A 53,024-nucleotide genomic window follows, 5' to 3' on the forward strand; every position below is an offset into this window, starting at 1 on the left:
TTTTTTCATAAACCGTCGCCATTAGCGACCGTTTTAATTTAAACCGTCGCTCATTGCGACGAGTTTTGATACACCGTCGCCGATCTAGATCGGCGACGGTTTATGCAAGCCATCGCTAATAGCGACGGGTTTTTATACCCGTCGCTACTAGCGACGGTAAACAAGACCCGTCGCCGTATATTGCGACGGGTAAAAAAACCGTCGCCTAATATGGCGACGGGCTTAAATATAAACGTCGCCAAAGGCGACGGTCATAAAACCCGTCGCCTAATATGGCGACGGGTTGGTTCAAGCTGTCGCAATAATAGCAACGGTTTGACATAACCCGTCGCTGAAATAGCGACGGGAATGATAAACAGTCGCTACAATAGCGACGGGTTCTGATAAACCGTCGCTTATTTTTGTAAGCGACGGTTTTATTAAAAACTGTCGCTACTGTAGCGACGGTATTTCTAAAACCGTCGCTATAATTGCGACGGTTTTTCCTACAACCGTCGTAATCTCACCGTTTTTTTGTAGTGATTGTTACTTGAGAGCTCATACAGTTTTTGAATCTGTCCCTAATTATGTGACAAATACAAACAATCAAGGTTACTTGTTTTAGGGAAAAAATGAAAAAACAAGAAGAAGAAGAAGAAGAAGAAGAAGAAGAAGATTCTCTCATGGATTTCATGTCCAAAACAATGAAATGCCTGCATTAATAAGTGCAAACACATTTAAATACTGAAAATAGATTATTCTACGTCCATATATACCGAATGAATGAACATGATGAGGGACATTTGTAGCTAGTAAGCTAGTCAATCAACAGAAATAAAATAAAAAAAATTCTTCAGATCAATTTAATATTTGATTTATGTAAAAGTTGCAATTGTTTTGCTGCTATAGAGAAATAAAACCACTACCCTTATCGAAATTCATCTCACAAACAAGCATAGACATTTAATTGATTGTGATCCAAGGCAGAATAATAAATTATGTGAATCAGGTCTAGACCATATCATGTACACATAGCATTCAAGTTTTGATGTCATGCTAGTCGGTTTTTGACTGCATGAGTCTCCCATATTCTTTTGAAACTACTTAAATCTAAGTATTGGTAGTTTCCAAACCAATCAAACCACTATGAATTAACAACTTTATACCCATTTCGTTTCTGTAAAACCATCTATATATCATGATGCTTATCATTTTATGTTGTCCCATCACGTGACAAGTATATCTAAAAGTTGATGTCACATGTGGTCTTAAACTACGTACCCTCATTTTATTAGCCCGATTAACCTTTTTATTTACTGAAAATAAGATAGCAAAACAAAGAAATGCATACAAATAAATCCCAGAGTAAATGCAAATATGCTGAATGAATACCTCCCCGGCCCCTTCCTACACGTTTTATTTAACTGACATATATATATGTACGTGTTATATATGACACTATGAAATCTATAGTTAATACACTTTAATGCGCATTAGGCACACTTTCAGGTTAACGCAATAATCAACAAACCATATCAGTGAGGTAAATCGCGCGAAGCAAATTTTGTGCATGAGATTTATCCGAAATATTGTTGATAAACTTATGATCATTTATGAGCTGTGGTTAATAAACCTTCCAACATTGCCATAACGAGCTGCGCCAATCGTGAACCGAGCTTCCTAATAATCAACTATTGTAGCTAGCTTGTTTGACAAATGGGGACTGTCTTGGAATCAGCAGTCTTCACCTTCCATCCACGAACAACGCGAACCGGATCGAGTATTTGCTGATATGCTATTTTTCAACGCCAAATTTCCCTTTTCAAGCTTCTGATCTTCGGGTTCCTTGTCTTTCTCAACTACATTTCCCCCTTGCCCGGAATATATCAAGTCGTCACCACTCTCTATGTCATCAGCATAAGCCCCAGAAGCAACAATATTAGTGACAGCAACTGACATCTTCCCATTAAGTTTGATCGAATCTATGTCATTTTGGTATAGACGATGAATACCAACAGATCCAGCAAGCTCCAGTCTGTACCGCAACTCATTGCCCACCTCCAGGTGCTTCTCCCAAAATCTTGCCCGTGTAAACTCTTTTCCTTCTGTCTTTGATTTGATTTGCGGACGAAGGTCAATCCTTTTAGAGCCTTCCTTGGGCTGCCTCGACTTTTCCCGCTGCTTGTGCATGGACTTCACTTCTTCTTCATGCAAGAGCTTTCTACAAATAGCATGAAAAAACCAAAGAGTTTCTCCCTCTCTTGTGCGAGCATCACCATGACTGGAACTTTTAGGTCCAAAAGGAGGCAGAATGGCCTTAAAACCTTTATGTTTAAGAATGTCAGGTGAGTATGCTTCTGTCCGTAACCTCTCTTATCAGCGAGTACTGATGCACCTGGACTCCAGTATGCAACACTGGGGTGAACAACATTGGGCTGAACAACATTGGGAATTTATGGTTTGCAGAAACGGTATCAGAACGTGGTGGAATTACCGTTTCGGAACGAGAACAAAGCCCAACTCGAAAGAATAATATATTTTTTCAATATGATTCCTTTTTTTAAAAAAGATTTTACTGTTTCAGCAGTCTGACAAAATGCAAAGTGCGATCAATACTCCGCAGACTCCATGCGTTGTACATGTGTAAAAAATGGGAAAACAACAAAGCTGAGGGTACAATTGGCATTTCACTAATTGACGATCTGCCAATATGGAAATTGATCTGGCATTATCATCAACATTTAACACAGAGCACGAATGAATGGCAATTGGGCACAATTTTTCTGGGTCAATTAAAAAAATAGGAGTGAGAGAGAAAGTATTTAAAAAACAAAGATTCTGACTTTTTTTTTTAAGAAACAAGGAGTTGACTCTTACTTATTACATTAACTGCAATTAAACTCTTTAACTTAATTAATTCTCCTCTTTTTTTCTTCTTGGTCGACACACATCTTTCCCCAATTAAAATTTACGAGTCACCTACCCTTTTTTCCCCAAATTGGGATCTGTCGACCAAAAATCAATTTAATCGACCAAAAATCTACTTTGAGAAAAAATAAGAGTCCACCCAGAAGAATTGGTCGACCAAAATTAAGTTGGTCGACCAAGATTAATTTTCTTGGTCCAATTAATCTTGGTCGACCAACTTAATTTTGTTGGTCGACCAAGATGAATTCTTGGTCGACCAAACCAAGAAGAAATTCTTCTTGGTCAACTAATTNTTTAAGCTGACAGAAATCAAGCAAGTGTAATATCGTCGAGGTTTTAAAACTCAGTCAAGCTGAATATAAATATACTCGCCTATGCACACTTCTATACGAGCTATCGGTCTCTATCCTGTTTTTCATATTATGCTTGAAAATCCTGTATTTCTACTTTGTGATATTGCTTTATATTTATTGATTGGTGTGATCAAATTGATGATTTCATCCTTTTTACCGTAGTGGCGAAGAGGACTTCAGTTTTTGACGATCCCACCTTGGAAATCCAGGAGATAACATCTGTTATTAAGCAAGATATAACTGCACTTAACTCTGCTGTAGTAGAACTCCAGCTTCTCAGCAATTCACATAATGAAACGGGGAATACATCCAGTGATACCACCAGTCATTCTACCACAGTCGTAGATGATTTGAAAAATCGATTAATGAGCACCACAAAGGAGTTCAAGGAAGTTTTGACCATGCGAACAGAGGTGAGCTGAGAAATTGTAGCCAACATTTGTATCCATGAATGTGTTTCTCTATTCCTTTTTTAGTTGGTGAACATTTACTCAAATATTGTTTGTCCCGCTCTTTGAATCAAATTACATTTTGTGGGGTATTTTTGCAGAACTTGAAGGTTCATGAAAACAGAAGGCAGTTATTTTCTTCTTCTACTGCCAAGAACCCTGCAAATCCTTTTGTTCGCCAGCGTCCGTTGGCTGCAAAGTCTGCTGCCAGTACCTCTGCTCCCCCTCTTCCTTGGGCTAGTGAGACGCAATCTACATCTCAACTGTTCACAAAGTAAGTCCACAATGTGTATTTCAAGTCAGTTGGTCGCAAGGATTCTTGGCTTGCTTTTTCCTTTCTTTGCACCTTTAATTGAAAAAAATGTGAGATTGACGATTATTTTATTAATAGTTTAAGTTGAAGGACTTGAATGTAGGTCAGGGTCAAATGTTTTATGATTCCAACTAAAAAGCGTCATAACATGCCCAGATATGAACAGATTTATTTGCAGGGCTGAATTTTTTTTATTGTGATTCCTGACATTCCTGTAACAGGAATCAAGTAGATGGGGAGGCTCAGCCATTGTTGCAGCAGCAGCAGAACCAACAACAGCAGCAGATGGTTCCATTACAAGACATCTACATGCAGAGTAGAGCAGAGGCTCTTCAAAATGTAGAATCCACAATTCACGAGCTGGGCAATATCTTCAATCAGCTGGCTACTTTAGTTTCCCAGCAAGGAGAGATTGCTATCAGGTTGACATAAGGGTCATTTTCTTATCATACACTCGCAACATTCTAGCATAAATGATCATGACTTTTATGTCTAAACAGCGTTATTTTGCTGTTTTCAGCTTTCATAATAACTGTTTTGATTAGATATCATTGGCATTGTAGTCTTGTTAATGAACGTTAATCATTGAATTTTATTCAGAGTAGGCAAAACGCAACCACATCATATTTTGGGTTTTGGTGAGCTTAAATTCACTTTCAAACACTGTGTGATCATATGCGTGAAATGCATTTCGAATATGAATGTAGGATAAATGATAAGAAAAGATGATGAAATGGTTTGTTAATTTGTAGATGATTAGCACTGTTCCATCACTTTCTCTCATTTGTGAACTAGCACATTTCTTTCCCCATTGGATTGGGATTACTTCCATATATTTTAAGAATTATCTATATTTGAATTGTTCAGTTGTTTCCTCTGATTGCGTATTTAAATCTTGGGGTGGAAATGTTTGTAGGATTGATGAAAACATGGATGACACAGTGGCAAACGTGGAGGGCGCTCAAGGAGCTCTGCTCAAGTATCTCAATAGCATCTCATCAAATAGATGGCTGATGATCAAAATATTCTTTGTATTGATTTTCTTTCTGATGATTTTCCTTTTCTTCGTGGCATGATGAATAATGTCAAGACGGCTGCGCCACAAAATATAGTGAGACGACTTGGTGTACTCATAATTTCATTTGTTTATATCGGAAAATGCTGTTTATATTTTGGAGATGGTCTTGAGATTTTACAAAACTTTTTCATACTCTTTCTCGTGTGTGTGACAACTGTAATTGCTCGGGGGATTCATGTGTATTGTCATGTAAAATGTTGGATGCTGAGAAGAAAGTGTTGTAATGGTTACTTCAAAGTACTGGTATTCAAAATTTGTTCCTTGGTTCTTATTTTCTCTATGGAATGCACTTTAAACTCTTACACTTGGATCTATTGATGTTTGTATCTAGTTTACAAGTGAAATATTTCTCCTACAAAATGAGCTACGCACATTTAATTTAGTACGTAAATATCTTAAATTAATTAACATTTAAATTAATTACCAATGATTATTGCACTACTTTTCTTTACTCTAGTAAAAAAATATTTATTCAAAAATTGTTGTTTTAAATTTTATTTTAATATAAAAAATATAAGATTACAAGTCTACAATAAAGATTTTTTTTTTAAATTTGATACTTGGTACCAAAATTTGTATTGAACAGGTATAAAAACAATTGTAGTATAATAAAATATTCCAAGTAAAATTTGACTGTAATGGATACCAAGCAAAATAGGACACACGTGAAATACAAATATTCTATACAAAATATCTAAATTAATATGTACTCTGCTCGCTTTTGGCTTATATATATTTGCATTAGGGATAATCGATAGAAGCACGTTAAAGAAAAATACTTTCTTTATTTTTTTCCTAAAAAGTAGAAGTGATTTAATATAATTTTTTTTAATACTTTCACAAGAAATTGAAATTTAACGTATGTGAGATTTATTTATATTTCTAATTAAAAAATTTAATAAGAAATATCAGTATCCATTATAATCAATACTATTTATTTTTTTTATAAAATTATAATTGTTTTTATACATGTTCAATACAAATATAGATTTTAGTTATAAAATTAAAACTATATTTATTATTGTAGTTGTTAAACTTTTTGGACTAATGCGTTTTTTCTATTTTTAATGAAAATTGGATAAGTACATTATGAGCATGCTAAGTGGATGGTTAAGTATGAAATGAAGAGTGTCTCACATAAGAAAATAATCTTAGCATGAGTGAACATATATTGAGTTACACTTCGTAAAAATGTAAGAATGATTGGTCAAAAGACCCTCTATCGCGCGCGCATACGCAATGGAGAGTGCAAATCAAATGCCCAATTTGCGACAGAAAATGCTTGATTTGTGTGCAAGCACGATATGAGTGCGCCGAATGTCGGATCGATCGAGACAAAATTGCCTACTTGACTTTTGCTATTTTCATGAATTTTTATTTTTAAATTCAATCCCACCTACCTGACTATTGGTGTGCCTTCTTCAGTTTGCCAATGTGGTACCTTCGTGCTAGGTCGCCCAACTTGGTTCTCGAAGCATATGCTGGAGGAGACAAATCTCTTTTGAGGTCAGTGTACTTCATATAGTTCTCGATTTGCTTTACTGTTTTTGTTCATGTTCGATCTTCTGTATTTGTTAAAACTTTACACTACTTTGTTTATCTTTCGAGAACTACGATGTTGGCTTACAATCTTAAAACAGTTTATGTATACTCATTTCATGAATTTGTTTTTAGATATGGCTTCTGAAACGTACGTGCAAATGAAAACTGATCATGTTTTCCCTCATGTCACCGTTCCTGTTACGCCTCGAGTCATTTTTCCCATAGCCCCATATGCTGCTACAATTGTTGTGCCAGCCAATCACGGAGAAAAACCAGAGAAATTCACTGGTATGAAATCTGTCAGTGCTCTGAGGGCGTGGAATAATTCTGATTTCCTACACCAAAATTATGTACTGAATCGATTGGTCGATTCGCTTTACAATGTATTTTGCGAAAAGAGAATGACTAAAGAGCTATGAGAATTCCTTGACAGAAAGTAAAAATCAAGGATGCTGGGGTCAATAAGTTTATTGTAGGCCGCTTTCTGGTTTTTAAAATAGTGGATTTTAAGCCGGTTATCAGTCAATTTCAAGAAATCCAAATGATTATTCATGAGATTCACGCCTAGGGGATAATTTGGAGCGAATCTTTTCAAGTGGGTACTATTGTTGAGAAGCTACCACCTGCTTGGAAGGATTTCAAAAACTATTTGAAACACAAGCACAAGGAGATGAATGTTTAAGATCTCATTGTTCGACTTTGCATCGAGGAAGACAACAAGACAACAAAAGTTCTGAAAGACGATTGTTTTCTCCAATTACTATCAAGGCAAATATTTTCTAGCATGACCAAAACTCGAAAATGAGAAACTTTTCTCTTTCCAACAAAATGATGAACCGGGGACACAAATGAGGCATTTCGAAAAAAAAGTTCTTTGGAAAGTGCCAAAACTATGATGGTATTGGTCACAAGGCATCTGACTGTAAGAAGCCGAAGAAAAACCAAGATGTTAATGTGGTAGAGAACACATCTCAAGAAGTTTCGAACATGAGTCTCTGTGCTGTAATCTTTTGAGTTAATATCGTGGGTTCAAACCCAAGGGAGTGGTGGATAGACACTGGTGTCACTCGACATGTTTGCTCTGTCAAGGAGAAGTTTGTCAATCTTGAGGAATCTGGGAATGGAGAAAAGATATTCATGAGAAATTCAGCTACTTCTGAAATCAAAGATCAAAGAAAAGTTGTTCTAAAAATGACATATGGAAAATAGATGACTCTGAACAATGTGTTGTGTGTGTGTTAGACATCCATAAGAACTTTGCAATTTTCCTGAATTTTTATTTTCGAAAATTCACTTCAGATCTCTCTGGATGTGACCTTCAACTTGCCTAACTGTTGGTGCTCCAATTGAGCAACATTTGGCCTTTCAAATGGCCAGTCTGCGACTGTCCATATGGAACCCGAGTGTCTATAAATAAAGACGAGACAGTCTCGAGTCTTTCAAATAACTCTCACACTCGCATATTACATTCATTTCTTTTCTTGTTGTCTCTGTGACTGTCCATATTGCAATACAAAGTGAACGAATACAAGAGTATTTGGACTACTACCTCAAACGAAGCGAACCGAGTCAGATATCGAGAAAACTTTAAGCTCTGAATGCAAGCTCGAACAATAAAATATATTTGATTTGAATTTTGTTTCAACTACAACTTAAGTATGAATTTGAATCGGAAATTTTAACATATTTGCATATTACTAGAACTATTGCTAATAAATAAAGGTTTGAAGTATGTTTATTTAATATAATTATATTATATTAATAATATTTTAAAATTTGAGAGTAATTAGTGAACTATCGAGTAAAATAATTTGTACATAAATCAACTCAAAAAAAATTGAATATGTTTGAGCTCAATTCAAATTCATTAACTTTTATATCAATTAGAATGTTTTTGAGTCGACTCGAAAAATACATAATTTAATTAGTTTAGACAAGGGGTATTTTCTGTGGGGCAAAGTGATTTAAGGGTTCCAAAATAAAATTCTCCAAACATTAGAGGTCTAATGTAATTTATGAATCTTGCATTGTGCGATCTGCGAAACAGCAAAAACGAAGAAGTGGGTTGGGAAAGAAAAGCCAGAGAAATACTTGTTTTCATAAACCCTAGACTAGAAATTGATCTATACTTGAATCTTACTCTCCTTCGCGCAGAAATTCGCATCCGACAATGGCAGCCATGATGGTAAGCTCGATCTTTCGTACTCTCACTAAAGAGCATACATTATCTGCGTGTATCGAGTGAAATGTTCTCTCTTGATGGATGTTACTTTGCATTGTGTCCAGCTGCATATTCTTCTGTTGATACTTTGGAAGGGTTATCTGTTTTCCCAGTTTGTCGATTTTGAATCCTGATGTTAAGCTTCTTTTTTCCGCTGAGAATGTTTGCTATTATGTTCACTTCTTCTGTTCTTCTAGCTTATTTAGAGTATTATTGGATACTGTAACGATTTTGTAGTCTTTCATTTGCAATTCTGAACACGGATCGGAAGTCGCGAAACAAAATGAAATTCGTGAATTGCTGAAGTTCAGTCTTAATATTTAAGATGGGTGTTTTGCATTTTGGTAAAGACCTCGTGCTGCTTGTCACTCGGGTTTCAAATTTGTTTTTCTGGGATGGTTTTTTATTTTCTGCAAGGGATTGAACTTGATTCATTTTCGGTGCTTGGACGAAGATAAATTTTTCGGCTTCATAATGTTCTCAGAAGCTGGCTTCACATTATAAGTAGGTGGAGTGATTCATACACGATGATCAATCTGCTTTTCTACTGGCTAAAGAAGTTGCAAAATTTGATAGAGTTGCATTGTAAAATGATATTGCTTTTGTTCATCTTTAAACAAACATAGAACAAAATTAAATGATGGAAAATTATTTTTAAGGTTTTTAGTAAATAATTCATTTTTTGGTACTCAAGTTTGTAACATTTTCACTTTATGTTTAAGGTCCATATTATTTTGGATTTGTGTAAACAGGAGATAAATTTCCAAATTCCAGCTTGTTTCTCTGATTATCTAAGAGATGTCATTTTGTTTTCTATATTCATCATTTTCATTGCACTAAAGCTTATTTTATTTGGTGATGATGGTGATCAATAACAGCAACCCCAAATCATACTGCTTAAGGAAGGGACTGATACATCTCAGGGGAAGCCACAATTAATAAGCAACATAAATGCCTGTATGGCTGTTGCAGATGTTGTCAGGACTACTCTTGGTCCAAGAGGCATGGACAAGTTGATCCATGATGAGAAAGGGAACACCACCATCTCAAATGATGGAGCCACCATAATGAAGCTTCTTGATATTGTACATCCAGCTGCAAAGATCCTTGTAGATATTGCTAAGTCTCAAGATTCTGAGGTATTAGTTTATTGTTGGTTGGCCGTTGGAGTCTGTTTCCCTTTATTTATACCCTTGCTAATATTGTTTCAAGGAACAAGCACAACCCATTCTTTAGTACAAATGAGTCGTATGATTTAAAGTAAAAAATTTATTTTGACTTAGAGTGTTGTGTTTTGTCTCAACAACTATTCATAAAAAATATTTGAAAGTGAAAGACAATTGAAAAACTAGAGGTATGTTGTTTGATTTAGTTTTTGTTTTCCATAATTGCTCACCTCTGTAGTTGGCTTCCTTATGACATTGTTGCACATGTGATTCCTGTTTTGCAGGTTGGTGATGGGACCACCACAGTAGTTTTACTTGCAGGAGAATTTTTGAAGGAAGCCAAGCCTTTTATTGAAGATGGAGTTCATTCTCAAAACCTTATCCGGAGTTACCGCACAGCTGCTCACTTGGTGAGCATTAGAAATCTGTTTTCCCTCTTATTGATTTGGACATAAACCTAGGCTTACTGGTGTTTTGTGGACTCGACAGGCAATTGAGAAGATAAAAGAATTAGCTGTTAGCATAGAGGGAAAAAGTTTAGAAGAAAAGAAGAGTTTACTGGCCAAATGTGCTGCCACAACACTATCCTCTAAGCTCATTGGCGGTGAAAAGGAATTTTTCGCATCCATGGTGGTAGATGCCGTCCTTGCCATAGGGAATGAAGACAGGCTAAATATGATAGGAATCAAAAAGGTATTTTTTATATTACTCTAAATTTGTCAGTCTTGCTTGTTAGTTGTTAAGGATTGTACTGTTTTTATTAAATATTTTCCCTTAGTTTATTTGCTAGATTGAATAATTGTTAACTATGTTGTGTGAGAGAGTATGATGATCATCTTTTCTTAAATATTGATTTTTCCACATGATTTCCTTCTGCAGGTCCCTGGAGGTACAATGAGAGATTCTTTTCTTGTGAATGGTGTTGCCTTCAAAAAGACATTTTCATATGCTGGATTTGAGCAGCAACCAAAAAAATTTGTAAATCCCAAGATACTTTTGCTAAACATAGAATTGGAGCTAAAATCAGAAAAAGAAAATGCAGAGATAAGGTTAGGAAATTTGCATCTTTTGAATTTATTCCATCTCCCGCCCAAGTCTTGAGAATGCTCACTTTTCCTGGACAATCTTCCATAGGTTGTTAGATCCATTACAGTATCAATCAATTGTAGATGCAGAATGGAATATCATCTATGACAAGTTGGACAAGTGTGTGAAGAGTGGAGCTAAAATTGTGCTGTCACGGCTCGCTATTGGGGATCTTGGGACACAGGTATTGGTTTATGTTTACTTTTTAGTATTCTATGTTTTTAAGGATAATGGAAGATGAGTGATATTGCCATCTGCTAGATCTCTTAATAATGGAGTGAGTTTTTTTTAACGATACAAATATGTCGTTCGAGCATAATGAGTTTGTACGATCTGCGTAGAAGTATATTAAATTTGTTTCCATGTGATTTTTTTTTGAGTCGGTGAATTTTTATTCTAGTGTCATGATGAGTTTTTTTCCATTCCGTTATTTGCTTTGATTTGATATCTATTGGCAACTTCGTGAAAGGAACTATATAATCAAGTACCCACACAAAAGTTTTTGTTCGGAATGTAGTATTTTGCAGATCGTGATATATTTTGTGCGGGTCGTGTTGCTGAAGAAGATTTGCAGCGGGTTGCAGCAGCAACTGGTGGAACCGTGCAGACTACTGTGAACAACGTCATTGATGAGGTTGTTTTTCCTTGCATTTGGTCACACTAATTCTAACCTACCAGTGGTTATGCCTACTCTAGATTGATCTACTTTGATAACATTTGCATGTATATAGCACCTTTCAACCTTACATTTTTATGATATTTATAATTCAGCTGACCACTGTTTTTTTTCCTGTTCAAAAGGTTCTGGGATCTTGTGACCTATTTGAGGAGAGGCAAGTTGGAAATGAGCGGTTTAACATATTTAGTGGATGTCCATCTGGTCAGACTGCTACAATTGTTCTTCGTGGTGGAGCAGACCAGGTTTTGTGATTATTCTGATCCTTGCTAACTCTACATGATTCAACCACCGGTCACTAATTGTTAGTCTCAATAATTTTAGTTTATCGAGGAGGCTGAGCGAAGTTTGCATGATGCAATTATGATTGTTAGAAGGGCCTTGAGAAACTCAACTGTAGTTGCTGGTGGGGGTGCTATTGATGTATGAATTCTCTATCATCTACGAGAGCATCCTTACTTTTTCTGTTTTAGGAAAAACATTCGCCTCTGAAGACGATTGTGGTTTGAATTTCTTAAGTTTTATGGCATCTGCAGATGGAAATAAGCCGATGTTTGAGACAACATGCTCGCACAATTGCTGGGAAGTCTCAGCTATTTATAAATTCATATGCAAAAGCCCTTGAGGTAGAAATTTTTGAAGATTTATGCATTTTATGCAAATGACAACTAAGATGCATCTGTTTAGTTCTTATTAGGAGGATAATAAGATAAAGCAGTATGAACAGCTGAGCTGATCAGACAAAGCACCATGAATAGGACAATAATACTCGCATGTCAAATTTCACTGCGGTGCTCGGCACTGCACTGCAATAATCTCTATCTTTGTTCTTATCACATGGTTGTTGCAGGTTATACCCCGCCAACTCTGTGATAATGCTGGTTTTGATGCAACTGATGTTCTGAACAAGCTGAGACAGAAACATGCTTTACCATCTGGTTAGCTTCTTATCTGTTTTTAATACTGGATGGCACACTTTAATTGTCGTATTGACGTGTTAGGTGAATGAGATACGGATTATGCGGTGCATATAACTGTTCATCCCCAAACACAAAAAAAATGCTTTTTATGTAAGATGGCATTACGTCTTTTTTTTTAAACTCTTGAGCTTGTAAACAGGTGAGGGTGGAGCTTATGGCGTAGACATCAATACTGGTGGAATAGCTGATTCGTTTGCCAACTTTGTATGGGAACCAGCAGTTGTGAAGGTGTGTTCAGCTTCCTTTAATATGTGAAATGGTATGGTTCCCTCTGTTTAATATGTGCATCATATTTCGAGGTCCTTGATTTTTTCTTAACCTTGCCATTCCATAGATTAATGCTATAAATGCTGCGACTGAAGCAGCTTGCTTGATCTTAAGTGTCGATGAAACGGTGAAAAACCCCAAGGTAATTTATATGTTGAGCCCATCTCTTGATCATGTCCCTTGTATGATATGATCTTTTGTTAAACTTTTACTCCTTCAACGCAGTCCGAGAGTGCTCAAGGAGATGCTGCTGCTAGTGCCATGGGTGGCAGAGGCAGAGGTGGAGCTGCTTTCCGTGGTCGTGGACGGGGAATGAGGAGACGATAGGGTTTTTTACATCTTGGGCTCTGAAAGCAAGATTGCCGAATTTTGATTGGTCCTTCGTTTTCTAGATTATCGGGATATGCTTTTTCGGGTTCAGAATCGGGATTTTCACATGCATCTTATTTAAGGCGCAGTTTGATTAAATTTCAGTTCGAGTTTATTTGTGTTTGCCCATTGAATCTAGTCAACTGAACAACGAGAGGTTATACATGGCCTCAATCTCCAAATCCAGGTCGGTGCCCCGTGTTTAATTGTTAAGAGTTCATTCTCAAAAATGTATCTTTGAAAAAATACCACCTCAACCCGCTTTGAGTTGAAACTGTACAACGTTCTTCTGGTTCTCGACCAAAGAATGTATTTTTTGTAGAATGGGGATTTCGAGATTATGCGTCAAATTGCCTCTTATATTATTTCGATAATCGTTTATTTTTTCATTGAAAAGTAACAGCTACAATCCATATGGTATCAAGTTCAATGTGTTTGCTGGTATGCCATAGTATATTATATCATTTAGAACAATCAGTCAGAAGTAAACCCAAAATCCATTCAATTGGTTGCAGATTGGTTGTACCAACAACTGACACCAGAAACTTTAAAAATAACAAATAACAGTACAAAGTTCCTAATTCTGAGTTTTCATGAAACTACATGAAGTTACGATGATCCAATTAGAACGCCGGCGAGAAACTAAGATACAATCTATGCCGGGAACACAACAATCTAGACTCTACTTCCATAACTTTACGATTTTGTCGTGACTAGCAGATGCAACCAAACCTGCAACTGTTGATACGGCCAACGACGCGATCAATCCTTCATGCACGGCGAGAGTCATGGTCTTGTTTTCAGACATGTTCCAAAGCTCCAATGACTGGACATAAACATACCCTTCTTCAAAACGTTAATCCTGAGGGCATTTGTCCATGATATATATGCTTCATGGCAAATTTATATCATTTACGAAAAAAAAATATTCGACTTGCCTGGTAACAGCCGATAACCAGCAAAGATGAATACGTAGGATGGAAAACACAGGAATGGAATTTGTTGCCGTTACAGCTGAGGTCGTGTAAACAATCGCCTTCACTTCCAGACCTTAAAGTCCATACTCTCACTGAATCCTCGCTGACTGAGGCCAAGAGCTCTCGAGACGGGTCCCAACTAACGGAATGTATGGGTTTCGTGTGACCCTAAAATAAAATCAATGGATGCAAATTCATTTTTGAATGATCAAGGCCAAATAGTTTATAGAATCACCAAATTTCATGGTGGGAAAAAACGGGCTTTTAACGAATGCCGGCAAGCTTGAGTCTCTGCATCCAGTATAGATACAACATTTTCTGCTGCAGCAGCAAGATATCTTCCAAGACGGGGCTGAAATCTGACTTGGGCCGTGCCACCCTATCGAGCCAGAGAATCGAAATTTCAGCTAAACAATTTTCCTCTAATACGTTTGACTCTACGAGTTCAATTTAATTAATTTATTTTTACCTTGAAAACTCTTGTACAGCTACCATTAGTAATACTCCAGTATCTTATCTCACCATCACCATCACAAGAGCATATAAGATCTTCTTTGTTGGGATGAAAGTCCAGTGACATTACACCCGCAGAATGACCGGTGAAGGTACGAAGTGAATAGCTAGGCTGCAACACAACTCAACACTAAGAAATGGGAAAAAAATGAACGGAATGAAAAGAACCATCTCATAAATGATATAACATTATCTAATCATTGGATTTCTAGTAATGACAGGATGATAATGTACAGATAAGAAGTTTCAGACACGATAACTAGTCAAGGTATAGTAACAGTAATCATCAACTAACATTGTCCGCATCCCAGACTCTGACAGTTTTGTCAAAAGAAGATGTGGCGAGGCGTGCCCTGCTTGGACTGAAACGAACATCGGTAATAAGTGACGAGTGTTCTTCAAGAGTAGATTTTGGCTTCAAAGTGTCCGTGTACCACAAAACGGCCTGCAACAATTTGGTTCATTTTGGATTACTTTCATGAGCAAGAAAATTTGCGCCAGCGAAATGCTCCTTGAGCTTCCCTAGTTAAAAGACCACAAAAATTTTGTTACTTGAATCCCCAAACTTCATGAACTCTTGACACTCACCTTCTTATCATGCCCGCCACTAGCAAGCAGCTTCCCATCTGATGAGAAGTGGCAACAGATAACTTTACTAAGACTGGCGCGAACAGAACTCGCTTCCGTAAATGTGAAACCTAAATCTCATAAAGTCCGTATCAGACCATACGAAAATCCAAGCAAGCACTAGAACTCAAATTTCTCTCCAAGATTCAAACTTTGTTATTTCCTTTAAGAGCTATAGACTCCTATAGCTTCTAACTATAATCCGGCCACCCCAGCAACCTTAAGAAGGGGCCAAAATCAATCGCAAACAATAATTCTTTGGGAAATAATTTAGAAATCTACATGAAATTATTTGTCTCAAAAAGGAGCATCAGCAGGCAAGGGCACACATATCAACAGACTTACGAAATAGAAAACTGCAAATTGATGTGGCAAAAATCAACTCCGAAATGCTTACTAATCACAAAATTCCAATAAATCAGAATGAAGGCTCGAAAATTTGAATGCAAAGCCTTTCACTTACCTTTGCTAACATCCATACAGCGGCCAACAGCATCTCGGGCATCGGCATCATCATGGGACAAAAAAGACTCCACGTTGTCTTCAACATCATCCACAAAGCGATCCATATCAGCTTGCACAATGTCTTTATCATCCCACTGCAAAAATTGGATGTCAATGAAAAATTCGGTGGTTTTTATCAAATAATATCATGACCAAATATGCCAACATGATGACTATTCTCACCAATTGATTTGATGGAGATGTAAGAGTACCGGTGTTATCAGCTCCAAACATCATCAGAGGTTTTGAAGAACTGCTGCTGTGTGGCAAAGCAGTCATCGACATTACATCACCTGGTGTGTGGGTGGAGGGCGTTGAGGGAGCTGAACTTGGAGATGGACCAGCTGTATTTGCAGTTCCCGAGCTATTAGCAGGGCCTGAAGATGACCCAGANTCTTTATCATCCCACTGCAAAAATTGGATGTCAATGAAAAATTCGGTGGTTTTTATCAAATAATATCATGACCAAATATGCCAACATGATGACTATTCTCACCAATTGATTTGATGGAGATGTAAGAGTACCGGTGTTATCAGCTCCAAACATCATCAGAGGTTTTGAAGAACTGCTGCTGTGTGGCAAAGCAGTCATCGACATTACATCACCTGGTGTGTGGGTGGAGGGCGTTGAGGGAGCTGAACTTGGAGATGGACCAGCTGTATTTGCAGTTCCCGAGCTATTAGCAGGGCCTGAAGATGACCCAGACTGCTTTCTCTTTCTCCCAGTCTGGTTTTTTGAAGCCTTGAAATTCATAAAAGACAACATTACGAATCTTCACATACTCTAAACTTTATATTTCATAAAATTCAGTAACGGCTAATTAAGAACCACATCTATGAATTGTATTTTCTGCTGGCGCAAGAACTTTATGGTATAAGTACTGTAGTATGGCTTTTGATGTCCAATGGCAAAAAGAAGGCCTTTCTATTTTTGGGTTAGCCATATATTTCACGTGTCTAGTTCCGATATCATCCGTACCAACATACATGATCACCGAGCAGAATCGATTCACCAGCCCCTTATACATGATAGCATAACTTTGCAGATAATTGTATTGTTAGTATCACTGTTTGTTTCTTTTTTTATGCAACTCGAAGTATTCTCAGTCCAACTTTAGCAGAATAGGAGAAAGCCCAACATCCCAATCACAATGCTCCACCATTGAGTTCACTGTCTAACGTGCACGATGACACTTTGGAACCTCAGGTTCAGTTTTACCATCCTTCCTAATTTTTGTTTTTCCAAAAAAATTCTGTAGTCTAAGTAGATAATATATATCGTTATGCTCCATGCTTAATCTGAATAACATTTCTGAAAGTAAAATTTTCAATCCAATAGTTAATCAGAAAATATTTCATAGCCACCAAACATAAATCATTATTGATAATAGTTCAATAAAGTGCTAATTAACTCCAACAGATAAGTAATCCAAGAAAAGAATATAAAAATGCAAGGGCTTAAAAAATACAGAAAACATTTAAAAAGGATACAGAAAAGGAAGACATGATCATTTCCATGTAAAGAATCTAATGCAATATAAAATATGACAGGATATGAAATAATTATTGCCAAGAATGTAGACAAGAATAGACCTGATCATTTCCACGAAAAGAATTCGAGATGCTGCCATCACCAGCAACAATTCCAGCTTGCTGGAGATTGTGATTCGAACTCTGAGGTTGCTGACCCGAGAGAGCAAGTTGTTGAAGTCGCTGCTGTGTTTGATTATTGTTCTGTTGCTGCTGCTGTAGTTGGGCCAATTTCAACTGCACAACAAATTAAAGACTTCATTCACTATACAATTCATGAGATCAGTCACAAGGCTTGATTTTTCGAGAAGATTCTGTGAGAGGAGTAAGTCAACCAAAAAGAAAACATGGCAGCAAACTTAGAGCACAACTAAGATATCAACTGAGGAAAAGTCACCCTCATTAGCATATCTGGATCTGTACGAGGTAAAATGCCAGCTTGCAGAGGAGACCCAATATTAGGAACTACATCACCGACAGAATTAGGAAGGCCGTCTTTCCCCATAGACATACTTCGATTGTTTAAAAGCATTCTCAGTCTTCTGCTCTCTGCATCATTGGTAGAAGGCGAAGTTAAATTCTGCTGTGCAAGCAGAAGCTGTTGTTGATGCTGAGGTGTTAGAATCTGTAACTGATGAAACGGTTGAGGCCCCTGCACAAATGACTTTGACTGCTGGAGAAGTCCAGAGCGAAGCTGATCAAGACCCTGCCAAATGGAAGAAAACTAAGAGATATGCAGGCAAAAAACTTGGGACAAAAGGCAATTGACGAATGTTTGAATCTGCAAAGGGATTTTTAATGCATATTCCTACCTTCAAAAAATAAAGATTTAAAAGAGTTTATTGATTCTCATTGAACAAAACCTAATGGAAATGTAATTAGACCAATTAAGAGCCTCGAAGCAGAACGGTGAATTGACCAAGTCATACAACCTTAGACCTCTCCACAAAGAAATGGTAAATAATATGATAGACACATCATTCAGGCAAGGGGTCAATATTGATTGAGATGAAAAAATTTGTTCTTAAAGTCATCGCAAACCATGCATTTTTGTAATAACTATGTATGGTCAAAAGTAATTATAGAGAAGATTGAAAGGAACAAGAAGTAAAAGAGGCTTGATAACCCTACCCCTCCAACCATCATAACCAATGATGGATTGCGTTCCATAGTAAAAACCAGCTTAAGAGCACTTTGAAAACTGCATTATAATCATGCGGTATTTCACCAAATAATAAGAGGCTACAAATGGTAAATCAATAATATACTTACAGTTAGCGGCCATCCTTTCAGTGTCAGATTGTTACCACTTTGATTGGACCCTAGAACAAGAGAAATGGAATTAACTACAGAATGTCATAGGCATTGCAATCAGTTACTGCTCCGTGGCACAACTTTGTTTCAATTATATGTTTATGTAGGCAGAGTTCGCCCTTATATCATGTGTTAGATATGTTACTCGCAAGTTACAACAACATATTATTCTTCACTATATTGAATAAGCAAGGTTCTAACATTCGCTAGACGCTAGTTGGACGCCAGAACCTAGCGCCTGGGCGGATTCCACGATGTCAAGTATCCACAAATCACAGACTCTCCCCCTTGGCTCAAATGATTAAGATTGAACAATATTCGACAGAAGAGAAACGATCTACAGACTGCATGGCGCATATTAGGTTTTCTTGTTGCCTCTTGGGCGTTAGTTTAGGCCTTAGGGTCTATAAAACTGGGTTTTTAATTGTTGGGGCAAGCCAACAAATGAGACACCGGCTTCTTTTCCTTATTGGGCTTTTAAATCTAAAAGCCCAAAAAAAAAAATCTTGACTGCGGCACCTAGACGATTGATTGGTGCCTAGGGCCGCGTACGCTGGCCGACTAGCACTTTTTCGGTGCGGTCGACTAGCACCTGACGTAGCCCGAAATTTAGAACACTGTGAGTAAGAACAACAAAAACTATATCCACCTATCCACAGTGTTACACAAATAAATATACAACACTGATGGTAACTCAAAACCAAGAAGTGGATAAGAGTACCAGGAATTCCAATCAGAGACCCTTCTGGACCAGCAGCTCTGGGATTCAGTATTGGATTCATTTCAGTCTTGATTTCCTGTTCAATCAGCTGTATGAACAAATGTATCCCAGACTAAACCCAAGGAAAACTTCCCAAAGAATCAAAGGATAAAATACTGACTGGTGTAGACCCTGGACACTGCTGGTTTCGAGCTTGCACTTGGGGGCACATTCCACCAGCTGTACCATGTAGCACTTGCCTGAAAACGGATTTTTTTCAGATAAGAATGTAGAAATAAAAATCAATACTAGATATTCCAGAAATAATTACTCAGTGTCCATCTTTTGGTATAAATAGACGAGGTACAACCAGGAGGTTGGCAACATTCACTCCTTCAAATATAAAGCAAACGCATACAACCTCCTTGTTTGAATGCACATACACCCACACCCACACATAAGATAGACACAGATAGAGAGGGAGGACTTGGTGAACCTACCCAGAAGGCTGGCCAGCTGCAGCAGCTGGTTTCAAGATTGAGGCATGATTCGAATCCAAAAGCCCACCCACATTATCAGCAAATCTTTGCTGAAAATAAATACCATAATGTTAGCAATTGAAAGTAAACCCTGAATGTATGCATACCTCTAAGGGTAACTTGTACCTTTAATGCAGCATCATCCAAAGAATCCCTCTGAGCAGGGAGCTTTAATTTTTCCTCATACATCTTAGTTGCCAGTGCATTGGCAGTGCCAGGGTTTTGTCTCATCAAAGAATCATTTCCAACGATTCCATTAGCTGTGCCATTCAGGAGGTGGCCACCCTCCCGACGCTGCTGCGCCTGTTGCTGTTGTTGCTGATGCTGCGCCTGTTGCTGTTGCTGTTGCTGTTGCTGTTGCTGTTGCTGATGCTGATGCTGATGCTGATGCTGATGCTGCGCCTGTTGCTGTTGTTGCTGATGCTGCGCCTGTTGCTGTTGCTGTTGCTGTTGCTGATGCTGATGCTGAGCCTGTTTCTGCAATAAAAGCTGCTGCATATGCATTTGCTGCTGTGGATGCTGTGGCTGTTGAGATTGTTGTTGTTGTTGTTGTTGTTGTTGTTGTTGCTGCTGCTGTTGCTGCTGTTCTCTTGATTTCATTAATTGGGTCTGCAATTTTCAAAAAACGGAAGCTAATGGTCAGATTACAGCACCATGATGTCTCCCATCACTTTTCCAGAACAAGAGTAGTCAGACAATTAGACAGCTGTTTGAATTCCTATTGTGAATATGGTACAAGACTCTATTTCGTACAAACACTTGAATATAGTTTTGATACTTGGAACACAAAAAAATGTGGAAGAAACCGAATGAGTGCAGAAAAATTTCTTCTCATATGGTTGTACAAGAAGCAATGCAGTTGAAAAGCTTTCAGTTGATCATACTGACTAGAAACTCTTTAGGACACACGTGCTCAAAAAAAGTAAAGAAATTAGACTAAAACCTATAGCAGACAACTGCCTGGTCACAAGAAACAAGAAAACTACTGCACACTAAACAAATATAAAAAAATGTATTCTATTGTACATCGACCAGTTGTTCATTCTGCATGTCATAGGCAATAAGAAGGAGAATTTTTTTTCCAAAACCCAGTCCAAAAAAGGGAGTAGGGAAGCATAGCCACCTCAATGTTAGTGAAACAGCTCCTAATAAAGTTGACATTAGAAACAGTTAGCTTCTGATAGATTCAGACACAAGGAGAAAGTAAATGCATCTTGACAGGACAAACATTTTGCAAACCTCAATGTAAGATGCAGAAACCTCAGAGTGCTTCTCATTTGTCCGAGCAATGAATATATCCCAAAACACAGACCATCACTCAAAGAGAAAACCACCGGGAGCATCAATTGCTGAAACACACGAAGAAACATCAATTAGTTAGAAGAAAGCAAACACCTAGAACATACACTCTTTTCGCTCATCTTTACTTATACTCACCAACGGGATCAGATGAAACATTTCCTTCGGCCTGAAAAGCCTGAGCAGATGCCTTCAAATCTCTTTTTACCAAATAATCGTGAATGTACACATCCAACCTGTAATAAGATATTCAAAAAATCACCATAAAGCATAACAGGGAGGAGGCATAAAACCCGAATGAGAACAATGCAACAGCAACTTCTGAAGTAACAATATCCTAAATTCCTAAATAGACAAGATAGAAGACAGACACTGATATCCCTCTCCTATAAACCAAAACCTCAACAATCATCACATTCACAGCTCTACACACGCACAAACCCAGTAACACGCACGAAAGGTCAAAGGCACACAAGTACCAAAAAGCTTACCAAATTCAGCAAGCAACCCAAGCCGACTTAAGAACATAAATCTTTTATATGAATAATTTTTTAAAGAAAAAAGAAAGCCCCTTTAAACAAAAAGACATGAAAAGAACAGGCAAAAAGAACGTCGGAAAAAGATTACTGGAACTCAAGAAACAAAAACACTTGCATTTTATCAGCTTCCCAGTTGGTCTGAGACATGTTTGGCCGTCCAGCAGTACAGAATGCAAAACTCAGATCTTCAATAAAAAAAAAATTCCTTTTACTTCCAACGCTTCAGTCTCTGTAATAAGTTTGATAAAAAAACACGCACAAATCAGAAAAAAAAATTGTAACAAAAAATAGTTCTCGATATCCACATAACAGCAGACAATAACATAAAAGCCCAAGTTACTCGAATACAAAACCATATAGATTCAGAAGGGAAGACCAAGAACTCCTCATAGAACAAACGCACAGAGAAAGAACAAATGTGTAAGCAATACAAACTAGCCTGCACCCCAACTCAGGTATTAAAGATGAATCTTTGTCTATTTTCATGAATAAAATGACCGAAAGAAAATAGAGAGATTTGAAAATACCAAAAACCCAGAAAGAAAAACAGATTATTTGTAGATAATTTAATTTGCAGAGGAATGAAGAAATTCCTTTCTTTTACTTCTGATGACTAACTTTAGTGGTGTGTTGAAGAGGCTGTTGTAGATATCTTCCTAATAATAATATAATCTCACAGTAAGAATTTACATTTAACCCCTCTTAGTTAATCGAATTTTCATATTAGGACTTCTGCTGCATGGGGGTATCTTCTCAAATGACGAACGTGACCTCAACATTTGTCATCAACTCGTGGACTGCATGGTGGTTGAAATGTCATTCGACTCAGACTCTAACTTTTTGAACAATATTTTTAATGTGGGGCTTGTATTTTTAGTGTATTTTTATTGAGTCCTTTAAAATTTACAAATTTTCCCCACTTCTTTTCTCCTATGATTATTGTGTTATAGAATCGATCCATCGGGTTGGTTTGCTGGTAAGATATATTTATTCTACGATGATAATAGTTTGTAAATGATTTCTAATATGAATGATGCGATCCGGGTGAAATGGATGAGTCGGGTCGGGTGCTTCACTGGATCTGCTATCAAGATAATGAAAGGAATAAGAGCAGTGTAAGATATGACTTTCCCTGTGACCTGCAGACAAGGAGATGAACTCGTGAATAGGCGCCGGAGAGGTGTCCGACGTGGCCACTCCGATGTTTAAGTCAGTGAATGACTCAACAAAAAACCAATATAACTAAGTGATGGTTGTGATATTGGTGTGGATGAAAAAGTTTGTGAGCAATGGATGGTGTATTCAATATCTGAAAAGAGGAGTCAATGTAAAGAAAGGAACCTGGTATTTATAGTAGGAGAAGTAATGATGATCTCGTTCTACGTGCTACCTACTAATTATAGCATGTCGGCTGATTGTACCCTATATTCTGACATGTCAAATCTCATACTAGTCACATCCAGCCTACCTGATCTTGTCAATCACTTGGATTGATGTCAGAGATGGGACAGCCGCCCACACTCTATCTTACTAGGACACTTGAGTGTGGTGTTCACATTGAGGTGGCTCGAGAAGAAAGTCTCCCGGAAGTTTGCATGAGAGCCCGGGCGCCCAATAGCCCGGGAGAGAAGATGTCCCGGACGTTTACTGGCCCGGTCTTCTGATGAACCCTTTCCATAGATCCTCCATGTCCTTGAGCTAACTACTAGATATCCCGGGTTGTCCGTGGCCTGGGCTTCTTTGTAGACATCACCAATCGTCTCGGATCACCCCTGACCCGGGATATCCTGGGGTATCAATGAACATTGAAATATAATTTATGCATCGGAAGTTGATAATAAATAAATAATTTAAAATTAAAACATTGAAGAGTTAATTTCGAAATACATAGTTATTCTTTCTATAAAAGTAAAAGATTTTAACGATTTCTTTGTTTTGTGTTTTTCTTGTTTTTAGATCGACAATTTGCTTCAATTCAAGATTGTTTGTAATGAAAATGATATTTTTGGTTGAGTAATATTAATAAGAAATTACAATTATGAATATGAAAAAATTAATAATTAACTTATATATCTTTGTATAATTTTTTCCTATTGAAGTTAACGTCACTAATGGTATTATACATTTGGATATATATCATGAACAAGTTACATGACTACGTCCTAATCAATTTTTGGTGTTATTAGATAGTCTTCCTATTTCCCTCTCACTCAATACATAAAAAAAATATAATTATTGTTAGTTAAAATACAATATCGGTACTATATTATTAACCAAGAGACTTCCACAATAATTAATTTTGGTGTTCTCGTAGTTTTTTTAAAAAATATTCAACTTATTTTTTATCAATAAGAAATTACCCACCGTCTCGATTTTTATAAATGTGATGTCTTTGAGAGCTGTTAAAAAACCGACGGTCTAATCTGCTCATCATCCGTATGAAAAGCCACCTGATGTGACATATAGAATTTATTTATTTTTTACAAAAATTTAATATTTTTTTTAAAAAGATTGTTAATCATATATCTTCAATCAATTTAAATCCGATAAAAAGAAAAAAAATATACCATTAATTTTGATTTTGAATCGGATATAAAAAAATTGTTGGAATGAGTTCTTGTATTCATGGAGGGGATGATAGTTCTGGGAAAATGGTCATGAGATACGCATCGAAGCCAAATATCAAACTCAGACGACATTTTGGGTACCTGCTTAATTGCTCGAGTGAGCATAGGATGTGACGATCGGGTTGACATCGAGAGGGATGTCACATTGCTTGGGGCACCAGAATCAAGAATTGGACCAAGCTGATTTGCACTGTGGCACCGAGCTCGTCAATTATCAGCAGCCAAAACTTGGAGGAAAAAATCCCCTGATTTTTGTAAGAACTCATCATCAAACAAGTATGGCAACTACATTACTCGTGTAATCAGTCTCCGCAAGGCCAACTTGTTTCTTTACATCGACAAAATCTCATCTAAATCTATACAGAAACTGACGAATTGTCAACGAAACTTTCTCAATATTGAAATTCACTGACCTCGAGACAAAGTTCATTCTCACCTCTTTATAGAGGATAAATCATCCGAATTCATTCTAAAGAAAATTCCAATCACACCTCACTTCATATTCTACCTTCCATTATTCACAAGGAACAAGTTACTAATTCATCGGCCCTTAGAAGTTAGAACCATCACGGCAGCTTCAGTTGCTGAGAATAATAATGCTTGGTTCCCTTTGAGTGCCTCAAATATCACCAGTTCAGCAGTATATCCCACCTGAATAGTAATCAAACCACAAATTTATCACAAACATTGATTTTATAATCTTAAAAATGGATATCAACACTGATGTAATGAAAAGGGGAAACACAATTCTTAATTCTCACTCTTAGGATCAATGGCATGCCAATGTTCAAGGCTAAATATTACTTCAATAGCGTGTTTAAATGATAAGGCACTGAATCTCATTTTAAGAACAATGCAAATTTCAAACTGAGAAGGATGGAAAGCAGAGATCCATGAAGCCAACCTCAATTAGTTTTAGGACCAAGACTTGTATAATGGCGGCAATTATGTGTTTACGTAGTAAAGTGACACATGGTTACTGACTGTAATCAGGCAACTGAGTCAATATTAAAAAAAATAGTAGAATAAGTAATGGCCACGACATGTTAACTGAAACTACTATAAAGTTTGAATCAAGACTTTTTAATAAAACAAAGTGCGACGGAGATATGCATAACAGTTCACAGCAAGAACGAATTTAAAACAAATCTAATAGGTTCAGACAGGTCAAGATGAAATATCAAGGGACTTCCAAAATTTTGATGCATTCATACTTTTTGTCAACCTCGAAGCAAAAGTGAAACATTCTAAAATAATAACAAAATCAAGTATTCATTCGATATCACGGGATAACACGACATTTGAGCTGAATTTGAGTCAAGAGTAACTAAATATTCAAGCTTCCAATAAAGCTATTTATTCGAGCCTTATATTTTTCGTGATACTGGGTCAACTCGGTTCATTTACATTCTTGTACTATTGTTACAAGCCCGACCCTTTTCAACGTCCGGAATTTTAATATTTGCCACACATCAGGAATCCAAATCCAGAAGGTTGTAAAGAGAAACAATAACTCCTGCCTGTGTCCAAAAATTTCCGATCACCAAATCATTAACTAATATAGTTTACCTTTGAAAGAGGCCATAATGAAGGAAAAACACATCAAAAAATAGTAAATCTGAGTGCACAATTAACTAATGATCCTAGAACAAGAAATGAAATGAAAAAAGATTCCCCCTTAATCCAAAATCCATGAATTTCTTATAATCATATTAACCCTATTAAAACTAAATGAACAGAAAAATGATTAAATGCAGTTCAACTTTGAATTCAATTGAAAATCATTACCCAAATTCATCACGGGCGGAAATCATCCCTCTCCTTGTCGATTTGCCGTTTTTGCTTCTCAACCACCTTATCAATTGCTGCCTGCACAGCATCCCTTCCTCCAATAATCAACCTCGTTATGATTTCTGGGTCATTCTCAAACCGTGCATCCTCGAATTCCTTCCGCGCATTTTCTCTTAAAACATCTCGCCACAAAATGCCTCGAGAGTCTGGCCAAACAAAGAATCGGGTAGCTCGGATGATATCTCTATACAAACTCAGCACCTCCCGCCTTGTGCTGGTAAGTCTTTGCTGATTACGGAGTTCGTTCTCCTCATCGTCGCGTTTTTTATCGTTTTTGAAAATGTGCCTGTCAAGGAGTTCGTCTAGGGTGCCGGGTCCGTTGTGTAAGAGGCGGTGGCGAAGGTGGGTTATGGTGGTTCGAAGGTGGTGCACAATGGCGCCACCTGTCTGACGACTTTGGAGTTTGGTTGTCATCGCTGACCGGTGTTCCTATTCTTGGGTTGAAGTCAGATTTTTCAATTTTTTATTTATTTATTTATAAGCAATTCTTTTAAGTGTAGGGTCTATTAGTAAATATGATTCAAAATAGGGGTCAATCGGGTCGGGTTTCGGGTCAACTTGCGCAAAAAAATTTTCCCAACTCGAAGACCTGTGCAATTTTTTTTTCAACCCGAACCTGAAGTAAACCGAACACGAACCTGTCTAATCCGTCTAATCCGAATTTTATTTATTTTTTTAAAAAAATTAATGAAAAAAATTCGAAAAAATAAAAAATAATAATAATATTTTAATTTAAACACATAATAACAAAATTTTCGATTTAAATTTGAAAGTTTAATGGTAGAAAATTAAAAGTATATTTACTAAATCAAATAAACCATTGTTAAAGAAAAAGTAAATAAATATTAAATGATGCAAATTTATCATATAAATATACAATAAATTTTGTTCAAACATACAATATATAAAAATATAGGTAATATTTTCAAAAAAAAAATCGGGTCAACCCGCGACCAACCCGACTCAACCTGAAACCCGTCTAACCTGGCTCTAATCCTAACCCACCCAACCCAAACCTGTAAAACCCCAACCAAAACCTGATTTTTTTTCGTTTTGGGTCGTGTCGGATTGACGGTTAGTGTTATATTTTGCCACCACTAATTCAAAACTAGGACAATCCATGTGGAAGAACCGCTCGACCATTTTGCAGAGAAAGGAATACATCGGCAGATTAAAGAACACAACTCAACTCATCAACAAAATCTACAAAACTCTCTCCAAATTTTAATAATCTTAGTCAAGCTTTTTATAGTTTTCATTCAATATTCCAGTAGTTCAAGTAATTTTCCTTCAGTTTATCTGTAAAAATAAATTATGTTAGGAGTATATCCTTCCATTTCCAGTAGTTCTTTAGTTTTTCTTTTGTTTTTGGCATTATACGATCAAATTTAGAACTTACAATCGTTGTGTTTTCTAGAAGTTAGATTTTATTATTTTCACGTAAGTTGGTGCATGTTTGCATGTGACACTCTCCATCTCAAAATATATGTGCAAACAGTTTGTTTGCATTTAATGATTTGGTAAATGCATGTCATTTATTGCCATTCTTATTTCTGCCTTTCGTTCTCTGCCACCAATAGCTTACGTCATGCAGCCTGCTGGAGACAATTTTTTGGAAAAAAGTTCACAGATCAGGATTGAACCATATTTCACCGTTGTAAACATGTTTCGTATAATGGAGTGGGAGACAGTTTTATAATATGGATGAAGATAATGCTTTTTCAAGGCTCAAGGGAGAGAACAGGATCAATGTCTCTCTCTCGTGTGACTCTGATTACATCTCTCTCGTGTGATTCTGATGATGAGCCTTAGGTTCCGATTCGAGTTTTGAGCGCTTCAGTGTGAAGTGTGAACCTGAGTTTTTTCAGCCCATTTTTTTTATTAGTGGCTGTGCGGGTACTAATCTTGCACATGAATTTTCCACAACGTTCTCGGATAATTTTGGAAAAAATTGATTCAGCATTTAGACTAATTAATGGTACCGTTTCTTCTGTATCGCAGCTTGATGATTGGGTTGGGTATCGTGTTGAATACTCAACAAGGAAATCTTGAATTGCAAAAGATGGTTCAGCTCTCATATATTGAAGATTGAAAACAGGATGTAAATTCGACCCTGTATGGTGGCATGGCAACGATGCACTTTTGGTGCAGGGTCCTTTGAATTGCAAAAGATGGATGACTATACGCATTTTTCAATGCATCTGAGTCAATAATGAAGTCGCATACTGATTCGAGTAGTTCAGAGCACGGTTTCCCCAAGTTTACTAGATAGAGACAGTTGGAAAACTCTCTTGCATATGAATGGAGCCATAGAGATGGCTTCCTAGGTGATTGGATAACGTTCAGATGTCATTGTTTCAAGCAATGTTTACATACAAAAGCCCTTTTTGTTATTTGGTGGTCAAGATTGTTTTGGTAGTATCAATCACATATTAGTGCATCCATCGATTGCATAATGACACCAGAATTTTTACTTGTATATCCATTCTCTCCTGAGAATAACAAAGGGAGAAAAGGAAAATCTTGAACATAATAAAGCAGACAAAATTACCAGAAATTCAATATGGGGTGCCATGATAGAGATGAGGAGAATTTTCACATTAATCGAGCATCGTTGGATAGAAGAATCAGCAAGCTTTTTTAGAGCCAGAGTGCAGCTTTGTTATATCCAACGAGTATGGAATTCTTGTTTGTTAGAATCTTAGAGGATGTAAAGCTTATTCTCTGCTGTAGTACTCCTAGAATAATGTAGCTTAATGCATCAGAGAATAAGATATCCAGATTTAGTTTGGTTAATTTCTTGGTTTACATAGTTGAATTAGATCTTTCTATAGCCGTGCAACCATGTTTCTCTTTAATATCTTTGATGACCGAATCTAGCCAATAATGCTATACTTGGTTTGAATACATACTTGTCTTTTTGAATACTGGGACAAAACAACATTGAGTGGAAAATAAGATTTAATCTGGCTCGAGTTTTTACTCCTGAATAGTACAAATTACATCATTCAAAAAAAAAATGTCCTTTTTCAACAAAGTATAATAAATTAAAATCACAGCAAAATACAATAAAAGTTCATAAATCTATTTTAAATGAAGGTTGAAACTGACTTTTAGATTATCTATGATTTCAAATTGCTTACTTTATAAGGTAATAATCTCAACATTCTTAGAAATGGACTGTCCTTGCAACCGTTCACGGATAATTTGACGTCTCCTCTCGGCATTCCTTGGATCAGTAATTTGAGCCATCCAACGTCTATGACATATGTTGTAGGATACAGTACCCGGGGAGAGTACCAATCGTTCGAGGGAGACAACATTTTTAAGGATATACAAAATAAAATTATACTCACATTTCGTCCCACTAAATCCATTAAGTTCCACTTCTTTCAATTGAGTGTCACGCCTGACCATTCTCTCCCGTGATCGTTTTAGATTAAATGTTGACATTTCCACCTACACGCACAAGAACCAATAGAAATATAAGCCACAAATCACAAAGTCAAAACACATTATCATGGCGGAGCAAGGTGTAGGTGCAATGTGATGAATACCATTGATAATTGGAATTTGCGTAGAAGGGGGCATGAATCCAGGAATACAGCGAGTTCTAGCAGATCGAGCTTATTGTAGTATTCTAATATCAAAACTAAATGTCTGAGGTTGCTAAGCTTGCTAATCACTTGATCCAGTTTGCATCCCTGAGACAAACGCAAGAACTAAACCAAATATTTTGCAAGGAAATAAAGAATGGATAAATAGTGAAAAGAGATTTCTCACACCTCAAAGAAGCTGGCACGAGTCGTAAAAGTCATGGATTCAAGATGAGGTACATCTTCGGCAATTTTTCCAAATACATAATGAGCTACTTTGCTGCCATAGAACTCAATAACTAAAGTTTGCAGCAAGGGTACACAAGAAAAGGACAATTTCAGTATAGTCAGGTTATATATTTCAAGATTAATTAGATTGGTGGCAGACAAGTCTATCTCTTTGACATTTTCACAGTGACATATCATCAGACTCTTTAACTTGAGATGAGGACCATGAATTAGTAATTTGGTGGGAAGCGCACAAAACCTTAGGTTCAACAATTGGAGGCTCGAGCAATTCGATAACATGCACTGTACAGCCTCAGAGGTGAAAGCAATCCTATCCAATTCAATAACTCTGAGAGCATTTTTTTTTGGTGTTAGAAAAGAACCACCCCGCAACCATAGATGTTTCAGTGACGATGGTTCAGGAAGAAAATCGGTAGAGAAAACAGGAAAGCGGCTCAGATGCAGATTGTTAAAGCAGCAAAATCCAAGGGTAAGCTGTTCCACTCCCGATGTGCCAACAAAATTCATCCACTCCCTAAATTTGTCCAAGATGCATCCACGAAAACAACAAACCAATTCAAAGGACATTATTTTAGAACCAGAATGATGTTGTAAAAAGGTATCCACTCTTTCCACAAACTTCCTTTGTAATTGGCTCCAGCCACTCCCAGGATTACAAATAGAACCATCGTACACATCAGCGCAACAAAATTTGACTTTGTTCATGAAGGTAAAAATATGCCTCCATCTCCTCGACAGGACGCTTGTCCTAATCGCACCCCTGGTAGTTAATCGCGAGATGATTAAAGAGATGACATCGTCTGGCAATTGACTAATTCTATCTTCCCTCGTCTCCGCTGCTTGAGTATTAATATCAAAACGCTGCTTATCACAGCACGTTAGTCAGTGCAAGAACTAAAAAAAAAACTTCTGAATCTTCATACCTTCGCCGGATAACGTCTCCTTCGAGAATTCTTCGCCGGATAATGTCTCGTTTGAGAATTTAAAACACAAAAACCCGCACATACAAGTGCAAAACATGCCACTCCTGCAAGAAGTGGCAAAGCAGCAGCGTTCCCACAAACTAAAAACAGAAAAATTAAACAAATTTGTATAAAAAAACCATTCATCCAACAAAATAATAGGTAAAAAAACCGAAAGGAATCATAACCGAGATCAGAAACGAAGGGAACAAATTAGAAAACTAAACTTACCATTGTGCATCTTTGCGGAGGATAATGTTTATGACCGAACCAGACAATCGGTGTTTTGTATCTGTTCTGTTAGGGTTAGTCAAAACAAGCCCAACTTTAGTCTGATCAGCCCAAACTCTAGACCCATCTTCAGCCATTTTGGTTCACGAAACCAGAGTACAGCGATTTTCTGAACCACAATGACCTGGAAAACACAAACAAACAAATGAGAGGGAGACAAAAAAAATTTACGTGAAGCCCCTATCGGTATTGGGGTTAACAGATATCTACCAGAGACATACAACTAACCATTTCTAATTAAAATCAAAAGAAAAGTGAATCAAACAATAAAAGGCCAAGTTCTTCACAGATATCTAACCAAACCAACTCATCACAGGTCCTAATAAAAGAAACAAAAACAAAAAAAGGAAAGGAAAAACCATCCCACAATTGCCAAAACAAACACTTCCGAATCCTCAAAACATAAATATTATGTATCTTAGCCAGAACAACATACTACAATGTCAGCGCATACACACACGCAGTCCACAATATATTAAGCCTATGACATATAAATGTATTCCTTTATTAACGTGATAAAGAACAGAGCAGCATCCAATGGGGAGAGTTCTTCTTCTTCTTTTTTTAGTTTATATTTTGTTTTCAATGTTAAATGGTAAAGTGGCTGCGAAATAGCTGGACGCAACAGGTCAGATTGGGCCGAGTTTCTAAACCAGTCAAGACTTTGAAGAATCCGGATAGCATTCGTGATATTTTATTTTAAGAATAATATATTTTATTTTTAAACAAAAAAAATTAAACGTAAAGTTTTTACTATAGGATGCAATTAATAGCTCTTATACACACAATCGGACAAACAAAAAATCAATATCACAAAATTGATTCGTGTAACTGTCTCACATATATTATATTTTTACTAATACTAGTTTCAGACACCACAAATTTTATATGCAAAATTAACTTCAAATCATTTGCAGAAGTGGGTGATGAAATAAATAAAGATATTGGTAACATTTGTTAAGTATTTTCTAAATGTTTTGCATCATATGTAACTAATGTCAAAATTTACATAAACAAATATAATTGGAATTGTGAATAAGGTCAACCATTTGAGTTGTTTCTCGAGGTAAGAAAAATGACAAGGTTTTAAAAGAGAAATACTGATCATCTATGCACTGTTTTCAAAAAAAGAATTTAAATTATTCAAAATTGATATTTAATCTAAGATCAAATGTATGGTACAGACTAGAGACAATGACATTAAGTTTTTGGGACGACATCGCATGCATAAAACGAAGGAAGTTTACGGAAAACGGAAGAAAACATTAATGAAATTGTAGCATTTTGCAACAAGAGATCAACGTTTTATCTAAGTAATAATTAAAACTATTAATTATTTTACATACTTCATATTCACAAAAAATATAAATACTCTAATGAAATAAAATATTATAGGTGTCACACAACTACAATCATCAGCTACAACAGAAATGCTATTAAACTCTTATTGTAATGAAGCAATAGAGATAAACGCTTGGTAAACAATTTAATTTTTTTAACCACTAGATGACACCAACGTTTATTGAAGTCATTATTCATACAAATACATAAATAAATTTACATGCTTAAAAGTTAAGTGAAAAAAATTTCAGACCGAAATTGAAAATGAGTTAAGTTATTAAAAATCGATTGCAACTAAGAAGTTAAATTTATGTCCAAAGATGATATTAAACATGAACATCAACATGTTGGAACGGAAAAACAACATAGAGAACATGAACTACACGTGGACAGACAAGCAAATCGAATATTCAACTAATCACTATTGAGCAATTAATAAAACGCAAAAAAACATCTGAAAAGATAGAATTCAATTATTTCATTACAATTTATGCAAATATCACATGTATAACTAAGTATTAGCATAATCAAAATCATAATAAAATAATATCAATATTAGCAAAATTGTATAAGTTTTTGGCTCAACCAGCTATAAGTCGAAAAACTTATACAATTTTTTTTCTTTTTCTTTTTTGACGATAAACTTGTTGTTGCTACCATGCAAATACATTTTGGTTCTCATGATAGTTGTTTAAGATAAAACTATAAATGGATTAATTGAAATCTAAAGAATTCAAAAATACTCAAAAAAGCAAAATAAATTTGGAGCAGGGATTGAATTACTTCAATCCAAATCCATGCGAAGCACATTAGTAGATCGAAGTATTTGAAATGAAATGATTTTAAAGTTGGGCTTTAAATTCAATCTGTTTGGATTTTTTTATTAGATAGATTTCATTTTCTTTTCATATCAATTTATTGAGTCGTGTCTAGCATATAACAAATTTCAGGTTCTCTCGAAATTAAATCATTTGAAAAGTATTTCTTGAATTTTTATTTTAAACATAAATCATTATATCCAAATTCAATCAATTATGTGTAGTTGTATCAAGCATTCGAATTAACAATTAATCCTCTAAAATGTAGTCATTTAAAATTGTAGAATTTTTTGAATTCACCTCCGATCCCTATACTGCAAAAGATATTTGAAATAACTTATAAACTCTGATATCTTATGAGTTATTTTAGGAGTTTAAAAGATATGATGTCTTATTTTAAAAATAATTTTTAAAATATTTGGATATTGGAATTATAAAATATTTTCTATATTATAATTACCAAACTATGGCTCGTTTTACTTTTTCTTCCCCTTCACCCGTTGTATGGGTGAATGGGAATTTCCCTTATTGGTTGGTTCAATTTGTAAAGGATGATTAGATGCAATAATATTACAAGTTTCCCCTAAAAAAAAAAAAAAGATAATTTGGTCCGTTGATTCCAAGATGAATTTCTACACCGTTGCACAATTTTTTCGGCAATCACATTTTTTGTTGCTTCCAAGATGAATTTCTACACTGTTGCAAGGTATTTGATCTCAAGGAATATTCATCCTTTAAAAGTTCTATTGATATAAAATATCAAATATGTTAAAATAAATAAATAAAACATATATTAATTTTCAGTATTTGACGGATAAAGTGTAGAATGGGTACAAAGATATTAATTATTATGTCATTATATATTAAAAGAATATATTAATTATTATGTCATTGTATATTAAAAGGTCTATAGCGCCCTTTTGTTTGGAATAACACAAATCCAAAATGTTTTGTATACAAGATAAAAACATGAGGGTAACTAGGTAAATTTCAGCAGAAAAATGACCTTACTGATAGTACAAATTAAGGAATGGTATATGACTGATTTTGGGGTAATCTTCTCCTCCTGGTCTCAACCGCAGCATGAAATTAGAGGGCATGAGTCCAATGACCAGCTTTGTGATGGAAGCCATGGAAATTATTCCTTTTGGAATCATCTCCAATTTTGGACAATCACCGATCCCGAGAACCGAAAGATTTGGCATTGCCTCTTCTTCCACTCTCCATCCCACTAAATTCCTCAATCTCCGAAGTACAAGAATCTTGAGCTGAGGAAATCCTTTACTCCCACAAACCATTTCTGTGCCAACAAATGCGTCATTGCCTAACCAAAGACTTTGTAGCGTGGGAAGATGTTGTAGTGTTTCCATCGGATCTTCCACAATTTCACTACAAGAAAGCGACAAGGAAACAAGATTCTGGAGTAACTGAGGGTCCCAAGCCGACAATCTCCTCAATTTCCCTTTAATTGACAAATAATTGAGTGGGCAATGCATTAACGAATCAATGACACGTGAACCTTGTTCGGAACTCAAATCATCCCTCACATTAATTTCTAATCTTGCCTCCCGAAGCTGATCCTTGAGTTTAGTGAAGTGATCAACAACCACGGAAAGGCTTTCTAAATCATGAACAACCGCATCAAAACGTTGGAGGTTGGTTAATTTGAGGAGATGGTTGGTATCAAAGACCTTACTACTGAACCCAATAAATGTCTCGAATTTCGTTAAGCCATCGAGTCTCAGTCTCCCACCATCAATTGTCGTTGGGAGATACAGAAAGAGATGCCTCAGTCGTCCCATATTATCAATCGAACTTGGTAATGTAATCGAACTTGCCGCTCGTAGATCCAATGATTGTAAGCATGGTAGTTTGCACACAAATTCTGGCAACTCCACGACCATGCTACCTCTTATACTCAGATGCTTGAGCATCACTAGTTTTCTTACGGCACGAGGTAACTTTTCATCCTCAAATATGCAGTTCTCCAATACCAAGACTTTGAGAGATCTGAGCAATGCGTTGCTGAGTAGATTTTTCCAAATGTTAGTAATATCATGATGATCAGGTCTCGATCTGTATAGCAATAGAAGAGATCGTAAGTTTGCATTTTTAAACTGTGCATCGTCATCGTCCAAATTGATAGCCAATCTTCGAATTTTTCTTTGAGAATCCTCAAAAAACTTTTCTTCTTTTCCCTTTGACAGACATAGATCTCTCACCAAATCATGAAGACGGCATGATTTAAATCCCCGAGTACTCATTTTCACCTGAACCATGCATTTGCTTGCTAGCTCATTTAAATAACGTTCAGCAACATCCCAAAGAGTTTCATTTCGCCCTTTATCGTCTGATGAAATCAATCCTTCTGCCATCCATATCAAATACACATCTTCCACCTCAATATCATCGTCCTCTCGAAAACATCCTAAATACAGAAAACATAATTTTAGGTAGTAAGGCAATACGTTGTAACTCAAGTTTAGCACCTGTTCTACCCTTTTATCATTGGCATCAACACCTTTCCCGTGCTTCAGGTGCGAATCCATATTCTTGAGGACCTTATTCCAGTCCCCTGGATTTTGTTGTCCTCGCAAAATTCCACCAATAGCGGATACTGCTAGGGGTAGACACCCACATTTGCGTACCAATTCCCTTCCTATAGCTTCAAACTGTTTCGAGTTGGCTACAAAATATTGTCAAAAATTGAAGGGTGAGCCGTGTAAAGAAAAGAAAAATTCTCGCGCTACAAAATATAGTCAAAATCTCAATATTTAAGGACGCAATTAGTTTCCCAATGTGATTCTTGACTAAACAAAAGAAAAATATATATAAGAAAGATCTATTTTGTTGGACTTGGATTTTGGTTATTATAAGTATCGATCAACCCACAGAATAAAACTAACCTTCAGATTGATGGATGGGAAGAGCTATCTTTTGAAGCAGATCCCAACTTTCATCCTCCGTCAATAAATCTAGTTTGTGGACAAATCCTGCGTCTGCAACCCTTTGGTTTCGAGTGGTGAGTAAAATTTTGGATTTCGATTCTTCAATCGGAAATGCTTTCTTTAAGATATTCCAATGATCGATTTTCCATATATCATCAAGAACCACCAGACATTTCTTCTCTTTCTGTATATGATATAGTTCTCTCCCCAATTCACCTTCCTCCATTCTCGTTATTCGTTCATTGTTTTCTCCTGGAAGAAGTTGCCTCAATATTTCCTGGAAAATAGCTTTTGCTTGAAGTTTCTGCGTAATGCAAACCCATGCACGAGCTTCAAAACAGAATAGTACATCCTTGTGTTGGTAAATTTTCCTGGCAAGAGTGGTCTTCCCCAAACCACCCATCCCACATATAGAAATCACTCGAGATGATCTATCATCCATATTTTTCATATGCAACACAAGACGATCTATGTCTTTCTTCATCCCAACGAAGTGCTCTTCAATCTCATGACCGTATGTCTGCCTTTGCAATCGTTGATCGTCATTGCATTCGAAACTTGACGTATTACGTATAGACTCCAGGTCTTTGGTGAGTTCAGCCATGCGAGACATAATACCTCCGGTCTCCTTCCCTATCTCGTGAAGAGCCAAACACTCACCCAATATGCAAGTGAATCTTTTGAGCCTTTTTTTCAAATTCTTGGCTCCTCTTTTTGATGCAACTTCAACAGCATATTTTTCAAGAACATCCTCAGCGCTTGTTGCCAGATTTATAAGTTCTGAAACCCGACCACGCACGATGGCAGAGTCGTATCTGTCCGGCCACTTGTCGGCATCCTTCAAGAAATCGCGCATCCTTTGAAGATCCCTACCAAGATCCATAACCTGACCTTCGACACCTGAAAAGAACTTCACCTCTTCGATCAATAGATCACGCAGCGTTTCCAAAGCCATTGTTGCAGCAGCGTCAACCATCCTTTAGTCGAGAGTTTTTGGAAGAAGATAGTATATCACGTGGTATTTTTGAAAGAAAGAAAAAATTTAGTATTTAACCTTCTTTTGGCTCTGAATTATTATTTTATAAATGAGCAAATGACCTTGTCCATTTTTGACTGTGCATTTTTTGCAATTGAGAAGGATAAGAATCAAACAAAAAGTCGAAGAATCTTAACATACATATAAATATATGAATTTTCTAATATACCTTTGTTCATTTAATTTAGCAAATTAAATCAATAGTTTTTTTATGGGTTCTTTTGTAATTTAATGTATATCTTAAATGCCTTTGAATATTAATGTGAATTTTCTAATATACCCTTGTTCATTTAATTTAGCAAATTAAATCAATAGTTTTTTATGGGTTCTTTTGTAATTTATTGTCTATCTTAAATGCCTTTGAATATTAATGCATATTGAATTTATCAATTTACCCATTATTTTTCTTTGTTGCTACTAAAATTTGTTACTAAAATGAGTGTATTTTTTTATGATTGCTAATGAATATTTAATATTTATATCTTATCTTATCTTTTATTTTACATATAAATACGTCAATTTTATAATAAGTTGATTTTAAAATATGAACTAAGAAGCATCATATATGTTATAGATATTGAAATATGTTAAAGATTATTTCTAAGAATATTTTTTTAACGTAAAATTATTATGTGATTGCATTTTTTCAATATTTTTCTGAAATTATTTTTTAATTGTGATTTTGCTACTTGTACCTCTCATTGCGGAGGTAGAAAACCTTGTACCATGTATGGATATATAACTCGCTTTACATTACATACATAAAAAACAATTTTTTCTCTTTTCTACGTATTAATTAATTTATCATTATATATGATGAATTTATATATATAAAAACTATTTTTCACATTTCAAAATAACAAAATTGTTATTTAATATTACTCACTTATTAAATTTACTAAGTTATATTAACCAATTCATGGTGCATTATTACTATGATTGTAATTTAATGGAACATAGGTGAGGGCATAGGGTGGTCATCCTAATAATTAATATTTGTGTTTAAATTATTATTAATAATTAAAATTACTGTGTTCGATGAAATTATTTGATCAGTGAGAATAAATTTGATTTAGAGAAATGATTTCTAGAATATAAAATAACATCCATATCATATTTGTTAGGTGCAATAATTGTTTATGCAAGGTAGAACAATCGAAATGTGACGTTTGAGTTGTTTTACGATTTTAAAATATTTTAGTTAACGTTACATTGTTACCCCGGTTATAACTTTTGGTAAAGCGACATATTTTTTGTAGCTTAATTGTTTTTTGTAATATTCGACAGTACTCAAAAGATTGTTTTTCTATATATTACTTTTTAATGATTATATATATTTTGTGTGTGATATAAATATATTCTAAATTAGTTTTAGAATTATGTGAATATATGCACATTTTTTTTTATATTTTTATGATGTTATGACTTAAATTTTTTAAAAACATTTAGTAACATTTGAAATATTAATATTTGTATCTAAAAATTACGATGTGTCCCATTAGTTTTTTTTAAAGGAAAAAATACCGTTATATTTTGGACTTTTTCGATTATGAATTATTTTGAATTTTTTTTGCCTCCTTAATAAAATATATATCTACATCCCTTATCTCGAGAGAGTTTTTTTTTAATATATTATCTGCTTTTGAATTTTCTTGTATTTTCTCATAATTTTTATTTCAAGTAATTATATCAATAATTTTAAAATTAATATATACATCATATCTATTTTAATCACTCCATTTTTTTCCAATTGTTTTTAGACCCAAATCGTGAACGACTCAAATAAACAAAACAGGAAGATCATAGTAAAAAACACACAAGCATTAAAGAGAATAATCAAAATCAAATCTGACGATGAAAAGAAACATAAAAATTAAATATGATGTTATGATTGCTGAATTTAATCGAAGAAAAATAAGCTGTGAAATAATATATGTTATTGAATAATTTGTGAAAAATTATGTTTCTACGTTCATTTGCAAATTTAGAATCAATATTCATAACGTACTTAAGTTCGTTATCCACGTGCAACGCACGTGTTTTGCTACTAGTGTAAATATATATATATATGTATGATGAGTGACTTATTTGTATTTTATTATTATAAGATTAAAATGCGTTTTTTAATAAAAAAAACTAGCTGTATATCTTATAAAATATCAAATTATTTTACAAAATTATGACTACTTCCCATGTGATAGTTACAAAATAATTAACCAATTGACCTTTCAGAAATTAAAATAAAATTAAAATAGTCAGTAAATTACTAATAAAATGCAACACATGATCCGAAAGAATCTTTTCCATAAAATACACTAAAAAAGCTAGCTGGCTCCTGTTTTTTATTTGACGCTACAACCTGTTAAGCATAGTCAACTAAATGTCAACAACTCATTATGAATATCATTACACTGTATATCGTATAAAATATCGTGACATACTTATATTTTTCATTATGCTAATAACAAAACACATGTGTTACACGTGGGTAATGAATTTGAGTAATCTACGAATATTGGTCGTAAATTTGTAAATTATTAATGAAGAAACATAATTTTTTCACATATTGTTCAATAACAAATGTTATTTCACAGTTTATCTATTATTTCAAAAAACCATGGTTTAATATCTATCATTTTATTTATTTATTTATTTTTTGAAATCTCACTTGGTTTATCAACATCTTTCAACATCATTGACAACATATTATCTTAGTAGTTCTAATTTCAAATGAAACTTGTGATGTTTATTGTTTGGTTATCTAAAGTTCTCTTTATGTTTAGACATATATTTTCCCTGTAAATTAACTAAACTCATACTTGAATAAGTTTTCAGCTTTATCTGTAACGTCCTAGATTCGACGACTGTCCTCACTGTACCGAGACGAGTCTTTCCAATGTGCTTATGTCCTTACTCACACGCACCCTAGGAAACTTCTCAGGAGGTCACCAATCCCACAATTGTCCTAAGTCAAGCACGTTTAACTTTGGAGTTCTTATGTGATGAGCTACCGAAAAGAAGATGCACCTTCTTGATATGAGTAGTACCAATCAAATATTTTAAACCCTCCTCAACTGCACAGTCTCATACCTGAACAGTTTCGGAATCCCTCTCCTTCCGGTGTAAGATCGGTTCATTCATGTTCCCTCCTCCTAGAAACCTGTCAGGAGCCGCTCATTGTCCGTACAACCTCGTGGACCGGCGATCACCTCCCGCCCTCTTCGACCTCGGGCCTCACATTATCTTTTAACACATACAAACAATTTACAATAATAAAAAAATTTCAGTCCAATATTATGCTCACACAACTCTAATTTATTTCATAACATATTTATATTCCATTCAAAAAACATGTTATTTCCATATTTTATTCTTTCACAAGACAAATGACAAACACTACAACCTCAAAATTGGTTTACATTGCATTATATTTTAGGTTATGCATCACTCTAAATCAAATAATAGTAATTTAAGTTTTTCCTAGAAAAAGATGTTGGACAATCATGTCTTAAAATAATAACAATTTGAATGAATAAATAATAAATCATCATAAACGAAACAGACAAATCAATTATTTAAAATATAATAATAGAAGTCCACCTTCTTATGTCTAAATACAAATAATAAAAGGTGAGAAAGATGAACATATAATCAAATCTAAAATGTAAATTAACTTTTTTTACTTGTATAATTTTTATTTTTAAAAAATGACATTCATTTCGACGTCATAGTCCAATTATTCATAGATACAATTTTGATTTACAATCATGTTTGAAAACAAAATTAGAGGAAAAAAAGAAGGAATGAAGAAAATTAAGAATCAAGAATTAATTTTATTTTTATTTTTTTAAATACATCACATTTTCTCAACATTTTTTTATTGAATCAATGATATTAAAAAATCTATCAATTAGCAACTCAATATTTCATTCAATGGTTTAATTGCTTATTAATAATATAGGACTAGCCACCGAGGCACACGCGTTGCGTGTGTCATGAATATATGAGGCTAATATATTAAATATTCATTATATTACAACACCATGCATGACACTAAAATATTTTGTACTTGATCCATGAAAAGCAAGGGATTCCAAAGCTTAAACATTTTGTACTTGACACCAAAACATGATATAGGTGTTGATTATAAAAATAATATTATTTTGAAGCAGTAATATCATCTCATGTGAAATAATGATAAACTTCAATGTAAAGAAGTAAACAATTAGTCAAAAGATTGTCCAAAAAATATGAGAATATCATCAAACAAAAATTTATTGAATTTAAAAACCTAAAATTTGTCGTCTTCATTCAGCTAATAAATAGAACAAAAAACAATTAAAATTGTAGTTATCTTTAAGCATTTTATGCATAAGCTAAACCCATTCTGGTCTAGCGTTATAAGAAAATATTCATTTTATCGAATCATATCATAGTACAACATAAACATGTAAAATAAATAGAACAATCTATTAAAGCGTGCTATAAAAAATTGATATGACAGAACAAAATGTAAACTATTGCAAGTATTTCGCTAAATACATGGTAAATAAAGTAGAAATTGACAAACTCCTTTTATTTGACAAAAAAACCGAAATATTGTAAGTAGATCACTTGACCAAAATGAAGAATACAAAGATGAAGTAGAAATGGAAGAAGTCAAATCCATTCTTCGAATTTCGTAATTTGATCGACGTCGAGCAAGGTGAGATTGTCGTCGTTGTTGGGTCATAGAATATATTCTTTCACGTTCGTTATGCGTTAGCATTTGTCGTCTTTCCATGATGTAAGAGTTGGAGTTAGAATTTGTCATGTCCTGCATAGAATCATAGACCAATAGTTAATATACTTGTGAAAATGATAAAATAATAATGGAATACATTTCAGGAAAATTTGAACGAATTTTTTGTTCATGTACATACATGGCATTGTCGTAAACTATTTGAAGCTATATTTTGTCTATATATCGTCGTTTTTGTCTAAAAAGGAAAGATAAAAAAAATTATATATATTAATACTATTGTGTTATGTTGATTGATCATGAATTTGATTGTTAAAATATAAATTTTTTATATTTTTTTTAGAATTATCTATAATAAAGTATCAAAATGTTTACTTGAAATTTTGAAAGAAAAAAATATCATACCTGCGGAGGCCTTTGTTGTTGATTTGCGACGTCATTTTGGATAGAAGACATATTATTGACATTGATGTTTGGTCTATGTTCTCCTGAACTCGTGGATTCCATTTTTAAATGTTTAGATAGCTGCAAGAGAAATATAAATAAAAATTTAAAATTTGTTATTTGAGATGTAGTGTTTGATCACTGTTTATCTTACTCTTACAATAAAATGGTCAAAACTCAGATATTGTAAATAAAAGTTTAAAATTTGTTAGTTTCAGAATGAGGTAATATGACAACGCATGACAGAATAAAAAGTGTATTTTGAAACAACAGAATGATCATTATGAAGTTCAATAAGTTTAAATTTCCATGAGCATAAAAAATTCCAAGTACGTTTATACAAAACCGCAAAACTCGATTATCTTGTTTGAAGAACAAATCAACATGAGGTGACATAAAAACATTGCATCCAATTCCAAACCAAAATTTTCTATTAACAAAACATTGATACACTGAATATGATTAAAAAGTTATGGAAAAATGTAAATAACCTAATAAGCCCTACATAAAGATCTCAACTTTGCATCACTGTCAGAGTATAAATGAGAAATGAGTTTTTTTAAAAACTAAAGGTTGTTATCAACACAGCCAAAGACAAAAAATAAATAAAATAAGATCCTTTTGATACACTGAATATTATGAAAGAGATATGAAAAATTGCTAGTTATGAAAAACTGTATATGTTAACCTAAGAAGCCATACCTAAAGGTCTCAACTTTGCATCAATGTCGGAGTATAAATGAGAAATGAGTACAAACTTTAGATCACCCTGTTCAATTTGCTTATTGCAATTGCATATATTATCACCAATAATATGCTTATTGCACTTGCATGTACCAAAAAACCCAAGGTTTGATGATGTTCAATTCAAGAATTTAAATACCAGAATGGAACTAATTGGAATATGAATACTTCAATATCAATAAACAAATATGCACTGGAATGATGGTAAGAGAAATTTGATCCAAGTGAATTAAAATAATAATACCATTGATATTATCTTGTGATACATCTAGAGTATTTGCACATGCTTGGGATCATTTACAGAGATCTTAAACCAGAAAACGTTTTAGTAAGGGAAGATGGACACATAATGTTGTCAGATTTCGACCTCTCCTTGAGATGTGCCGTGAGCCCAACCTTAGTCAAATCTCGGTTCCCAACACAGAATCCAATAATGTAGGCTACTGTGTCCAGCCTTCTTGCATCGAACCATCGTGTGTGATCCAGCCAGCTTGTATCCAACCAACGTGTTTTGGACCACGTTTCCTTAAAAATCCAAAAAAAGAAAAGAAATCCAAACCAAAAAAAGAAATACATAACCATGTCACCCCTCTTCCTGAACTTATAGCCTAACTCACAAATGCTCGGTCCATGTCCTTTGTAAGCACGCACGAATACTTGGCACCCGAAATAATAAAAGGCGATGGCCACGGCAGTGCAGTGGATTGGTGAACATTTGGGGTCTTTCTTTATGAGCTTTGTTCGGGAGAACTCCTTTTAAGGGTGCTGGAAATAGAGCTACTTTGTTTAATGTTGTTGGACAGTCCTTAAGGTTTCCCGAAACGCCTACCGTTAGCTTTGCTGCAAGAGATTTGATCAGAGGCTTGCTTGTGAAAGAGCCACAGCATCGCCTTGCGTATAGACGTGGGGCAACCGAAATTAAACAACACCCGTTTTTTCAGAGTGTGAATTGGGCTCTTGTACGCTGTGCCACTCCGCCAGATGTGCCACAGCCGTTCTTGGTGCCGGATGCAGGAACACCCATATCAACAAAGGAACCGCTAAAAAACCATACAAATTATGTCCCTTGATATGTATATAAAATCCAGACAACATTTCCATCTCAATTAAACGTGTAAATGTTTAGGGAGAGAAAATATAAAAAAAAATAAATAGACGATAATCGCGAATCAAACCCTTGTAAATCTTCACAGACATTACTCGACCAGTCGCCACTATTTCTCCATCCTACAATCACCAATCATTCATGTAAAACCCGGGATTTTGTACAATCGGGATCATATCAGATTAATATCATATGAATAATTTGATTATGCGAGGATGGTGTATCTTGGATATTAATATTTGAATCATTCAGAATATAAGATATTATTTGGAGTAAATTTATCTCAATCTAAGAATTTATTAAGGAATTTCGAAAATAGACAGATAAATGTCTAAGAGTTGAGTTGATATTGGAATACCGGGATAAAGATCAGGCAAGAGATAATAAAATCCCTGGAATTCGAAATTAACAGTACATATTTTATAATTTTCGAAAATTAGAGGATGGAAGATTTATATTTCAAACCATATCATAGATATATCATGATTCTGGATTAAGATTTGATTCATAATTCAAACACACTTAAACTCTTGATCACGATAGCAGCCAACCCCTATAAATAAGAGAGCCACCTGACTCAAAAATCACACCTAAAATTACACCAAAATTTCGAAAGTCTCCCCTAGTCTCCTTAGGATTTTCGAGCACAGCGAAGCGCTGCCGCCGTCTAGCCGCCGAAGAGGAATTTTCGAAAATTCATGTGCAAGCAATCCTAATTATTCAAGTAATTTTGCATCAAGAATTTAAGGTAAGTGGGCTGTTTTAGAATTTAAATTTCGGTTTTACGCATGTAAAATTTTCGGGTTTTTGTGTTAAAAATTCGGTCAAGCACCGTCGTCTTGTCTATGCGTTTTTACGAAATTGGTACGTTTATGTTTGGCACTGTGAGGATTCCCTGAAAATGGGTGGAATTCCAACATATGGCCCTTAACAGTGGGATATAACTGTTTTACGGCCTCGCCCCCTTAGAGGATCAAAACTTAGGGACTGATATCAGTAAACCATAGAAGGTGGAAAAATCGCAGTGTTATGAATATGATGTTACGATTATGAAAAGCATGCTATGTTATGATTCGAAATTGTTATAAAATATTATGTGGTATTCAAATTCCCCCACTTGCTGAGTATTTCCCAAAATACTCACCCCCTTACAATCTTCCCCAGATAAATCAGAAGAACAGGTGGAAGAAGAAGAATCTGACCAATTTTGGGGCTGGTGATTTGTTTAATTTTTTCGAGAATTTCTAGAATAGGAATTTAAATTTTGAATTTTAGTACCTTTAAATTTTATGTAAGACGTTTCCGCAAATTTATTTTATTTCAATTGTAAAGACATTGGTTTTTGAGAAATTATGAATAATAAACTGGTTTTCGGTTTATACTATGCTATGAGGCTGGTCGTTTCAATTGTGTGATTGTTAAACGACGCCGGTGTCAAATCCCGAGTTTCGGGGCGTGACATTTAAGTGGTATCAGAGCCGCCAGGTTCATAATCCGAGTGGGAAAAATCGAGTTTCAAAAAAAAAAAAATTCGAAAAAAAAAAATTCGGAAAACAGCGCCTACGCGCGCGCCGCATTCTTCGCCGATTGCGGCCGCTTCCGGTAACGTTTCTTCAATCAGCGACCATTTCCAGAACCGCCTCGACGAGAAGAACAAAAGCCCTCAACCAATTTCAGATTTCGCGTTCAGGTGCAACCGGAATTTCGGATCTACGGATTTTTCGTACGAACCCTAACGCCGAACGGTATTTCGTCCAATTACCCTATCAATCCTACTCCGATTTTCAATTCCTTTTACCCAAACAATCTATGATCCATGGGTAACTTTTTCCAAGAATCAATTTCGAGTTCGAATCAACCAATCGGAAACGCCCAATTTCGAGTGAGTCAACCGATTTCTCGCGAGTTCCGGCCAAATTAGGTAGTTTTCCGACCGATTCTGGCCGTACCACCACCGGTTCCGTGATCCGGACCCCGTCGCCGACACACACCGCTGCTCCGACCATACTTCGGCGAGTCAACTTGGCCGAGTCAACGAGTCAACCCGCCAACATTATCCTTCTATTTTCGGAAATTTTCGAAAATATTTCGATACCCTGCTCTATTAGTTCTTGAAATTTTATTTTGTCCTATTTATGATATTCTGAGCATTTTCTTTCTTTATTGTTCCAGGAAATGGCTCGTATGCCTGTCACCGCTCGTAAGAAAGTAACCCCGATTACTCATAGGGAGTCAATTCCGTTGGACGATCACCGATCTCGCACGCACACTCAGGCTGTTATACTTTCGAACGAATTGGCCCTAAGGAACCATGAGAAGACTATCAGAAGGCTGAGAGCTAATAATTTCGAGAGGAGGCAACAAGTGGAAAACTTAACTACCAAACTGGAGGCAGCAGAGAAAAGAATTGACGAGGTCTTCCAAATGTTCGAGCTCACTAAGGAGCATAATTCCAAGCTTCGAGACTCGTTAGGCACAGCATTGGGTCAAGCCAAGCGGGCTAGGGAAGAAATGGAGAGGCGCACCGTGGAGCTAACTGAAGCACGACTTAAGGGTAAGGAGAGAATTGAAGAGTCCTGGAATGTGATCATGCAATTATCCGAGAATAACCAAAGGCTATCCAAGGAGGTAGACGAAAGGAAAGCAAAGGAGAAGGAGCTCATCCAGAAGGATAAAGCAAACTGTGCGCATGCAAGGAATGAGTTGAATAACGCGATAGGAAAAATTCTGACCCACAGGGAAGAGATTGCTGAGTTGGAATCGGAGAATCAGAGCCTTCAGATGCAGCTTGCAGAGTTCTTAGACCCAGAAATGCCTGAGGATCCCGAGGAGGAAGAAGCCCCACCTGACATAGCCGAGGGAAATGGAGAGATATCAGATTAGAGCATCTTAGTGAACCGTTTTTAGTAGTTTATTTCCATTGTCGCTACGTTTTTATCCAGTACATTTATTTCATTAGATTGGTCAAGTACTTTTATTTCATTCAGATTGGTCGTGTTCATTTATTTTCCTGCTTGAGAAATCAATAAAATATTTTATTTGTTCCATTGATTTCAATTTACTTCTATGCAATCTATTGCATAAATCCTACTCGTACAAATTCTTAGAACTTGCGATTTTAGGAAATGGCCGGCAGACACCCGAGGCAGAACCGCAACCCGCGTTACGCTAATGCTAACCGTGAAGGCGGACAGGAGAACGAGCAAGGGAACGGACCCCCGCCTGCAGTCAACTAAAGCCGAGCTGATCTTATGGCCATAGCCACCATTGTGGCAACCACGCTGCAAGGGTTGGGAAACCAGAACGCCAATCAGCCACCACCATCTCCACCACCAAATGGAGTCAAGTTCCATTATGAATCACTCCGCAAGAACAGGTGTCCGACATTCAGAGGGGACGCTGATCCCGAAGTTGGCCAGAGTTGGCTAAAGAGCGTCGAGACTCAGTTGAGGTTATTGGAAGTTCCAGAGGCACTCAAAGTTGATGTGATCGTGCCTTTCCTGGAAGACAGAGCAGCTAAATGGTGGGAAGAAGTCTCGCCAGCCATGACCGCCACAGGACCAGTCACATGGCAGAACTTCCGAGAAACTTTTCTGAAACAGTACTATCCGGCGGAAGTCAGACTGCAGAAGCTGAGTGAATTTGAAAATCTCATTCAAGCCCCAGATATGTCAGTGGTAGAGTACACTTCCCAATTCAATGCCCTCGGATCTTATGCTCCAGCAATCATGGCGGATGAAGTTCTGAAATTGCACCACTGTAAGAAGTGGTTGAACAGCAGGATCCAATCAGCTCTAGCAGTCTACCAGCCTGCGAATTTTTCAGACCTGATGGGCGCAGCGATCCGAGCTGAAACAGACATCCAGCGCAGGGAGAAGGAATATAAGAACAAAAGGCCCATGAATAGTCAGTCCTCACGCAGCGAGCAGACTTTCAAGAAGCCTAACTAGTCCGGTGAACCATCTAAAGGGCCTTCGCCTACCTCAAGCTACCAGGATATTAAGCCTTGCCCAACTTGTCACTTATGACACCTGGGAGAATGCCGAAGAAACAGTGGAGTATGCTTCGGATGTGGGAAAGCGGGACACCGAATTGTCGAATGTCCTACTGCCGCCAACCAAGCAGCCGGGCCCAACAAGGGAACAGAGCCAAATACAGGAGCTAACCCCAACAAGCCAAAAGAAGGCAAGCCTAATGTCAGGGTCTTTGCTATGACTCAAGAAGAGGCCGACGACGCCAATGAAGTCGTTTCAGGTACCATCCTAATTCAAAAAGTGCCTGCTTATGCATTATTTGATTGTGGTGCTACGCATTCCTTGGTATCTAAGATATTTGCTAAGAAACTAAGACTTAAGCCGAATCACTAGCTAAACCTTTCGAATAACCACACCGAAAGAGAAGCCACGTGGGAGCTAGAAGAAAGGATGAGAAACCAATACCCGTACCTCTTCATAGACCAAGTCAACCCAAGTTTCGAGGGCGAAACTTCCCATAAGGAGGGAGGGATGTAAAACCCAGGATTTTGTACAATCGGGATCATATCAGATTAATATCATATGAATAATTTGATTATGCGAGGATGGTGTATCTTGGATATTAATATTTGAATCATTCAGAATATAAGATATTATTTGGAGTAAATTTATCTCAATCTAAGAATTTATTAAGGAATTTCGAAAATAGACAGATAAATGTCTAAGAGTTGAGTTGATATTGGAATACCGGGATAAAGATCAGGCAAGAGATAATAAAATCCCTGGAATTCGAAATTAACAGTACATATTTTATAATTTTCGAAAATTAGAGGATGGAAGATTTATATTTCAAACCATATCACAGATATATCATGATTCTGGATTAAGATTTGATTCATAATTCAAACACACTTAAACTCTTGATCACGATAGCAGCCAACCCCTATAAATAAGAGAGCCACCTGACTCAAAAATCACACCTAAAATTACACCAAAATTTCGAAAGTCTCTCCTAGTCTCCTTAGGATTTTCGAGCACAGCGAAGCGCTGCCGCCGAAGAGGAATTTTCGAAAATTCCTGTGCAAGCAATCCTAATTATTCACGTAATTTTGCATCAAGAATTTAAGATAAGTGGGCTGTTTTTGAATTTAAATTTCGGTTTTACGTATGTAAAATTTTCGGGTTTTTGTGTTAAAAATTCGGTCAAGCACCGTCGTTTTGTCTATGCGTTTTTACGAAATTGGTACGTTTATGTTTGGCACAGTGAGGATTCCCTGAAAATGGGTGGAATTCCAACATATGGTCCTTAATAGTGGGATAGAACTGTTTTACGGCTTCGCCCCCTTAGATGATCAAAACTTAAGGACTGATATCAGTAAACCATAGAAGGTGGAAAAATCGCAGTGTTATGAATATGATGTTACGATTATGAAAAGCATGCTATGTTATGATTCGAAATTGTTATAAAATGTAATGTGGTATTCAAATTCCCCCACTTGCTGAGTATTTCCCAAAATACTCACCCCCTTACAATCTTCCCCAAATAAATCAGAAGAACAGGTGGAATAAGAAGAATCTGACCAATTTTGGGGCTGGTGATTTGTTTAATTTTTTCGAGAATNATTCTTAGATACGATACATGTGTTGCCCTCAAGTACAACCTTCAATCCATGCTTACACATGAGGCTAGCAGATACAAGATTTTTTCTAATGTCAGGAACATGATAGACATTGTTTAAAGTCATTTTCCTTCCGGATGAAAATTCAATTTGCACTGTTCCTTTTCCAACCACCACTGCTGCATTATTATTCCCCATAAGAACTGTTTGCTCTTGTTTTTCAATTTGATATGATGAGAATAATTTCTTGTCGTTGCAAACATGAATGGTAGCACCGGAATCAATCCACCAATCATTGGACTTTGTTGCAGCCATGTTGGTTTCGGTAATCATGTCAATTTCTATTTCCGAGATCATAGCACAAATATCTTCATGTTGATTTTCAACAACATTGGCTTTATTGACATTGACTTCTTTCTTGTACCTGCAGTCACTTTGTCTATGGCCTTTCTTTCCACAATTAAAACATTTTCCAAAGAACTTTTTCTGGCCATTTCCCGACTTCTTGAACTTTTTATCATTGTTTACCTTGAAATTCTTTTTGAACTTACTTGCTTCAGCAACATTAACTTTAGAGAATTCATGGATATTTCCTTTAGGATCACGAGATCTAGTCTCCTCTTCGATCCTCAAATGCTTTTGCAAATCCTCCAAAGTTATGTCATCTTTACTATGCAAAAGTTTCTTTCTATAACCATTCCAACTTTGGGGTAATTTAGCAATAATAGTCCCAACTTGAAATGATTCAGAAATTATCACTTTTAACTCAAGAAGCTTGGTAACAATAAGTTGCAATTCATGTATTTGATCAAGAACGGATTTTGTATCGGTCATGACAAATTCAAGATATTTTAAGATGAGGAATTTGTCGGTACCTTCCTTCTCAGTTTTGTATTTGTACTCGAGTGCATTTCAAATCTTCATAGGAGATTCAATTGAGTTGTAGAGATCATAGAGTCTGTCAGAGAGTGTGTTGAGAATGTGACCACGGCATATCACCATGTCCTCTTCGTGCTTTTTTCGTGCAGCCTTGACTGCTTCAGTATCATCATCCTTCGGTTCAGGAAGTGGCTCCAACTTTGGATCAAGAACATATGCAATCTTGAGAACAGTAAGCAGAAAAAATAATTTTCCTTTCCAGCGGGTGAAGTTGGTGCCATCGAATCGATCGAGTTGAACATTTGGATTGAGAAAAGAAGTCATGTTGTTCTTTTCGGTTGCCATTGCAAGAATGAAGATAAAACCTTAAAGATTTTTGGTGAATATAGAAAATAACAATATGCAATAGAGAATAAATAAGTAGTGTAGGGAAAAACTCGGGTTTGAAGCGTATTAAGCATACTTTCCTTTAAGGTTTTATTTGCTCTCTCTTCTCAAAGTTTGCTAAGGAGTTTTTGCAGCAAATTACCCCCAAGATACAACAAACCCTTCAATACAATAATGTAGCAATCATATTGTATTGGAGAACATATATTTATAGATAAACAAGAATTGCAATGGAGAGTTGTGTCATTCCATGATATTTTCTCCACATTAATTCTGATAGATTCACACATACAAGAAGGTATCTCTCGATTTTAACCTTCAATTAGTGAAGTACTTCAAAGTATTTTGCAAGATGATAGTGAGCATTTTCTTTGAACTTCGTCTCTTGAGCAAATACTGGAAATACACCACATATGAACTATCTCAGATTTCAAATATGTTCAAAACATTTAGCACTATTATGGCCTTGTGCTCGATCTTGGATTCATGAAAATTTACAATACTAAACCACTGTCTTGTTAGAAACGGCACCATTTCTTATGTTCTATAGGTGAAGTTTCTAATTATGTCTCTAGCTAATTAAGACTTGAACTTCATTAAGAGTACCATGTACTCAACCTCAACCTCATAGCTATTTACACCAAGCATCCTAGAAGGGACTAATAAATTTCTTGGTGTCAATCGATCACATAACAGTGACTTGTTCTTACCCATTTAACTATGGAATAGTGGTATAACTATTACATAGTTGGGTTACCATCACCGGTGATTCTTTCAAAAGGTTTCAGTCCCATTCCACTAGATGTTTCCTTGACTAAGTCTCACGAAAGACCCTTTGTCAAGGGATCTGCTAGATTCTTATTGGTCCTAACATAAACCACATTGATAACACCATCTGTTATCAATTGTTTCACATATTCATGTCTCAAGCTAATATGTCTAGACTTTCCGTTATAGACTTTGTTATAAGCTCTAAACAATGTAGCTTCACTATCACAATATAAAGAAATAGATGGCATCGGTTGTGGCCACAACTGAATATCATATAACAGATTTCTCAGCCATTCTGCTTCTTTTCCTGCAGCAGCTAGTGCCATAAACTCACTTTCCATTGTTGAGTGAGTTATACATGTTTGTTTCTTGGAAGCCCAAGATACCGCACCTCCTGCAATTGTAAAAATCCAGCCAGTTGTGGATTTATTTTCGCCAACATTAGTTATCTAACTGGCATCCGAGTATCCTTCTAGTACCGTAGGATAATCATTATAATGCAAACTCATATTTATAGTTCTTTTAAGATAACCAAGTATTCTCCCAATTGCATTCCAATGGTCAACACTTGGGTTACTCGTGAATCTTGACATTTTGCATACTGCAAATGCTATGTCTGGCCTTGTACAATGTGTAGCGTACATCAAGCTACCAATCACACTAGCATATTCTAGTTGTGCTACTGCTCGGCC

The 53,024-nt window shown here is 35.9% G+C and overlaps 7 protein-coding genes and 1 pseudogene across 11 annotated transcripts; 3 read left to right on the forward strand and 5 right to left on the reverse strand.

Moving 5' to 3' along the window:
- Window positions 1-1,713: 1,713 nt before the first annotated feature.
- LOC140987682 (histone-lysine N-methyltransferase, H3 lysine-9 specific SUVH5-like) lies at window positions 1,714-2,169 on the reverse strand. The gene has a single exon (XM_073456305.1). The coding sequence runs from the start codon at window positions 2,167-2,169 to the stop codon at window positions 1,714-1,716; it is 456 nt and encodes a 151-aa protein (XP_073312406.1).
- Window positions 2,170-2,256: 87 nt separating this feature from the next.
- Window positions 2,257-5,402, forward strand: LOC140987683 (syntaxin-32-like). The gene is made up of 5 exons (XM_073456306.1): window positions 2,257-2,324; window positions 3,364-3,673; window positions 3,811-3,983; window positions 4,244-4,444; window positions 4,939-5,402. Exons 1-5 carry the CDS (start codon window positions 2,257-2,259, stop codon window positions 5,096-5,098), a joined length of 912 nt encoding a protein of 303 aa, XP_073312407.1. The 3' UTR covers window positions 5,099-5,402.
- Window positions 5,403-8,632: 3,230 nt separating this feature from the next.
- LOC140988940 (T-complex protein 1 subunit eta) lies at window positions 8,633-13,506 on the forward strand. The gene is made up of 14 exons (XM_073458048.1): window positions 8,633-8,827; window positions 9,742-10,002; window positions 10,314-10,439; window positions 10,519-10,722; window positions 10,909-11,078; window positions 11,164-11,299; window positions 11,633-11,749; window positions 11,917-12,036; window positions 12,116-12,214; window positions 12,328-12,417; window positions 12,642-12,729; window positions 12,911-12,999; window positions 13,106-13,180; window positions 13,264-13,506. Exons 1-14 carry the CDS (start codon window positions 8,813-8,815, stop codon window positions 13,363-13,365), a joined length of 1,692 nt encoding a protein of 563 aa, XP_073314149.1. The 5' UTR covers window positions 8,633-8,812; the 3' UTR covers window positions 13,366-13,506.
- Window positions 13,507-13,888: 382 nt separating this feature from the next.
- Window positions 13,889-22,568, reverse strand: LOC140988943 (transcriptional corepressor LEUNIG-like). Its single transcript, XM_073458054.1, is given in 18 exon segments — window positions 13,889-14,233; window positions 14,346-14,552; window positions 14,647-14,763; window positions 14,854-15,009; window positions 15,193-15,342; window positions 15,486-15,595; window positions 15,988-16,123; window positions 16,525-16,770; window positions 17,622-17,795; window positions 17,956-18,264; window positions 18,831-18,880; window positions 19,594-19,669; window positions 19,754-19,832; window positions 20,073-20,161; window positions 20,238-20,720; window positions 21,351-21,460; window positions 21,549-21,646; window positions 22,065-22,568. Coding segments are annotated over 18 exon segments (2,766 nt in total). The 5' UTR covers window positions 22,097-22,568; the 3' UTR covers window positions 13,889-14,089.
- On the reverse strand, window positions 18,127-32,170 carry LOC140988942 (uncharacterized). Of its 3 annotated transcripts, XR_012177397.1 has the most exons (4): window positions 31,736-32,166; window positions 26,365-26,856; window positions 25,013-25,227; window positions 24,845-24,932 (listed from the first exon to the last, which is right to left on the reverse strand). XR_012177397.1 is itself a non-coding variant. In XM_073458053.1 (3 exons), the coding sequence occupies exons 1-2, from the start codon at window positions 31,754-31,756 to the stop codon at window positions 26,374-26,376; spliced, it is 504 nt and encodes a 167-aa protein (XP_073314154.1). In that variant the 5' UTR covers window positions 31,757-32,170; the 3' UTR covers window positions 18,127-18,264; window positions 26,365-26,373. The 3 variants fall into 3 exon arrangements, 2 of the variants coding, with proteins under 2 accessions (XP_073314154.1, XP_073314152.1); XM_073458053.1 differs by lacking the exons at window positions 24,845-24,932; window positions 25,013-25,227 and adding an exon at window positions 18,127-18,264 and having other exon boundaries at window positions 31,736-32,170; XM_073458051.1 differs by having other exon boundaries at window positions 24,845-25,227.
- On the reverse strand, window positions 28,652-31,619 carry LOC140988941 (putative FBD-associated F-box protein At1g61330). 2 transcript variants are annotated; one of them, XM_073458050.1, is made up of 7 exons: window positions 31,466-31,619; window positions 31,196-31,335; window positions 30,213-31,108; window positions 29,985-30,131; window positions 29,784-29,886; window positions 29,571-29,686; window positions 28,652-28,750 (listed from the first exon to the last, which is right to left on the reverse strand). In XM_073458050.1, the coding sequence occupies exons 1-7, from the start codon at window positions 31,600-31,602 to the stop codon at window positions 28,667-28,669; spliced, it is 1,623 nt and encodes a 540-aa protein (XP_073314151.1). In that variant the 5' UTR covers window positions 31,603-31,619; the 3' UTR covers window positions 28,652-28,666. The 2 variants fall into 2 exon arrangements, with proteins under 2 accessions (XP_073314151.1, XP_073314150.1); XM_073458049.1 differs by lacking the exon at window positions 28,652-28,750 and having other exon boundaries at window positions 29,414-29,886; window positions 31,466-31,617.
- Window positions 32,171-34,615: 2,445 nt separating the features above from the next.
- Window positions 34,616-37,667, reverse strand: LOC140987745 (probable disease resistance protein At1g58390). Of its 2 annotated transcripts, none has more exons than XM_073456395.1 (2): window positions 36,591-37,667; window positions 34,616-36,349 (listed from the first exon to the last, which is right to left on the reverse strand). In XM_073456395.1, exons 1-2 carry the CDS (start codon window positions 37,606-37,608, stop codon window positions 34,692-34,694), a joined length of 2,676 nt encoding a protein of 891 aa, XP_073312496.1. In that variant the 5' UTR covers window positions 37,609-37,667; the 3' UTR covers window positions 34,616-34,691. The 2 variants fall into 2 exon arrangements, with proteins under 2 accessions (XP_073312496.1, XP_073312495.1); XM_073456394.1 differs by having other exon boundaries at window positions 34,624-36,370; window positions 36,591-37,666.
- Window positions 37,668-43,847: 6,180 nt separating this feature from the next.
- On the forward strand, window positions 43,848-44,838 carry LOC140988799 (protein kinase PVPK-1-like; annotated as a pseudogene).
- The last annotated feature ends 8,186 nt before the right edge of the window (window positions 44,839-53,024 follow it).

Source organism: Primulina huaijiensis, chromosome 11 (genome assembly GCF_012295235.1).
Source record: "Primulina huaijiensis isolate GDHJ02 chromosome 11, ASM1229523v2, whole genome shotgun sequence".
Classification (NCBI taxonomy): domain Eukaryota; kingdom Viridiplantae; phylum Streptophyta; class Magnoliopsida; order Lamiales; family Gesneriaceae; genus Primulina; species Primulina huaijiensis.

Excerpts from the sequence above, each read along its gene's own strand:
- LOC140987682 (XM_073456305.1), bottom strand. The coding sequence starts at position 2,169 with ATGCACAAGCAGCGGGAAAAGTCGAGGCAGCCCAAGGAAGGCTCTAAA.
- LOC140987683 (XM_073456306.1), top strand. The coding sequence starts at position 2,257 with ATGACTGGAACTTTTAGGTCCAAAAGGAGGCAGAATGGCCTTAAAACC. Across the intron at positions 3,674-3,810 it reads TTTTGACCATGCGAACAGAG|AACTTGAAGGTTCATGAAAA; the intron begins GTGAGCTGAGAA and ends GTATTTTTGCAG. Across the intron at positions 3,984-4,243 it reads ACATCTCAACTGTTCACAAA|GAATCAAGTAGATGGGGAGG; the intron begins GTAAGTCCACAA and ends TTCCTGTAACAG.
- LOC140988940 (XM_073458048.1), top strand. Across the intron at positions 10,440-10,518 it reads ACCGCACAGCTGCTCACTTG|GCAATTGAGAAGATAAAAGA; the intron begins GTGAGCATTAGA and ends TGGACTCGACAG. Across the intron at positions 11,079-11,163 it reads AAAGAAAATGCAGAGATAAG|GTTGTTAGATCCATTACAGT; the intron begins GTTAGGAAATTT and ends AATCTTCCATAG.
- LOC140988941 (XM_073458049.1), bottom strand. The coding sequence starts at position 31,602 with ATGGCTGAAGATGGGTCTAGAGTTTGGGCTGATCAGACTAAAGTTGGG. Across the intron at positions 31,336-31,465 it reads CTCCGCAAAGATGCACAATG|TTTGTGGGAACGCTGCTGCT; the intron begins GTAAGTTTAGTT and ends TTCTGTTTTTAG. Across the intron at positions 31,109-31,195 it reads GGAGACGTTATCCGGCGAAG|CGGAGACGAGGGAAGATAGA; the intron begins GTATGAAGATTC and ends ATACTCAAGCAG.
- LOC140988942 (XM_073458053.1), bottom strand. The coding sequence starts at position 31,756 with ATGGTTAGTTGTATGTCTCTG. Across the intron at positions 26,857-31,735 it reads TGGTTAGTTGTATGTCTCTG|GAACACCGGTCAGCGATGAC; the intron begins GTAGATATCTGT and ends ACCCAAGAATAG.
- LOC140987745 (XM_073456394.1), bottom strand. The coding sequence starts at position 37,608 with ATGGTTGACGCTGCTGCAACAATGGCTTTGGAAACGCTGCGTGATCTA. Across the intron at positions 36,371-36,590 it reads TCCCATCCATCAATCTGAAG|CCAACTCGAAACAGTTTGAA; the intron begins GTTAGTTTTATT and ends AATATTTTGTAG.